Source organism: Nuphar pumila, chromosome 15 (assembly GCF_984573655.1).
Source record: "Nuphar pumila chromosome 15, dmNupPumi1.hap1.1, whole genome shotgun sequence".
NCBI classification, from domain to species: domain Eukaryota; kingdom Viridiplantae; phylum Streptophyta; class Magnoliopsida; order Nymphaeales; family Nymphaeaceae; genus Nuphar; species Nuphar pumila.
This window is the reverse complement of record NC_143263.1, coordinates 12,554,342-12,626,430: the sequence shown is the minus strand read 5'-3', so window position 1 is coordinate 12,626,430 and position 72,089 is coordinate 12,554,342. Positions and strand designations below refer to the sequence as shown.

Below are 72,089 nucleotides of genomic sequence, written 5' to 3'. Positions count from 1 at the left end.
CATTCCCATAAGGTTTTCTGGTTAAAAGGTTTATCATCGGAACAAGTGGGAGAATGTTGGGTTAAACCACCACGTTGGTGGTGGTTACCCACGATGTGGGTAACGCTTCCCCACATGAGGTGTTCCTTCCGTTAAACCTGAAAAACAGAGGGAACGGTTACTCAACTGTTCCCATTTCGTGGCTTATAAAAGGGTCTCATGAGCAACCCTTTCCATAAGCAAAATACAGAAATTTGAGAGGGGAAGAGGTCGACTCACCGTCTGCATAAGGAGGCCTGCGCTTGTAGTGGCTGCGGACAGGCTGAGTTGAAGATTCCTTTTCTCCGGCGACCTCCAACCTCCGTAAATGGCAGCATCAGGTACGTTGTCTTTTTTCCTGTGTTTCTGTTTTTGTTATGCAAGACCACTGCCAAACAGAGACGCCGTCTGGTGTGCCGCCTCGCCGGAAAATCCTCGCCGGACCCAACACATTTAACATCTGTAGACGCAAAACCATAAAGCTATCCAAATGTTCCAAGTAAAGAGAATGTGATTTGTAATTATCTGCCAAATTAAGAACAATTCAAAGCTCTTTTTTTAATTTATTGACTCTGCTTGTTAATATGTTTTACATGAACATCTGCATTTGTGATATTATATAGAGATATTATGAACAATAGATAATTAAGTTCCTGCCAGAATCATTTATGATAATCTTTAATGAATTTCTTGTGAACAGGTTCACTTAAAGCATTTGGATGGCCATATTGAGGAGACTTAAAAGTTTACATGTACTTGTTTCCAACAATTAGTCATCCTTCCTAAGAGTTGCTTCCATATTGAGGATGTACTTGTTTCCAACGATTAGTCATCCTGTAAGAGTAAGACTCTTGGATCATCTTATTATGATGTATAAGAAGGATGCTTGAAAATCAATGACTGAGAATTTTTGTAAATATAAGCATAAGAAATCACATTTCTTAATCTGATTACAATGATCAAATAGTCGATTCAATGGATCAGGCTGAATGCATCTGCAAGGTCAAATTTGTAAAAAAGACCTATAAAAATTATCGTTTCATAACAATTTACATGTTACAGTTTCCCTTAATCCGGGGTAACTAAAATATGTAAACAAGTCAAATATGTAAACTGGTATGAATTGAGATTTTCATAGTTTTTTTTTTTAATTTCACCATACGAATACGATCTAGATTCATGGTTTTATAGAAACAAACTCGCTGGATCATTTGATTACGATGTATAAGAAGAATATTTTAAGGCTTGAAAATAAATGGCTCTGAATTTTTGTAAACATGCTCCACCTCCTTCAACTGTTGAGTCTGAAGGTTGCTTATCAACATAGAGGTGCTTCAAAGGGACCCTTACTCCTTGAATCCTTGAGTATTTAATGTGTACATGTTCCATCAATTAAGTGGTCCTTCTACTTGCCAATGAACATATTTAAACACTGTGGAGTATACAGTTTGATTGTGTTGGTATTGCTACATTTTTGTAATTTGGGATTTTTAAGTGGTTAGGATGGCTTGGAGATAAAACTGTTTACAAGCTACTGCTTTCACATATGTATATATATATATATATATATATATATATATATATATATATAGAGAGAGAGAGAGAGAGAGAGAGTGGTAGCTGCGCAACTCTTAGGTGTGCAGTTACCTATGGGACGCAGTTGAGCGTCCATCACGGGCAACTGCGTCCATCACGGGCATGAAGGACGCTCAGTGTTTTTTCCGCAAAAAAATGCTGAAACAACATAAAAAATTGCCCAAAAGTAGCTTTAGCAGTGCTCAAAATTGCTGCTAAAGTTTTTTTTTTAAAATAGGATGAGTGTATCCTTTTCAACACGGAAAAACTCGCTTTTCAGAAAATTTTCTGCATTCTTTGCGCTGGTTGTCCATCACGCCTTGCGATGGACAACCAGTGTGATCCTGTAGGTATGTATGTATATTTATATATGTATGTCTATATGTATATATTTGTTTATTCAAATATATCTTGATGGGATCAAGGGAAGGTGTGACCTGCCGCTAGGTGGCTTAGTTGCTGGGCCAGTTGAGGCCTATGTCTGATTAGTCTTGGGTTGTACTTGCAGAACAAACCCCACCCATCTTGCATAAGAATCATCAGTTGCCCTGCCTAATGTCCATTTCTACTTAGGTACAACCCTTACTAGCATAGGTGGAGCTGTGTGTGTGTGGTGGTGGGTAGCCCAGTCCTGCCTCCTGGCCCAGTGAAAAATAAAATAAAATTTAAAAGCCCAACCCTGACTGCAGCAAATAGTTTGATTTGTCCATATGAAATAGATTTTTATTAATAATTGTAGCCATCTTTTATTTTATCTCAAAAAAAAAATTGGGGGCGCTGCCCCCGAACCCCAGACTATCACACCATTTTTTTTTTTTGCTACACCCCTGTTTGCCCCCGCCCCCCCCCCCCCCTCCTCACATGAATCCTAGCTACGCCTCTGCTTACTAGTGAACCATGTCCCACAACTCAAGACTTCATAATCTGCATTCTTGTTCGGTATGGTTTGTAGCATACTTAAAAGAAAGTCATCTTTTACTGCTAAGCAGTTCTAGTGAGTTGAAGCTGCAAACTGGCTAAGAGGACAATATTTCAACTTCATAGAAATATGCATGTCTCAGTTAGAAGATTTGGCATGGAACACCATGGTTATGTTTTCAAGCACTGATTGGAAATTGTTGGTTCCTCTGGTTTGTTTCTATAGGAGCTATTGGCTATTCTTCAGTTTTTTGATAGGTTTTTTGGTATATTTTTTAGTCTTCATGCATTTCTGGTAATATTAATGGGGACCTTCTCTTTTAAACTAGTTAACAACTTTTGTGTTTGCATTTTGTATGTACTCAATGATACTAAACTATCTGAAATTGTTTTCACTAATGCCATTGTTTTTCTTTTTCCTTTTTCCTTTCCACCCGTTTTCAATTGGAATACGAGTATGGTAGCTATTACATCATTTCTCAATATAGTTTTTTACATGATCTCAATATGATGATGTTTAATTGATCAATTGTTTATTTTGCGAATAGTTGCTATTATATATGTCGCCACATGGTGTTGTTCAATGTGGTTCAATCCAAATGGTAAGTTGATTCTCATTGGCGATTAACATTTTATAAGTTTGTATTTGAATTATTATTTTTGTTATTTATTGAGTGAATTTAAGATAAATTCAATATTTTTTCTCATGTATGATTTAGATTTTAAGGGTTTTATATTCTAATTGCTAATTTTGTAATATATTTAGTGAATGTGTGCTATATCAGATTTTTTTTAAAGTATGATTTAGATGTTAGGGATTTTGCATTTTAATTTCTAATTTTATAATTTATTTAATAAATGTATGCGAAGTCTGATTTTTTTCTCATATATAATTTAGATTTTAAGGTTTCTGCATTTTAATTTATATTTTTGTTATTTATTGAGTGAATGTATGCTAAATCTGATTTTTTTAAGTATGCTTTAGATTTCAGGGGTTTTGCATTTTAATCCATATTTGTGTAATTTTTGGAGTGAAAGCATGATAAATTCATTTTTTCTCATGTATTATTTTGAATTTAATGATTTTATATTTTAATTACTAATTTTATAATTTATTGAGTTAAAGTATGTTAAATCTAATTTTTTTCTCATATATGATTTAGATTTTAAGGGTTTTATATTTTAAGTATAGTTTATGATTTTTTAAGATTTTTATTTTAAGAGTTTTGCATTTTTAAGAGATTTTTTTAAGTATAATTTATGATTTTTCAAATTCTTAATAATGTTAAGCTCTGAGTTATTTTAGTATAATTTTTAAGAAACTAATATATTATAATTAAATTTTTTTATCTATTAGCCACTTTTATTGGTGCACTTTTTTAGTGCACCGGTAGGCTCTATTTAAGCATTAGAAAAGGTATTTTTCTAACATAAAATAGCACCAAAAAAAGTGTTATTTCTAGCACTAAAATAGCTCTAGAAAAAAATACCTTTTTTGACACTAAATTAGCGTCAGAAAAGGGTTTTTCTTGGCTTTACAAAAGCGCACCAGTAAATACTTTACCGGCATCACCATTTACTGCTGCAACTACTGGTGCAAAGGGGACTTTTATTGATACTAATTTAGCGCCATTAAAAGTCAGATTTCTTGTAGTGATAGTATTAAACTGAGGAAGCATTTGGAATCTGGGAGGAACTTCATCGAGTCAAATGATTCACACCCATAAATTTGCTGGACTCTTTTATTGGCTATTGAGGAAAATTGGCCACTTTTGACTGGCTTCAGCTATCAGGTATTACTTTGTTGAATCGCTGTCCAGTTTGTTGTAAAGCATAAGATTCATGCCAGCACCTATTCATTACTTGTCCTTACATAGCCAACACTTGGGGGTCAATTGTTCAGAAAATCGGCATTGGCCGATGTCCATGCAGATCTATCAAGGATGAATTCATTTGGTGGCATGGTAGGAAAATGTGTTTTCAATGGTTGCTGCATTGTTGGTCTTGTTTTTTTTTTTTTTTTTTTTATTTATAACTCGAAAAAACCACACCTGGCATGAAGACCTAGTCGTGTTGGCTCAGCCTACCATACCAACCGTCATCATGTAGGCAGCCTAAAACTCCAAGGCTAGGACCTCTACTTTCCATATTGTCATATGAAAATGTTGGACAATCAGGAATAAAGTTTTACATGAGGGGGCCACATACTCGATTAGTAGATTCAAAGAAGAAATATGAGCATCTTTTTCAAAGATATTTCTTAGAAAATGAAGACCTAGATCCAGATTCGATAATGTTTCAGATCCATGGCCGCTATTAGGGGTTAAGAAGTTGGACATCCAAATTGCATCTATTTGATACTTTTATTTGGTTAAGATTGCCTTTGGGGGTCAGAATGGTACTTTCTTGGCTAGCGCTTCATGTTTCGATTCAGATTTTCTATTCCCTAAAATGGAATATTTGGACAAAATTTTTGAGTTGTTTACAATAAGAGACTGACTGACTTTGATCTCTTTAAGTCGTCGATAGTGATTGTCATGGCTTCAAGCTATTAAGCATGCTCTAGATAGTGAAAATGAGCTAAAGCAAAAAGAAAAGAAAAGAAGAGAAGCATCTACATGTCTTTAAAATTATCCCGACCCAAATAAATGATACCCATTTAAAACCTAATCCAAATCTCCTCCCAAACCTAATAAAGACCTAGATCCAAGAATATTTGAATATAGAACAATGTGATGTATCCAAATCTATTTTATTATATTTTCCTAAACTCACTACAAGAAAGCATGTCATTACCAACAAAAAAATAGCGATGATAAATTATCATCGTCAATAATAATATAATACCAATGATATTTTATGTCATAGTAAAAACATCTATTGCCAACGATAATTTATCATCGCTCTTATTTCGTTGATAATATGAATAGGAAGATGTGAAAGATGGTCGGAAAAAGATATTGCCGATGATATTATCGTCAAGTTTAAATTACGACGATAATTAATCATCATCAAATATCGTTTATAATTACGATAATAATTAATCATCGTCAATAATCACACGACAATAATTATCGTCGATTGTAATCAATAGCCGACGATAATTATAGTCAGCTTAAAATCATAAAGCCAACAATATTTATTGTTGGTTTTAGACTAACATAACCGATGATAATTTATCGTCGGTATAATTAAGGCACATAGCCCGTGTTTTTTTATCATCAGCTATGTCCATTTTTTTTAATTTTAAAACTAACATGGTCGATTATAAATTATTGTCATTCTAAAAAATATAGTGATTATTTTTATCATCGGCTATGTCCAATTTTTGTTTTTATTACTTTGAAACTAGCATAGTCGACGATAATTATCGCAGATATAAGAAATATAGCTGCTGATTTTTATCGTCGGCTATATTCAATTTTTGTTTTTTTGTTTTTATTTTGAAACTAACTTAGCCGACGATAAATTATCATCGATATAAGAAATATAGCCAATGATTTTTTTCGTCGGCTATGTCTATTTTTTTTTTATTTTGAAACTAACTTAATCGATGATAAATTATTGTCAGTATAAGAAATATAACCACCGATTTTATCATAGGCTATGTTCATTTTTTTAAGCTAATATAGCAGACAATAAATTAGCGTCGATATAAGAAATATAGCCAATGATTTTTATTATTGGCTATGTCCAATTTTGTTTTTTTATTTATTTTGAAACTAATATAGCTGACGATACATTATCGTCGGTATAAAAACTATAGCCAACAATTTTTTTCATCGGCTATGTCGGATTTTTATTTTATTATTTTATTTTGAAGCTAATATAGCTGATGATAAATTATTGTCGGTATAAGAAATATAGCCAATGTTTTTTAGCATCGGCTATGTCTATTTTTTTTATTTTGAAACTAATTTAACCAATGATAAATTATCATCGGTATAAGAAATATAGCCGATGATTTTTATCATAGGCTATGTCCAATTTCCGTAGTAACCCATGTTGGACCCTCATATCTCAATGCCAAAAAAACTTATTATTTTGAACCCTTTGGATCCAATTATCCTCTATCTATATCCAAACATTGCCAAGACCTGACTTACCTAAACTGAACCCATCCCAAAACTTGAGCTTGTTTGAAGTGGGGCACCGACGACATATGTAGCTAGTATGAAATGATTGAGAGAGAGATTCAGACCATTTGCTTATCAACCTCTTTACATTAGATCAAATCAGCAACAGGTCCATTTGGTCCATCTAGCTCATATCAACACAAGTATACATCTAATGACCATGGATGGTTTGGAAAGAATATTATGGCTTCTAGGCGTATATTGGAGCAAATCTTGTTTGTTCCACTAAGCTTTTGAAGAAGCATAGATATCTTATTATATATTGTAGGTCCATAACCCACAAGGTGGAATGGAATGGGAAGAAACACAAGCGAGATTCAAGCTTGAGGGCAAGTCCTATCCAACCCGGAGAGAATGATGCAGGAGCCGAGCAAAAGAACCGAATCTATAAGAGTTCATTTAGATCCACTTTTATGTTTTGTATTTTATTTTGTTTGTACTTGGATATTGAATCCAAATAATAGATTCATATTCAATGAAAGTGATAAATAGATTTAGAAAACTATATCAGATAGGGTTTATCAAGATTGGAAGTTGAATTTATCAAGATTAGAAATTTCTCATCTATAAAAAGATGATAAATCTAGAAGTCTAATCAGAGAGTAGAGTTATGAAATAAATTCTAGGTCTATTGAATTTCTTGTTATTTCTCGATTTTTCTAGATAAAGCTAGATATTTCTATATTAATCATAGTGGTAACCATGGTTCGGTAGTTTTCTTTGTGAATATGGTGTCAAAAGAGTTATGAGATAAATTCTAGTTTGATTGAATTTCCTATTATTTTTTGTTATTTCTCAGTTTTTCTAGATAAAACTAGATATTTCTAGCAATAGTTTGATAGTTTTCTCTGTAAATCTGGCATCAGATTTATATCATTAATTAATGCACCCTTTATAGAAATAGCTAGCTAAAGATATTTTTCTCTAAAACAGTTGTTTTAGTTAAAAAGAAATCATGTACATGTTTTTTTTGGGGGCAACAGTTGTAATCTTAACCCTTTGAATGGCATTCACTTGGTAGAGAAATGGAGCTATTTGTTTAAAAGTGACTAATTTTAATGCTATATTAAAAAGTGTAAAACTATGGGTTATGAAATGTTTGGTAGGCATTTGAAAACTACCTTTTCGTACAAATTTTTTATCTACCTCTATAAGGCTACGGCTTGTGGGCCTGGGCTCATCCTGGTCAGAGTCCACATCCAAACTGGCTCGGTGGGGGCCGTTATCACTGTTACAATTTGTAGGGTTTGGACCACCGACCTATTCCCTTTTTAAGCTCACCGACCACACCATGAGAGATTTTATTGATAAAAAAGAAGAATCTACTTCAACCAATATGCCAGCTCGATCGTAGATCAGGTAGTATTGAATATAATTGATTCTTCCATATATATTCAACCCGTAGCACATTTCATTTGATAGCATGAACACCCTACCCTAGCATTTAGATCAAAGATCTGACTGCTTTATTTCTTTTTTTTTTTTATGGCGAGGAACCCTCACCCGAGAACCAGGTCATGACTTACTTAATGGGCTCACCCCCCTGTGAGGTAAACCATGGGCGTGGTCACCAACACCCAAGCTCTTACAAAGCCCACCGGTTAAAGGCACCCGCACATATTTGATCCATTAACACTACTCCAAGAAGATATTTTTTGAAAGTTTTGAAGATAACATTTGAATTTTCTACCAACCGGGGCTTCGCTTGTCTGGTAGGAGCAGCTAGTGCACGTCACCTTGCATTGGGACGTTGCATGTTCAAAACCCAATGGTATGGTTGTATAACTGGTAGGGGTCTGTATTTTTTGTTTAGTTTTTAAGATAACTTTTGCATTTTCTATCACTTGTCTGGTAGGAGCAGCTATAGTGCACGTCACCTTATGTTGGGACGTTGTAGGTTCAAAACCCAATGATAAAGCTTACACAGGGCCACGAGTTAGCCAACAACGAAAAAGAATATATCCGTAATGAAAAGTAGGGGAGGCAATCGGGTCGGGTTGGCGGGTTGGCGGGTCAGCATACCTCAACACGAATCCGACCCGTTTACTAAACGGGTCAGCTGTGGCAAACGCGAACCTGACCCATTTATTAAACGGGTAACCCGACACGACATGGTTAACCCGTTTAATAAACGGGCCGGGTAAACGGGTTGGCAGGTCGGGTTCAGGGTTTTACATTGAAAAGTTTACGGGTTGACGGGTTAGCGGGCGGGTTGGCGGGTCAGGTTCGGGTAAACGGGTTGACCCGACCCACCTAACCCGTTTATTAAACGGGTTGGCAGGTTGGCATACCCCTAACACGAACCTGACCCGTTTAATAAACGGGTTAAGCGGGTCGATTCATTTACGATACAAACCCATTTCAGCCAAACTCGTACCCGCCTAAGAAGCGGGTTGGCGGGTCGTGTCAAAAATTGCCACCCCTAAATGAAAAGTGCACCTGGCTCAGCTTGATAAAATATTCTTACTGGCCCAGCTTAAGAGAACAATGTGGTTCGTGACTATCATAATTACTTGAAGCTTCTTAGAATCAGAGAAACTCGCTTCCGAAGCGTGAAAAACTACTTGCCACTGTCTCCCTGAAAAATGTAAATGGGAATGCAAGGCTTCCTTCTTTTGGTATGAAAACAAACTATATTGATATTGGACATAGTTTTTCTTTTTTTGGTATGAAAACAAAGTTTTAAATTTGTTTGTGGTTCGTGACTATCATAATTACTTGAAGCTTCTTAGAATCACAGAAACTCGCTTCGGAAGCGTGAAAAACTACTTGCCACCGTCTCCCTTAAAAATGTAAATGGGAATGCAAGGCTTCCTTCTTTTGGTATGAAAACAAACTATATTGATATTGGACATAGCTTTTCTTTTTTTGGTATGAAAACAAAGTTTTAAATTTGTTTTTATTGTAAATGGGAATATAATAATATTTTCTTTAAAGTTCCCCTTTCATTTTAAATTAGAAAAAAAAACATTAAGTCTTGACTATACTTTTATGTCATTTTTCTTTATTTACATTATTATTTGTGAGTTGCTTCCCCTTGTTCTTCCTACATGTTTAATGCTTCGCACATCTAGGCCTTTCTTGTGCATTGCTTCATAGATGTATTTATTATAGTCAAAATACTACAAATCAACCTTTGGACCATAGTTTTTTGATATATATATATATATATATATATTTTAAGTTTGAAATTTTAGTATATCATAGGCCATTGATTTTTCAACCCTGTAAAATCTGATATATATGTGATTTTTTCACCCACTAGGGTAGCAAGAATTACCCCTGATTAATAATGTGATATGTATTCAGTATCGAGTTTTGCATCTGAATCCAAAAAGAAAAAACATTTTGAGTGTATAAAACTGGATGCTTGCCCGTGTGGCCAGTGGGGTGGTTGCGAGGGTGCTGAGATGAAGGCACCGGATCAATCCTCACTGGCAAACGGGTGTGTCCGTAGCTTTCAGAGGTGGGGCCACATGTGATCGTGGGGCCCCACCCAGGGTATCCCTCGCTTCGGTGAGGGTTCGTTATCATAAAAAAAAAGGAATTTGAGAGAATTTGGCTGATACACATTTGACTCCGAATCTGAACTCATATACTATATCCAATTATGTTAGACTCCATAAAGCCTAGATCTGACCCGAGTCCGACTGGTTTACATCGATCCCCACTAGCTTCTCAATGTGTCAAGATTGGCATACACTTTGATGCAACGACTTATAAGCATTAACGGACTAGCTGGGTCCATTTAGCACCCAGTGATGATCTCATCAGACCAGACCAATATGGCTCAGCCTATGCCGGGTTCACATGAGGCTGTGTTTGACTTTGACCAAACCGGCCTCAAGTCATAATCGAAGCAGTGCATGTGCACGTGCACCGGCTCCTTTTTTTTCTTCTGCAGATTCCACCAACGTGACGAAAATGCAACAGAAAAGGAGCTAAAATTTTAATGCCGAAAATACCCTTTTAGGGGAATGTTAACTTTGGGACCCACAATTCGCGAGAATCTATCGACCGTATTCTTTGAAACTTCTAGGGCTTCCTCGAAATAGAATGTGTGCTTTAAAAAACAAAATGACTATATTACCCTTGATGACATGAAGAGGATTCAACTAGACCATACAACTTTAAATGACTAATTAAGACACCATCAACAAGCTTAATTAGAAACAGTTTTAGATTAAAAGCTTCTAGAAACCTCAAAAGCTAAATTCAAAAGTGTGAAACTATACGTTTTCATGCTTCCAAAACTTTATGAGAAAGATTATTTTAGTATAAAATCTACTATTCTTGAAAATATGTTTTCTGTGTGAGAAGAATTGTTTTTCTTTGTGCAACAAAAATTATTTTAAATGTAAAGGCTTGTAATATAAATAAATAATTTTTTTCTTTTTATAAGTTCATTGAAGAAATTCCATTTGCTCAATTGAGTTTATTTAGCCTCTTGTTTTTGTTTATTGCTCCATACTCCTTTTCTTTCTTATGAATCCAAAAAGAGTTTGATAAACCCAGTAGGTAAGAAAGTTGATTTTCATATATTCTTTTAAAGTTTCCACACCTAGGGGTGTCAACTAGTTGGGTTTACCCCAACCCGACCCGCACCAAACCCTATAGGGTTCGGGTATGGTGATAAATAAGAAGACTCGATTAAGACCTGGGTTCAAACCTGAAGGTCCGATTAATACATGGATCCAAGTATAGTTTGTGAAATTTTATATCAGAGACCCATGCTCGACCTGAGTTCTGATTAAGCTGCAATTTTTCAATATAAAAATGATAAAAAAAATTGTATTTTATTGAGTATGGCCTGGGTCTGGTCATGTAGTTTTTATTGGGTCCGAGTATGATTTCTTTTATGATGGGTCCGTTTAGAACCAGGTCCAGACCCGATTTCATACCTAAAAACCGGATACAAGTCTGGTTCTGCCTGGGTTCAAACCCAACCCAACCCGTTGACAACCCTAGTCACACCCCACTGACTTAAATCATCGCTTCTTACTTGTTTCCTCTTAAGCTTTGTAAACACAACCTTCTAGTTTCGTGCTACGCATTGCGTTTTGGATCCATTTTTTATTCTGGTAATTATGGTTTAAAAAAAAGGACCATAGCCACAAATATTGTTATTGTGATTTTCTTGGCTAATGAAAATGTTGCAATAAATTATTATTATTTTTTAAAGTTCATGAAAATATCAGCATATTTAAATCGTAAGAATTATATATATATATAACACATAAGAAAAAAATATTAAAATGTAAAACTATCAACACAATGTTAATAATATGATAATATCATGATAGAAATTGTCACAGGTTAGGGGACCACCGCTTTTATGCGTCTTTCCACAATTCGACGTGAATAAATAAAGGTTATTTTGGTCATTTCGGTCCAACTGAAACCGCTGCCCGCGTTAGTCGGCGTCTGAAATGGACACACGACGAAAAAAGGACGTTCAGATTCCGAGTGGCGACCAAAAGACAAAAGGTGCCCTTGCTTTTTATCCTGGTTCCAAAAATGCCCCTCAACATCGATAGTATTGGCTGGTAAGTAAACACCAGGCACACATAGTTCACTTCGATCCGACTCGCCTCTTTTACACGAAGGGATTTAAAAAGGTTTGTTTATGTCCAGAAATAATTAGGAATGGCAGCGGAACGGGGAGAAATGGGTTCCCGCCCCGCCTCGTCCCGTTTGGACAAAAGGTTTGTTTTTGTTCCTAATATATTAGTTGAAGTCTAGACTCGTGTTTGAATCACAGGACAAATACCGCCTAGACTCACAGGTTCCACCACCGACGATGAAAACAAGCAGGCCAGGTGCTGTTTGTTCCATTTAGGATGCATCCCACACGGCGTATCAAACGCAGGGACAGCACCCAGGCAGGGAACTGTCTGTCCACCCGCGAGTCAAACACCCCCTAATGATAATGGATTGTGAATGCTTGTTTTCTAGTCAAAGCTTATGCCAACTTTTTTTCTTCAGTCATTTTCACTCAAGTTGTCTACTTGCTTAGTTTTTGTCATCTTCAAATGATGATCTCATTTTGGTTAAATACAAAACTAATACTCCTGTTTTGGATGTCATAGAACCCAAACTTGACACATCTATGTCATGTTTAATTAGGTCGCTGTCTTTAATTATTAAATTTTGTGTCAATAATTACGTCAATAATTGATGGAGCCGAGTTCGAGGTGGGTTGTCTATAGAAAGTAGGGGTGGCAAAATCTGACATGACCCACCCGCTTCTTAGGCGGGTTCGGGTTTGGCTTAAACGGGTTTGTGTCATAAATGGGTCGCCTCGCCTAACCCATTTATTAAATGGGTCGGGTTCATGTTAGGGGTATGCCAACCCAGATGACCCGTTTAATAAATGGGTTAGGCGGGCGGGTCAACCCGTTTACCCGAACCTGACCTGTTTATTAAACGGGTTAACCATGTCGTGTCGGGTTACTCATTTAATAAATGGGTTGGGTTCGTGTTTGCCACAGCCGACCCGTTTAATAAACGGGTCGGGTTCGTGTTGAGGTATGCTGACCCACTGACACGACCCGCCAACCCGACCCGATTGTCACCCCGAATAGAAAGTAGACCGGAGGAATACTTATGCTTTACCCGCCCTGCCCATAGTGATAAACAAATTTTTTTTTTGCAAAATCTCATTTGTCAAAAACTCTTGAGAAATTGAAAATTGTTCATAAATCTTGCATTTTTTTTCAGCAAAATGTGGCAATAAAAAAATAAATTAAAGATTATAAAAATTATTTTTATAAGAAAATATTAATAAAAAGTATTTGAAAATTTCATGATAAATAGCCATTTAAAACATAATATCGCGTTTAAATCGCGGTACTAATGTTTTTTTCATAAAATCTTGCAAAAAATTACCATTTTAAACTTTCACGGTATTATCGCAAGATTTGTATAAATCTCTCCATATTTGTTATAGAGGCCCCATCCCATCCTGATCCCCGCCCTGCTCCATCCCCAAACCTTCTTTATGGATGGTAATGGACCAAGGCCCCGCCTCGCTCCATTTGGATCAAGGATAGAGCACATGAAATGGGGATGGAGGCAGGGGATAGAGGTTAGAATCAAAACCCGTGCAGGGATGGAGGGCAAGATTTTGAGACGGGCTCTATTTTAGAGCTAGAAGAAATTAGATTACAAAGAAAAAAATTACATATAAAACATATTTTGTACTATTTAATTAGCTTATACTAGTCTAGCCCAGCCTAGTACTTATTGCTCATATTCAGCTTAATGGGTCTATTCTACAAATTTGACCGAGCTGAACAAGAGCTGAGCCATGATCGGCTCGGCTTTCTTCCCAGTCCTAACCATGATCAACCCTAGCCACTATGCCGGAGCTTTGCAGAGGTCTTTGCAAATCTTTTGTTGGCAGTTCATGAACAAATTTTCAACCATGCTTTGAGCGAAATCTGTAAGTTTTGAAATGTATTTTTCTTACTCTAATATGAAACAGAAAAGGGTTCAATATTTTGTAGTTCCCTATCTAGACCAATGTTGTCAGTATCGGTATCGGCCCTGAATCGTTGGGCAGCCGATTCAGCTGTTTCTGCCAATACCGATACTCAGCTCCATCGTTCTGTATCGGCTCAAAAATAATAAAAACTTTTACGTGTCAATCATAACGTGACATGTGTTAAAACCATTAAAATAATTTTAAAATAAAAAATATATATTGGTATTTTTTTACATTTATGAAAAATTAGCTGATTCGGACCTGAATCGTATCGAAATTCTGCCGATACCATACTGATTTAACATTGATCTAAACATGGACCATGAGCTAAGATCATTGTCCGAAAGAAGTATCTGGATTTACAGTCTCAGAGAGTGGGGAGTGTTCAGTAATTCTGGCAAGCTTTGTACCATTGGATTATGTATTTAACATTTTTTTTTACTCCACTAACAGATATTCTATAATTAATCTTTTGTAGTTTTAACCGTACTACTGTAAATTCAATTTATTTCTGCCAAGTTAATAGCATAATATAATTTTGTCAGGTTCAACTAATGTGAACGTTGATGGATAGAAACAGAAGTGTATATATTAACATTCATGTTAGTTGAACCTGACAGAATTATATTATGCTATTAACTTGGCAGAAGTTAATTGAATTTACAGTAATACGGTTAAAACTACAAAAGGTTAATTATACAAGGTCTAGAATTTACTATACATGAAGCAATTAAAAGGTATTGAGAGAACTGAGCGTTAAAATGCACCAATGGTCGTACCTTGGTATAGGGCTGGGAAACTAGATGAGCTACACATGGCTTGGCTTGGCTCGAAAAGAGCTGGGTCGAAATGGTAGCATAGGCCCGGGGGCAGGGTTCCTAGCCTTGAAGTTTTACGCTGCGGGCATGATGACCGTTGGCATGGCAGGCTGAGCTAGCGCGATCAGGTCTTCATGGCAGGTACAGTTTCTTTGGGTTATAAATTCAAAATAAAACAATAAAGAGCTTGTATCGTGTTGGGTACATAGGAACTTTTTTATTATTTATTATTTAATTAATTAATTGCACTAATTAATAGGGTTTGAGCCGGGCAGGGTCATGGGCTGCTCTTCAAACCCGAGCCCATTAAGAACCAGGCCGCACTTAATGCCCAAAGGGCCAAGCTTTAAACTTGCCCGGGTGGGGTCGGGCCAGCCCGATGCGGCAGGGATGGCAATGGACCGGGGTGCGGGAGGGGGACAGGGTCTCCACTCCCGCCCTGTCTCAAGATTATAACCTCCATCCCCACACAAGGATGAATATTAACCTCCACCCCCGCCTTCATCCTCGTTTCATGTCCTCCATCCCCTGTTCAAACGGGGATGAGACGGGGCGGGGGCCCGTTTCCCTGTAGTCTATTGCCATCCTTTAGAAGGACTGGGGATGGGGCGGGGCGGGGTGGGGATTGTGGCGGGGACGGGGCGGTGCGGGAAAAGTGTAAGTCTATCCCCGCCTCCATCCCCGAATAGGGATAGATTTTAACCTTCGTCCCCGCCTTCATCCTTGTTTCATACCCTTCATCCCTGGTCCAAACGGGGCGAGGAGGGGCAGGGCCCCGCTTTCCCCTGGTCCACTGCCATACCTACCGATGCCCACCCTTACTTCACACTCAACTCATTTGATTTGTTTACTGAGCCTAGATGTACTCTCTCTCAAACGCGCGCGCCGGCAGGTTATGTGTTTCCCCAGGAACATGCACTGTAGTTACAGTGCGTGTTCCTGGGTCCCCACTGAGCACCGCGCGCGTGGTGCTCAGTGGGGTGTACGGGGCGTCGTACATCCTGCAGGCTGATGTATGACGGTGTACGGCTCTCCCGTACACCTCACGGTGCTCAGTGGAGACCCGGAACATGCACTGTAGGGGTGCACACGCAACACCCTCTCTCTCTCTCTCTCTCTCTCTCTCTCTCTCTCTGATATGGCATTAAACAAAAAAAAGGCTTTTGCATGGGATTGGCTAGGCCTAGTTATAACCTTCCATGGGCATTTATTCCTTCAAATAAATAAATAAAAAACGTTCCATGGGCATCTACCATTTTCATCGAATAAATTAAGCTTCCATTAACAAATTGGATATTGTCTCTGTTTCTCTACTCTTGTGTTCTCATCCATGTTTTCTCATCCCACATGCTTAAGGTATGAGGTTTTCTCAGAATTTCTGATCTTACGTGCTTATGGTTCGAGGTTTTGGGCATAGCACTTCACACCTTTATACAAACAATCAGGGAATATAATCTTTTCAAAGGTAAGTTTCCTCCTTATTTCTGTTTTTATTACTTTTAAAGATGTTGTTCTTTGTTTAGATGACTAAGTAAGAATGTTTAGATAAATCAGTGCTTTGTATTTTACGTGTGTCATGACCCTAAATTCTTCACCATTTGATGTAAGTCAAAATTATCTCAAGAAAAAACAAAATCATTATGTAGTTAAGAGAATTAGAAAATCTTCATGTAGTAAGGAAATATATATTTGTCATATGATTTCTTTACTCATCACAATTCCACTGTGGTTGTGTCATTCTTTTGTCTTATTACTTTTTTTCCTAAGATAAGTGGATTCTCTTCCCCCACTTTTTTCATTTGAAACTCCAGGTTTAGCCATTTTCAGTGGATTCGATAATACGGTGAGATCTGAGCCGGGTCTGGGTCCAAAACTAGAATCAAATTTGAAAGCAGATTCAGAACCCGATTTGTCACATATTTTCATCATGGATAGCCTATGTACAAATTTAGGTGAAGTCCATAACAAATCTATTTGGACTTATACGGATTTAGGTTTGAACTGGATAGCCGTTATACTTGACTTTGAAACAATATTGGGTCTAACCCGATTCTTTTTTTCTTTTTACTTAAAGTCAATAGGTTTACCTTGTTTTTAGCAGACCCATGTATCATAGGATCTCGTTCTCGAACTGGATTTGAAACTAGATTTGGAGATCTAGGTCAGATCTGCTGGATATGATCTATTGGAAAGTAAATATTGGTAAGATATTTTTTTTTTTGAATTGGCATTTTTTTATTTATTTAGAACCTGAAGAAACTGCACCCGGCACGAAGACCTTATCGCGCTGGCTCAGCCTGGTCATACCTGTTGTCACCATGCCGGCAGTGTAAAACTCTGAGGCTAGGACCCCAACCCCAAAAGCTTATGCTGGGCCGTCTGCTTGCCCAAAAGAGTGACGCTCATGGGAATCGAACCTTTCTAGCAGCCAAGGTCCTGCCCCACTGCGCCAACCCCGCTTTGGGGTTTTGAATTAGCAGTTGCTCTTGCCAATTTTCGTATATATGCCAATAGAGCGACCCAAATTCAGCCACAAATATATACTTCATCATAATTTAAAATCAAGGAAAAAAAAATTTGTAGTCATACTCTCAGATTTCATAGGGATGACATCCAGTTATATGTACGTATGTGTGTGTGATTTGATCTTTTAATTTGATATATGTTATTTGTATGAGATATTTTTTTCATTTATTTGTATGACATCCAGTTATGTTATTTTTTTTCTCCTGTTTCTTACTTCTTAGCATTATATTTCAATATTAAATTTCTCTTTATTATATTATATATCTATTTTTCCTTATCAGTGCCCGTCTAGGATGGGCCGTTCTACTTGTCTACAACACTTGGGGAAGCTACTGCTTGAAACCAATGAATGCATGTGCAACCAAATAAATGACTAACCATACATGTACCTCCACACGTTGGGGGTGGGTAACAGGCAGGAACGGTCCTTTAACCGTGCTGGCACAGTCAAAGCCGAGCCCGTCCATTGATGGGCCTGGCCAAAGCTGTGGTTCGGGTCAGGCCGGGCTGAATATATATATATTCGGGCTGGGTCAGGGCAGCCGGTGTTGGCCCACTTCAGGCCTGGCCAGAGGCCTAGTTCGGGCCAACCCAAAGATGCTGCTTGTAAGCAATTCAATGCATGCATGTGCAGCCAAAAAGCAAAAAAAAAAAATGTACAGTACTTGGGAAAGCTACTGCTTGCAACCAACCAATGCATGCATGTGCAACCAAATAAATGACTGACCATACATGTACCTCAACAAGGTCTGGGGCCCACTTCAAGCAGGCCGAGCTTTGTTTGGACCGTTCCAGAGCCAAATTTACGGGCCCCGGCCTGGCCCACGGGCTGCCCACCTCTGTCCACAACGTGCATGTGGAACTAAGGAAACCTATGGAAGTCCAGGAGAGTAACTGTATAGCATGTGCGTGCACGATATATGACGATATCATGAAGACAATGTCTGTATAATTCCATTTCTCATCTGGAAATACATTTGAAGAATCTTTAAGTTTGTAAGAGAATAATTGTAAGTCATAACAGTGGACCAATGGAAAACAGGGACCCGTCTGCCTCGCCCCGTTTGGACCGGGGATGGAGGCAGAGATGAAAGTTAAAATCAAAACCTATGCAGGGATGGAGGCGAGGAGCGAGGGCAGGGTTTTGAGATGGGGCAGGGGTGGAGACCTTGTCCCCAAGCCCTGCCCCGGTCCACTGCCATCCCTACTATAAAGCCTTGTTTGAATGCCACTAAAACAAATAGTGGCAAATCATGGCTGTGCTCTAGCTAGGTGCTGTCCTTATTTGGTAAGAGTGACAGTTTTTTTATCTATACAAACAAGGTGTCAGTTTTGAATCTCATGGGGTTACACCCAGTTTGCCTAATATAAAAAAATGCAATACAGTGTGAGATATCTTATCTTTTGAGGAACCCTACATGATAATTAAATGATCAATTAATTTGAAAAGAAAGAAAATAAAAAACAAAACAATTATAGTGTATTTTCTAATTTAACTATCTTATTGGATCTTAAATCAAACCTAGACCTAAATACTTGTTCCTTCATTTAAATATCCTGATATTTACCATCACTCCATCATGTGAACCACATGTGGAATCCACTAGAATATATAATATGGAAACATTAATTTAAAATAAAAGAAATGAATAGCCAAGTTTAAAAGCATATATCAAGTACAAGTTCACTCAACGGCAAACAAAGATGTTAATTACAATTGAAACTGAAAACCTTACTATCTTGAGTAGGATTATTTGGAGTGATTGAACAAGTAGCACACGTCCTAATATATATGAATTATATATTATAATGAGAGTTGTCCAATTGAGTTTGAATTTTTGAGGCAGAACAATATGCATTTTTTCATTGACAGAAAGAGTTAGACACCCCCTTGGGTTGTCCTAGTGGTAGCGACCTTGGAGAGAAGGTGCTGACATCTTCTTCCCAGGATCGACTCTCACTGGAGTTGAGGGTGCCTTTCACTAGTGGGCACAATAAGGGCTTGAGTGTCTGTGACCCCACCCGGAGATGATCTGATTCAGCAGTAAACTTCGTCGTCAAAATGACGGAAACAGCTGGATAACAAAACACCAAAAAAGTAGTCAAGTAAAGAAGAAATAAAGGATAGGCATAACAAAAACGTGACAAGAAAGAACAGCTTGTCTGGTAGGAACAGTTAGTGCATGTCACATTGCAGGTTCAAAACCCAATGGTATAGTTGTATAACTGGTAGGGGTCTGCCTAACCCCAGCTTGCCTTTTAATAATGACTTTGACGCAGAAGACAACAACAAGTAATATATGTAAGATTCATTGATAGTTTTAACCAATCTTGTCAATATCGATATCAGCCCTGGGCCACCGATTCAGCTCAACTGAATATATAGTTCTGTAATATCGGCTTGAAAATAATAATAAGTCATTAATTATGTGTCAATCATAATGTGACACATGTTAAAATAATTGTAAAATAATATTAAAATTTTTTTGGTATTTTTTATATTTATTAAAAAATAGCCGATTCAGGCTTGCAGCGTATCGGAAATTCTGCCGATGAGTATCGGAGAATAAGCACCGATCGATACTGATACCATTGGTTTTAACTTTACGTGGACATCATTTGATAAAGAAGACTGAAGCCCTTTTTCTCTGTGAACAGCAGGGGAGCACAGATCAGGTGCAATGTGATTGCACAGAAAACATGCCTCACCCATCTCCTTGGGTGACACCTGTCTAATTAACCTGAGAATTTACCATGAATCGAACAGGTGTTATTCAGGAAGATGGAGCGGTAGGGTTGCAAATGGGTCTAATCCAGGATGGAGGTTTTGCAATTTTTTACTGTTCTGACCTAAATCTCCATGTATTGCTTCCTATGAAGCAGTGCATGTATTTTGCATCATATTGCACCTGATCTTTGTGGAGCATTACACAAAGACCAATATTCAAACAAGGCACCGTCAATGTGACACCTCTTGTCCCGTTACTAGAATGTCCAAAAAGCCTAAGGGAGTTGGCATAGTATGCTGTGGCCTTGACTGGTAGACAGGTGGTCATGGTTCGAATCCCAAAAACCAAAATGTCCAAAAAAAAATAGTGTTTTCTAACTGTGGTAAAAAAGAAAAAATGATAAAAAGAAAAGTACTAAACTAACCCTATCCAAAAGTCACTCTCAATGGTTGTGATGTTGATGGTGTACGTCAAATGTGAAAATATTCTGAGTAACTTAACAAGCAGTTTGTTAAAACGTTTAAAGTTGTTTTTTTATTTAAAAAAAATGGGAATCGTTTTCAGAACCTAGTTAATGACAATTTATGCCAAATTAATTTTGTATCTTTGCCTGCTTTCCTATTAGAAGCTGCTCAACTGTTTCCACCCTATCCCCCTAAATAGTTAAATATTCAGATCACAAAATACTCCCTAGTTCACAAAGATTCGCGAACACGGGGACATGGGATGCGGATGCGGGTTCGACTTGCAAGTTTAACATTTTCTCAAAAGACCAATGTTGTCAGTATCGGTGCGAATGGTCCTGTATCGACCGAAACGTATCGTATCGGCAGAAAATCGATATGCATCACCCTTGAATTAGCTATTTTTAACAAATACTAAAAAAAAAATTTATGGTTTTTTAACAAGTGTCATGTTCTGATTGGCACGTAATGTTTTTTTATTATTTTTCGACAGATACAGCTGAATCGTTGGTCAAACGATTAAGGGCCGATACCGATACCGATACTAACAACATTGCAAAAGAGATGTGGACGTGAAGTTTTTTAAATTTTAAATAAAAAAAAATATTTTTGATATATTAATTTTTAAAAATGCTTTTTTTACTGACTTATCAATAAAAATAATAGATACTAAAATAATGACTGTTGGAATCAGTGCGCATGCCTGTCACCAGCTACATGCAACGGAAATTACGGGGGAAGGGGTGATTGCAACGCATTGATAACTTCCCCAAACGCAAATGGAAAGATGTTCATCTGGAAAATATCATCGAGGTCTGACAACTTTTGATAAAAAAAAAGAAAGGAAAAAAGCACTATTCCCTAAGATAATTTCATCACGTGCTTGAAAGGGTTTGAGCTTTGTAATCCAAAGTATGAGATACTCCATGATAATATATTGAAAGGTGCCTCTCATGCTTTTTTTTTTTTTGGTGTTTTAGATGCCGTTCATCTACAAACTGTAGCTTTGAAAATTTTTGTCTACCCAAGGAAGAGGTAAACTCCCCAACCATGGATGAATGGCATCCAAGTCACCTCACTTATCTAACCATACATAAATTTACATGTAAACAAAGTTACTTCTAGTTGGATTCAAAACCGAAATCCATTACGACTAACTAAACGGATGTGAAGCTTTTTACTAAATTCAACTAAATATACCTGAGGCTGGTTGGATATCCAACCCAAATCCAAAAAATCTCTGGTGTTAAATGGGTTTTGCAGCTTCTTCGGTGCGGTTCCGGCCCTATAAATGTGTTGGGCATAGTCAATTTACTGAGAATCCACACCTAGATCATGTGTTTTCGATGAAAAAAATAATGTTTGGAGCTTTGAAATTTTACAAAGATTTTAAACAGTTGATTTTTTGAATTTTTATAAAAACCCACCCATGTGTTGGAATAAAACTCTTCAAGAGCTTATCCATATAAAATCAAGTACATAGGTCACATCTGTAGGGTCAGAATTTAAAAATAAAATGAAAAAAGCTTGAAAAACCTATTTAACACGCAGTTTAGTACCAAATGGGTTTAGCACCGGCCCATTACTTTATATATATATATATATATATATATATATATATTAGATCAAAATGGTTTTTTTAGTCTTCTACTACCATGAGACAGAGAGACAATGATAAATTGTGAATGTCAAGTTGACAGGACGGCACAACTTTGAAAAGTGGTTTCAAATAAGAGAGAAAGAATTAAAAGGTAACCGATTCTGTAATCGGTTGCAATCAGCATACTGTCTGTCGACTCACCCTTGCCTAAACACATATCCCGTCATTTGAAAAAGGATGGGTTCCATCATATATTAAATACTAGTCATTCAATCGGTTCTGCTGGATGGATAAGATTGAATGTAAGATTGAACCCATCATATTTCAAATGATGGGATCCGTGTTCCCTCGTTAGGGATGGCAATTGACCGGGGCAGGGACGGGAGACAAGGTCTCCACCCCCCCCCCCCCCACCACCCCACACACACATCTCAAAATCCTCGCCTCCATCCCCGTTTCATATCCTCCATCCCCGGTTCAAACGGGGGCGAGGCAGGGCGGGGTGGGGTGGGGCAAGGCAGGGATCGGGGCGGGGGAAAGTGTAAGTCCATTCTTGTACGGGGATGAATTTTAACGTTCATCCCCGCTCCATTCCTGTTTCATGCCCTTCATCCCTGGTCCAAACGGGGCAAGGCGGGGTGGGGGGGCCGTCTTCCCCGGGTCCACTACCATCCCTATCCCTCGCCGCCCACCACGTTAGAGACTTTTCCCAAGTTGATCAAGGGACTTTCGTCATTTAGAAAGCAATTCCCTGGCGTGAAGTTGCGTGGTAACCCTTCTGCTTTCCCGTTCTATAAATACAAACGGACGCGCTCTCCCCCTCCACAACCATCGAAAGCATCTCTCTCTCTCTCCCTCCTCCGGCTTGTCCTTGCTTCATCGTGCATGGAGGTGACAGTAAATTCGCGTCTTCCCTTGTAACCTCTCAGAGCTTTAAAGCAGTCGCCACCAAGTGCAACTTTTTTCTGGTGCGAGGTTTTTTAGTGAGTTCGAGCAGCAACAGGTACTCCCACTTCTTTCTGTCCCCTCCCGCCACTTCATAAAGTCTTGTCCATCCTTTTTTCCCAAGTTGGTTACGTGTGCACTACAATGAAAGCACATGAAACTGCACTCACAGAGTGATATGCAAGAGCTTGTTGCTTTTTTTTTTTGTTCGCTCTCTCTTTCTCTCTCTCTCTCTCTCTTGCCTCTCTTTTTCCACATTCACTTAAAGAATAGTCTCTCTTCTCCTTTTTCTCTCTCTGGACGTTTAGTGTGTGAGAATTCTAATGACTTGAAGAAGGATTTTGTAACGACGTGAAGAAGTCCGGTCCGGCGGCTTCCGCGGTCGAGAGGACAACTCGCAACTTCTCTTCTTTTTTACCGTCTTCACTGTGGAATTTCATCTCGAATTCGTGTTCTTTTCTTAGTTTTTCTTTCCTGTCTTGGTCCAGAAGGCCTCCTCATTCAATACCCAATAAGAAAATCGTGCTTCTTTTTATTTTGTTTATTGACTTGTCGTTTTTCTAAAACGTTTGGTTTCAGTGGTTTGGTTTGAGGGCTTGTCTACTTTTTTTCGTTTTTTTAAAGCATGTTCGCATTTTGAAACCGTACTCAAAAAATGGGTTTTACTGGACTCGGTGAATGAAGGAATGTTTTGTGTTTGCTTTGGTTTTTTTATTTTATGGAGTTGGGAATGTAAAAGACCTGCAGAGAAACTTGTGTCTCTTTTCAGCATATTATTGTTGTGTGGTGGTCCCGAGTCCGGGCCCTTTTGAAGGGGTGAGCATGGTACTCTCTGTGCGGGTTTCTTTTTGTACGCTCTGATCTTTTTTACTTGGTGGGCTGTTTATAGATCTGCTGCTGTGACAATTTCCTTTCTCAGAAGTGTAATTTCGATCGAGGTTTGTGGCTAGCGAGACCAATGTTGGAGACGATCGGGGAATTCGATCAGGATAGAGTGATCGAAGACTTCGAAGTGAAGTCTCGAGATGCACGGAGGGTTCAGGAAGACACTCTGCGGAAGATCCTTGAAGAAAACGGTGAAGCGGAGTACCTGCAGAGATGGGGTTTGGAAGGAAGGACTGATCCAGGGAGCTACAGGGTGTGTGTTCCTCTGGTGACTCATATGAATTTGGAGCCGTATATTAGGAGGATCGTCAATGGGGAGAACCTCTCTGCTCTTACCGGGAAGCCGATCACCACCATATCGTTGAGGTCCCTTTCGATTCTTTCGTGATGTGATTTTCAACAGATTTGATTTCTTTGACTTTGGTTCTCAAGCTTTTCACGTGTTTTCGCCGCTTTGCTGCAGTTCTGGGACGACGCAAGGGAAGCCCAAGTCTGTGCCGTTCAATGAGGAGCTGCTGGATACCACCATGCAGATATACCGCACCTCATTTGCTTATAGAAACAGGCGAGTTTTTCTTGAATTGCTGCCTTGCATCAAATTCTTTAGTTTTTTTCGGAGCGGACTAGCTTCTTTTCAATGCTTTTATTTGATTCTTGCTGCTGTTATGCTAGCGAAATGGCTGTTTTTGCTTGTTCTTCATAATTCATACATGCCCACTTGAATCCCAAGCCTAATTTTAGATGAATGTTTTTTCATGTGCTCTCTTTTCTGTATTAGAGATGCTGATTAGTATGACAGCCTTTCTTCTCCTCTCAAAAAAGATCACTTGCCTGTAATAAATGTTAGAGGAGTTTGTTGGTGAAAACAGCATGGAGAACGGAAACGTACTGGAAGCTATCCTCAGTCTGGATTAAGCTTGCATTGACATGCGTGGTCGGCGTTCTCCTCAACCTATCGATGCCCATTATGAGCCCAGGCCGTCAGGTCGAAAGGTGAGCAGGACCCTTGAATCCAATGTGAGAGAGTATAGTTGGTTATAACACTCATCAAGCAACCATATCTCTCTGTTTGCAGTGGGAGGAGAGTGGGGATTACATGCATGGCGTTCATACATGTGAACCCTTCACATTGCATAATGAACATTTACGTAACATCCCTCTCCACTTCTTCTTATCTTTTAGTGCGCCTTGTGTCAAATAGGGTCACCTTCGGTTGGACATGATCGGAAATGTCCAACATTCTCTCACTTGATTCATTAACATGAAAAGACACATAATTGAGGTTCTTTACTGTTATCTCAAATCAATGTCTATGTGGAATCACATGATATCCTGTATCACAAGAATAAATCATATAAGTCTACAATCCCAAAGATCTGCAGTGGTCTCTCAGTAGAGTCTACACTCCCAAGATCCATAATAAAATTTCTTATCCAAATGGCCTGAGATGAAGTCTCGTATAAAGCAATAAATTTTGCATTCATGGTATGAGTTGTAGTTGTAAACTTTTTTTTGCTTCTCTATGAAATGACACCACCTATCAAGACATCCTCCTAAGTCCACATCATAGTAGTCAATGACCTCTAAGTGGTTAACCTTTCTCTAGGTAAACATATAGTCTTTTGTTTCTTACAAATAACACATGACCTTCTTAGTTGCCTTTTAGTATGCAATACCTGGATTAGACTGATATATACCATGCATTCTCATAGTAAATGTGATATCTTATTATATGCAGGTTTGCACGTATTGCAAACTCTCAACGACCGAAGCATACAAAATAGTTTTCATCTGTGCCTTCTTATTATCATCCTGAGGATAGCTCTTTAGGCTCAATTTATCTCTTTTTACTATTGGTGTTGATCGAGAAAAATAATTTTTCATCTCATATCTTTTAAGAACTTTAAGGATATAGGATTTTTCAGAGAGACCAAGGACACCCTTAGTTCTATCATGATAGATCTTAATTCTAATAACATATACGACCTTACCCATGTCTTTTATGTCAAAATAAGAATAAAGAAAATCTTTTGTCTCATGTAGCATACCCAAAGTATTAGTTGCAAGAAAAATATAATTAATATATAAAACCAGAATTATGAACTTACTCCCACTAGCCTTAGGTATATGCACTGATCAATAATGTTTTCAGTGAATTCAAAGTTCAAAATTACCTAATTGAACTTTTTATACCACTGACGAGGGCTTGTTTAAGTCCATAAATTGATTTCTTTAATTTGCAAACTAAATTATTTGAGTCATCGATCTATACTGAAACCAGGAGGTTGTTGCATATATACCTTCTCTTCCAGATTCTCATTCAGGAAAGTCATTTTCGCATCCATTTGATATAGTTCTAAATCAAAATGAGCTACGAGGGCCATGATTATTCTCAATAATTTCTTAGTAGAAATAGAATAAAAAGTCTCATTATAATCAATGCTCATCATCTATGTGAATTCCTCTGCAACGAGTTTAGCCTTGTACCTCTCCACTCATCCTTTGGAGCATGTTTTGGTCATAAAGACCTACTTACAATCAATATGTCTTACTTTATCAAGTTAAGGTATAAGATCCCACACTTGGTTCTTTGCCATAAAGGCAATTCAGAAGAAGTCCTGTATAAACTTTTGATAGTATCCACTAAGGCCTCAGAAGCTGCAAATATCTGTGATATTCTCTGACTGTTTTCAATTTAACACAACTTCTACTTTTACGGGATCTACTGTTATACCATCTTTCGAGATTACTTGCTCAAGGAACATCACTCTGTCAAGCTAGAATTCATATTTTGAGAATTTGGCATAAAGTTGATTCTCTTGAAGGGTTTTCAAGACAATCCTCAAGTTCTCTTGGTGTTGCTCTTTGTTCTCAGAGTAGATAAGGATATCATCAATAAAGACGATAACAAAGGTGTCTAAATAAGGCCTGAATATTTGGTTTATCAGGTCTACAAAGAAAGCAGGCGCATTAGTGAGACAGAAAGACATTACTATGAGCTCATAATGGTCATATCTCGTTCTGAAGGTTGTCTTGGGTATATCATCCTACTTAACTCTAAGTTGATATACCCAAACCTGAGATCGATCTTATAGAATACTCTAGTCGTTCTCAGTTGATCAAATAAGTCAAGCTCTTCTTTCATGACATTGATCCAATATATCAACCTTTCACTTTCAATGACTTCTGCAAAGGTTAAGGGATCACCATCAATGCCTATGAAATCATTGGGATCTTATAAATACACCACATAGTGTGGATGGGTAGCAGATTTTCTAGTCTTCGTGGACCTCCACACAGGTCTTACAGGTGGTTCAAAATAAACTTTTGCATCCTGTTGTTACATATCCTCATCAACAACTTGATCTACTTGAGATTGATGTTCATTGACCAATTTTTCTTTAGCATTATCCAAAGGGACAATGATAAAAAAATTAGGCATTTATCCTTCATAGGTATAAAAACTGAATCTTGCAATTCCTCAAATTTAAAACTTTGAGATGCATATATCTCAATAAAACTATTTTTAAGAAATCTTTCTTTATCTGTTTTCACTATTTGCGGTCTATGAGATAGACAATAAAACCTAAAGCCCTTTGATTTTTTTGATAACCAATGAGAAATTCACTAGTAGCCCTAGGATCAAAGGCTATTATATGTGGGTTATACAACTTAGCTTTAGCTAGACAAACTCATATGTACATATATGACAAGAAAGGTTTCTTACCAGTCCATAGTTCATAGGGAGTCTATTGGACAGCCTTCGTAGGAACCTTGTTCAATATTTGCATTAATATCCTACGAGCTTCACTCCATAAGGCCAAGAAAAGATTTAAGTGATTCAACATCGCTTGAACCATTTTCTTAAGCGTACATTTTTTTATTTCAGCTATATTATTCTCTTAAGCACTACCAGGTATGGTGTATTGAGTTACAATACCTTCTTCTTTTAGAAATTGTACTAATGACTCTTTCTTTTGTCTCCCTGTGTAAATTTGGAACACAATGACCATTCTTTGGGTAGAGTCATTGTTGCATAAAGTCACATAATCAAAATACTAAATCTTAACACGTACTAAAGAATTCTTAATCAACACAACTCATATCACTTTGGTAATTGCATGAGTTAGTTAATCAAGATTTTTTACTGCAAACATATTCGTATTATAGAGCATGATCATGCACATATGATAATACATGTATATTTATGACAATATACATTTGTATGTATTATAACATCAAAAACATAATTTCATGTTTCATCTCATATGCATAAATAAAATTTTGATGAAACACATCACATATGTCATGAATTTAGTCATAATTCATACTTAAATATTATGGATAACTGAAAACAATATAAGATGCATGCATGAGTCATGAAAAATTTATGTATTCATGATAATAAATACATATAAAGTATGAAAAAATGATAAAAACATCCTTTTACAGGTAATACTAGGGGTCCAAGTAAAAAAATTGGTCACAAAATACTCTGAAATGGTCTAAAACGGCTTCGAATAGGTCTTGAAACAGCCGAACCGATCCTGAAACAACTGAACCGGTCTGAAACATGTACTAAAATCTATAAACTCTTAAAACTGAGAAAACCCATATTCTTTCACTGATTCAAAATAGGGCCTCTTCTTGCAAGAACAGGTGAAAAAATGATTGGAATCGGTTAAAAAGAGCATTAAACCAGTCCCGGAATGCCCCATGTCGGTCACAGGGTCAAATAGTGCATAGATTAGGTTTTGGATCTGATCTGGTCTGAAATTACTGACCTAGTCTACCCTGAAACAGTAATGGGTCTTGGATCGGGTCACACTGGGTCTAGCTCAAAGCCAGTTCAGATCCAAATCCTGTCAACTGGATGTCGAGTCAGATCAATGATCCAGACCCAATATCTGAATCCAGATTCGATAAAAATGGGTCTCAGATCAGACCCCTCGATCAAGACCTAAACTAAACTGGATACCGGGTTGGATCTCATCACCCCAGACCCAATCCAAAACTAGACCCAATCCAAATCGGACATCGGGTTGAATTCGGATCCTTGACCCGATCCAAATCCAGACCCAGTCAAAAAATGAGAATGTTGGCAAAACAGCATAGAGAATGAAAACATGCTGAAAGCGGCCATCCTCGGTCCGAATGAAGCTTGAGTTGACGTGGGTAGTCGGCATTCTCCTCAACCTATCGACATCCATGATGAGCCTAGGTTGTTAAGTTGAAAGGTGAGCAGGACCCTTAAACCCAATGTGAGAGAAGGCACCTTGGTTACACTCATCAAGCAACCATATCTCTCTATTTATAGTGGGAGGAGAGTGGGGGTTACATGCATGGGATTCATGCTTGTGAACCCTTCACATTTCATAATGAACGTGAACTCTTCACATTCACGTAACATCTCTATTCACTTCTCCTTATCCTTTAGTATGCCTTGTGTCAAACCGGGTCACCTTCGGTTCGACACGATACGAAATGTCCAACGGAGTTCACCAAGATATGTTGCTTATTCCCAAAGTTTGTGGTCCCTGATATTTTCCCTTCAAGAGCATGTTAGAAAATGAGTTGTCTCATATTTGAGGTTGAGTTGAGACAAATTTTTGGTGATTTAAGCATAGTTTCAACTTTCACTGCTTTATGTGTTTGGTACTGGACACCAGAGTGAGGTTATCTCTTTTGGCATTATGTGAGACAGACCTTTAGGGTACGTTTTGGAAGGGAAAAGAGGTAGAAAAAGTGATACAAAAGTGAAAATTTGGTACCGTTGTTCCAACCCTTCCAAGCAAAAGAAAATTTCTTTCTACATTTTTTTATAAGAAACATTTTTTGGAAAAATGTTTTCTACCAAAAGAAAATGGTGATTTACACTCTTAACTACCCATCTCACCACCATCGACCTCACTACCACCACCCACCTCATTATGGTTTTTCCAACCCTTTCAAATGAGCGGGACTTTTTCCACGAGAGAGTTTTTTTTTTAATTTAAAGTAAACTTTTTTATAGGAAACAAAGAATGTTTCCTAACAAAAGAAAATGGCGATTTATAATCCCCACCACTGCCTTTCTCACGATGATTTTCATCCATCCATCTCACCACCACCACTACTACAGTACCCACCATCACTCACCCCTCCAAAAACTGCACAGGAGAAGACAATCATGATATATTGCTTTATGTGTTTGGTACTGGACACCCAGAGTGAGGTTCTCTCTTTTGGCAGTATGTGAGACAGAATTTGACTTAGTAATTTTTGGTGATTTATGCATAGTTTCAACTTTCACTGATTTGAAATATATAGGATACCACAATCATGATATATTGCTTGTAAATTTGTGGTCCGCTTTACGGGTTATGCACTGTTTGGTTTTGACTGAATTTGACTTAGTAACAGAGCCTTTTTGTAATCCCTGTAGCATGAGTACTGTTTGTAGATATGATCTTTTTCTGCTTGACCACCAGCAAATTTTAGCGGAATTTTGATGTACATGACTTTCTACGGTAACTGGCTTTTTATTTTGTCCAAAGTTCCAGTGAGTGAATTGCACATCCCTAGTTGTTCTTTCTCTTAGTATCTGATGCATTTGATGAAACGCTAAAATTTACAGGGAGTTCCCCATCGAGAATGGAAGAGCCTTGCAGTTTATCTACAGCAGCAAACTGTTCAAAACGGAGGGGGGTCTGATAGCAGGTACCGCTACAACGAATGTGTATCGATGTGAGCGGTACAAGGTGACAATGAAAGACATACAGTCCCAGAGTTGTAGCCCAGATGAAGTCATTTTTGGATCTGACTACGATCAGTCCTTGTACTGCCACCTCTTGTGCGGGCTTATATATTCAAATGAAGTTCAGTTCGTATTTGCCACATTCGCACACAGTATTTTACTTGCTTTCCGGACATTTGAGCAAGTCTGGGAAGAACTCTGTAAGGACATAAAAGAAGGGGTTCTTAGCAGTCGAGTCACCATTCCGTCCATGCGGACGGCTGTTTCCAAAATTCTGAAGCCTAACCCTGAATGGGCAGCCACAATTCACAGGAGATGCAGCAGTTTGAACAACTGGTATGGAGTGATTCCACAGCTCTGGCCCAATGCTAAGTATATCTATGGTATAATGACTTGTTCAATGGAACCCTATCTGAAGAAATTGAGGCATTATGCTGGTGATTTACCTTTATTAAGTTCTGATTATGGTTCGTCCGAAGGGTGGATTGGTGCTAACATCAACCCACGAGCACCCCCTGAAGAAGCAGTGTTCACTGTGCTTCCTGATATTGGTTATTTTGAGTTTATTCCTTTGAAAAAAGAATTGGAGAGTCAAGATCCGGACAGAACAGCAGCCTTGACCGTATATAATGAATTTGAGCCAGTTGGATTGACAGATGTAAAGGTTGGGGAAGAGTATGAGGTCATTGTCACCAATGTTGCAGGTAACACGCCCATTTCAGATGCTTTTATTACACTTATTTCTAAAGCAAAAGCTTGCCTGTTACTGTTTGTTATATTAAACCTTGTTCTTGGATCATGAGTTGCCTGTTATCTTATCTGTGAACATTATCAGAAGTTTAATTATTGTCACTTGTTCCATGCTGCCGAGTAGGAATCATATTAGCCACTGCTCCTTTGGGTTGGTCACCTAAAAGTTGTTTTAAACTTTCAGTGGGTGGTTAGGCATGCTTGATTATTATGATTGGGTGATGTCTAGATTTCTATTGGAGATTTTATTGTTCCTCACTAGTTTCTTATCTATAAACTCATCGTGTGCCTTATTATTTGCTCAAGTGGAATTCACAATTTCTATCTCATTGGCTAAGTCGATCCATTTCTTTGTTCTGAATCTGGACCACACCAAATTGTGTATCCCAACTCACAGTTTTTATATATGTACTGATTGTCCCCTAGTTCCACTATTGGTTTTGGATTCATTTTGTTGGTGCCCTCAGCATGCCTTAGTGGGATAATTGGAGAGATCTGATGTAAGTGTGGATCCACCATTAGTGCAATTGCTCCACCCACTTCCAGTGAAGTTTTCATCTGAAACTTTCCTTTTTGCATGTGTGTGGGTGCATATTGTTTCAATGGTAATTTGATATAAAAGCTTCATAATTTTATTTATTACTTGTACCATTTAAACCGATGAGCAGATGGTTTGGTAGAGGCAGACTCGATTCTTAGTTGTTGTCTACTATAACCTGATGGAGAGCTTGTCTTTTTTGGCAGACCATCTTGTTAATAATATGCATGTGAGAGGCGCGGGGGGTGGGGGGGGGGGGGGGGGGGGCGTTGTGGTTGCGTAGATTACAAGAGCATTGCCGACAAATTCCCTTTCGAAACAGTGGCACAGATATGCATATTGTTAGTGGAGTTGTCGTCATCTAGTAGCATTTGTTGCTAATTAGGGGCATTAAAAAATCCAAGTGTCCAGAAAAGAATTGGTAGAAAGCAGCATGTATTACCAAGAAGCAAGTGGCCAAAGTTGAGATCAGTTCAAGCATGAGCTGTGTAGAGAGCCCACGGTCATATTTAAATGTTTAAGCTGGTGATGGCCTATCTTCTTTGTCATTATCATCATCTGTAATCTTTGCTTTCTTTATTATTATTTTTGCCTTTACTTAATGGGATCATGCCACGTGTCAATGATATGTATTTACTAGGTTATTTATACAATAATGGGGAAAAGCAATCTCTACCTGGCCATTTGGCGAGACTTCCTGTAGTGTATTTGATGTGGATCAGAGCATCATCCATCCTTGTCAATCCCAGTCCTCCCCCATCAAATCAACATGCGCGCACAGACGCGCGCACACACAGATTCCAAGTTCCATGCTGCATTAGGTAGCATTAATTGAACTGGATGGAAATCTCACAATGGGGACTGGAACTACAATTTATCCCCCCTTGAATGTATGGTAATTTTGGCCATTGGAACCTAGTCTCTTTTATAAGTAAACCATCTCCTGAGTTCTTAATCCCCTTGAGCTTCTACACTGAACTTTCTGCTATTATAGAACTCTAGTGACCTCATTTATCTCATGGTAGTAATTTGCCCACTTGGGATTGATACAATCTTGATTTATATATGCTAACCATATCAACCGCTCTGAAAAAAAAATTTGTTGAAAAGGGGAGATGATTTATGTACATGTTGTAAAAACTAGTAAATCTGGGGATGATGATAATTGTCAGTCGAATTTCGGAACATATAATCTATGTTTATTCAAACTCTTATTCCCTAAAACTTAGGTATTGTATGGTTGAAAGCAGGTTTATACAGATACAGGCTGGGGGATGTCGTGAAGATAAAGGGGTTTTACAACTCCATTCCACAGCTGCAATTTGTATGCCGGAGGAGTCTTCTTTTAACTGTAAACATCGACAAGAACACAGAGAAGGACCTGCAATTGGCAGTGGAGAAATCTGCAGAGTTGCTAGCGAACGACAAGGTTGAACTGGTGGATTTCACCAGCTTTGTTGATATGTCAAGTGATCCAGGCCATTATGTTATTTTCTGGGAGCTCAATGAAGAAGCGAGCGAGTCCACCCTCCAGGTCTGCTGCTGTTGCATGGATTGGTCTTTCAAGGATGCCGGCTACATTAGCTCACGGAAGGTGAATGCGATCGGAGCGTTGGAGCTCAAGATCCTCCAGAAGGGGACGTTCCACAGGATTCTTGAACATTACCTAAACCTCGGCTCGTCCTTTGGCCAGTTCAAGATGCCCCGCTGCATTGGTGCATCCAACCAGGCAGTCTTGGATATCCTGAAAAGCAATGTGGTCAAAAGCTATTTCAGCACTGCATTTTGCTGAAAACCATACTCCAACAGATGACCTTTCCTTTTATCCCATCATCTCCTTTAAGCTTTCCTAGGATCTATATATGCATGCTTCTGATTAGCTTCACCTCTTCAACGAATGTCTTCCTTCCTGTTCCAGTCATTCATTTCGAGTGAATCGGCTTTCCCACTAGTGTTTGCTGTACTACCATTCACAAATATGGTTAAAATTTAGCACTCCTATCTAAGCTTATGCAATAAGAGTGAGGGTGGTGAGATCATTTTTTTTACTTTTTCTTTTCTTTTCTTTTTAGGGCAATTCCAATGTGATTGCACGCAGCAGATCAGGTCATGCTGAACATGAGCTTTTTTGCTCATGCAACATCGTGGCCGTCCGTTTGGTGTTTTGAAAAGTCAAAAAGTCAACTATACGCTACGTGGCACTCATCCAAAATGCAAATAGACGGCCACGATGTTGGCATGAGCAAAAAGCTCATGTTCAGCATGACCTGATTTGCTTTCCTTTTTAATGTGCTACTGCACCTCATCAGTCATCACCCCCCTGGGATACACTCTGTCAGCTCTTAGTCCGACCAAAGATGGCGGGTAGTCAAGTGCAGCAAAAAGTGTGCAATCACATTGCACCTGGTTGTTCTTTTATGGGTCATTGGATGGATGTTGTGCAATGTGCCATCGTTGGAAGGAAGGTTTCTCTTAAGGTACGTTTGTGTGTCACAGAAAATGTGTGTGTTTTGCGAAAATGCATGGACGGGCATGCATTTTCGCGGGGCCCATAGTGACGAATCAAACAGTGAAAACAGTGGCCTAAATCTTGGAAACTATGATTTCAAAGAGTGAAACAACGGGTGCTCTCTCTCTCTCTCTCTCTCTCTCTCTCTCTCTCTATATATATATATATATATATATATATATATATATATATATATATATATATAGAGAGAGAGAGAGAGAGAGAGAGAGATAGATATATATATATATTGAATCTTGTTTTTTTAAAGAAAAAATATGACTTTTTGATGCTTAAATATTTTGCGAAAATTTGATCCTTTTGATTTTTAAGCCTTAAAAAATCTTGTTTGTACATGATAATCGAATGATCCTAGAGCTGGTTCTTATAAAACCAAGCATGTAGATCAAATCCGCGTAATCAGATTTAAGAAAAAATAAATAACTCTTGAGTCTTATAAAAATCTTCCTACATTTTATAATCGAACGATTCAAGAGTTGTTTTCCATAAGTGAAACATGTAGATCACATGTGTGAGGTTAGTTTGATGAAAAAAAAAACAGCGGTGTTTATGTGTGTGTGCACCTCCTAACACAACGGTGGGTAAGACATGGGCAGTTTAGTTTCTAACGTTGGAGCTGTTTTTTTTTTTGAGACCGTATCACCAACCGCAACACTGGCTGATGGGGATGCACAGGAGCCGGGTTCGATTTGAGCTTGGGCTGGCTCGGCTCCGTGAACAACCAGGTTCGGGATCGGCTCCCATCGAGCTCAAGCACGGCTGGGCTTGGCTTGAGCTGAAAACCTTTCATTTAAAAATGTTTTTAAATTCTTTGAAACTTGTGTAAAATGTAATTTTGAAAGAGTTGCAAATAGGGAGATTTGAACTGATGACAAATGAGTTGTCCACTAAGGTAAGACACATCTTTGTGTTAAGAATGTGAACAAAATTATATAGATATATATAAATCTATATTTTTATATAACTATATGAACCAAGCCTAATCGAGCTTACCGAGAGCTTATTTGAGCTCGACTGCCAGTTCAAGCTCGGCTCGTTTATGTGCTCTGAGCCTAAAACCTTGTTCAAGCTCAGGTCATTTATTTTTTAAACGAGTTCGAGCCGAGCTTAAACGATTCAAGCCCAAGACGAGCCCCAGCTAGCTTGGCTCATTGTGCATCCCTACTGACCAACCTCCGATTGGTAAAACTCTTGAGGTATCCTCTGCCCACCGAGGAGTACACCCAGCATCGACCTTGTGGCAAGGGACACCATATGTGGGTTTTTGAACGTGTGACATCTCATCAACTTGGTGTGACATTCACAACTTTCTCCTACCAGATGAGCAGAGCCCTTGTAGCCGTTAGACCTGGTTTTTGCTTAATCAGAATATGCAGTTGTCTTATCATTACTTGTTTTACTAAAAACTTACTTTGAATCAAACTGTTCAATAAAAAAACCTAAATAATTTATTATGAAACTTTTGATGCAATGTAGACGGTTGATTTTTAGATTCTTTTATAAATATGTGCAAACATAACAATCTTTAATTGAATAAAGAGTTTCCACCAAATAAACTATAGAAACAATGCTCCACTCATTGGTAGGGACAGTTTGTGCATGTCATCCTGTCATGGGACATTGCCAATTCGAAACACACTTGTGCATGTGTTGTGGAATGACCATTGCAAAAGGTGTGTTTGACTGCTTCTCCAAACTTGGACAGAACACATGTCCAGCACAGACAAAAAACATGCCCTATCCAGGACAAAACAAACTATCCTTGTTCAGTGTTTGCTTTGATAACAATTGTTGAATCGATTTTCGGATCACACAGTTTCACAATCATAATCATGATATAAAACATGATATAAATCATAATATGCAGCAGAATACAAATCATGATTTTCAGCAGATCGAAACATAAACAGAGAGTATGCATGTCGGGTTCCACCATATACCAAAATCCAGACATATGCAAATGAACAGACATATGCATAAAACATAATAAAAACAACGAAAGCATGTTAATACTATGTAAAAGGCTAAGGCGTACAAATGTACTCCCCTTAGAGAAGATTCGCCCCCACATACAGTGCAAACAGGGTCCAGCGTCCTTCTCCCAGGATACAATAGCATCGGCGATCTGGATCAGTGCATGCCGATGGTAGATCACCCTTCGAAAACAACCTCAGGAACTACTACTGCAGACCTCACAGTTTTAGCAAAGCAAGAGAGAGAGATGATAGAGTGTACATCCGTCCCCTTGGAACCTCTCTAACCACGTTTATATAGATGTGGAAGAGATCTGTTTAAAAGGACATGAGAGTTGCCATGACCCTTGCAAAGAGTTACCAGTTTTGAACAAGTGTGACTCTTCTAAGGGTCACCAGTTCCAAAAGGCATGACTCTTTTCCTTTTATATAATCCAAGGAAAAACAGAAAATCGGGGCAAAAAGATACATTGATCTTAAACCCGAACCCGGCTCGGCTTGGCTCGGCACGGCGAGCGGGCGCACGCGTGTGTGGTAGTCATCCCACACTCTTGTTCTCAGGAACAAGTGTAAGAGTTTACATGTGGATTATAAATACCACAACAAACTCAAACACGATCAATGTGGGACTATTCCACATCATCAAAACCACTTTTTCCAAAAAGGAAAAGCACCCCACGTTTCTTCTTGGAATTTCCTCTCCCCTCCCTTCTTGCACCTAACAACAATGACATTGTGTTCCCTGTGTCCAGCATTTGATTTGGCTGGAGCAGATAACTTGAAAACATATGAAAAACGGATTGGATAGCTTTTGTTCCGCATTGTACAACCCAATTCGGCCCACCAAATCAATGTTTGAACAAGTTTGGATTGGATTTTAAAGCCCGATATGGCTCTCAAACTAGATCTAAATACCAAAAAATGTTCAAAATTTGGGTAATTTAACAAAAAAAGAAATTCATATTTTTGGATTATATAAATGCTTTAATATGTATCATATTGGATCAAATTATGAAAGTATGTCAAAAAAATTATGTATTTTATTAGTCCTAGATATGGGTCTCATACTAGAACTAAATACCAAACAATGTTCAAAATTAATGTATTTCCCAAGGAAATGACAAACCTTTTTCAATAATGCCTTACTAATCGGATACGAGAAAAATAGGTGGGACGGATATTCTTCACTCTTATTGCAAAATACGCATCCACTAGCTAGTTCGTCAAGAGTGAGAAGGCAATTATCTATTTCAAACCTCAATGTCAAAGTGGCTTTTTTGCCCTATTTAATTTTTTACTCTTGTTTTTTTCTGAGGTTATTTTGTTTTTCTGTATATATACTTTTTTATCTTGGGAGGGTTAGTTGTTCCTCTGTTATTTGGTAGATTGTTGTCTTCAACTTTGTTTTTTGTCTTGTGAGCAAATGAATCTTATTTTTACTTCATTTCCATCCATGAATAATTTGATATTTGTTTATTTTTTCCCTATCCTTTTGATGCGATTTTCTAGTAATGAAAACCGTAGATTCCTTCGATTTTCTTCATCATTTTGGAATTTTCAATGACTTTATGGGTGCCATGATTTGTTTCCTAGTTATGATGAGAGTGACGTTTGGTTTTCCTTTGTTTTCATGTGTCGTTTGTGAGACACACGATTGTTCTGTCATTCTTGTATGTGTGGTTTTCCCTTGGTTTCATCTGCCATATTTGGGACTCAAACATGATTTGTTGGTGATGTGATGTGTTATGTAGTATTTTACCCAATTTTGTTTAGATTCTTTTTACTTGAGTCATGCTTTTATTTTTTATGGATATTTTCAATATGTAGCAAAATGTAATTATTAGTTTATAAATTGTTTTTAACAGTTTAGTCATGCTTTTCTCTTGATTTTTATCTTATTTTTAGGTATTGCATGTTAATAGGATTGGTTCGGGTGCCTTAATTTGCTAGTCAAGCATAATATTTCAGGAGCCTGTTTTTTATTCATTTTTGTTTTTTCAAAAGTTTTTGTCCCAAGTTTTCTTAAATTTAACTATTACATTTCTTTCTTGTACCCTCAATCAATATTTTTTCATATTTTATTGTTTTAATTTTTTGCAAGTCCCATTGCATTAGTTACTATACGATTGCATGGGAATTATTGATACTTAGGGTTTTAGATTAGTGGAAATCCATTAATTTATGATTTTATCTTTTGTTGCCTTAACTGATTTTTCTATCGGTCTCAGTTGGATCTTATAACTGAAAGAGTGTTTATGACTAAGTTGTTAGAATTTAACAGATAAGTTGTAATGAATCTATGAACATTTTCATTTTTTGGTTGTTTTCCTTTTGATTATTAGAATCGTGCTCATTTTTTGGTTGCTTCCTTTCTTGTATTATTTGTTTTTATGTAATTTTTTTAATTAGTATTGAATTAGTTTTTTTATCATGATTTTTTTCAATTAGCATATGAAATTATGAATGTTGTTTTCTAAAATTAAGTTTTGGTTATTTATTTATTTTTTCTTAAATAGTTGCAACTCAATAACTAGGGTTTAAGACTTTTTGTGCTTGTTTTTTTTAATTAGATGGATATTAATTAGTTATTTTTGTATTTTTTCAATCAACATTAGAAATGATTCATGTGTTCGATTTTAATTAAAAATCTGGGGGCTTTTATTGTTTTTTTGTTTCAATTAACTTATGTATGAAAACTATGAATAATGTTTTTTAAGATTGATGTTTTTTTAATCAACGTTAGACATGATTCACACACATCGTCTTATCAATTGCTGAACTTTTTCTAACTATTTATAAAATATTTACTTTATAGATTTTTTGAAGGATTAACTAATCCATTGGTTATTTATTTGTAGGATGTTTGTGTTTGTTTCTTACATCTTGCTAAATGCATTTCAAAATCGAAACTTAAGATTGGTCGCAATGCATTGCATTATTCATTAAAAATATATTGTTTAGTTTCAACCAAGGTTGTTAATTATAAATATCGCACCTGTAATTCTTCAAATTTCTTTTTACTTGTTAGTATAGTTTATCGTCACAAGGATTTTTTCTTTTTTACAATGCATTTGTGTCCACCATAGCTTAAATTCCTGCAACAAAAACTTATCTTCCTTGGGTCCCAAGATTGATTTGATGCTAGCCACCGAATGATCAAGATTCATATACTCTTGATTTAACACGCAAGCTGGAGCATATGATGCATCCAAAACCTGTTCTACATGAATATGACGGAAGATTTTTATAAATAGCTGAAGTGATAGGATGCAAACTATTGGCCATAAGTGTAGGGATGGCAGTGGACCAGGGGAAAGCGGGGCCCCGCCCCGCCTTGCCCCGTTTGGACCGGGGATGAAGGGTATGAAACGGGGATGGAGGCAGGGATGAAGGTTAAAAACCATCCCCGTCCGGGGGTGGAGGCGGGGATGGACGTGCACTTTTCCCCGCCACGATCCCCGCCTCATCCCCGCCCCGACCACTTTTCCCCACAATATCCCCGCCCCGCCCCGCCTCATTCCCGTTTGAACCGGGGATGGAGGACATGAAATGGGGATGAAGGCGGGGGTGGAGGATAAAATCCATCCCCGCCGCGGAGGCGGGGCGGGGGTGGAGACCTTGTCCCCCGCCCCGCCCCACTGCCATCCCTACATAAGTGGGTGATTGTTTGCCAAGGATCCAACCAAAATCCAAATTGGTTACCCGTACTAACAGGGCATTTTGAATCTTCCATCCTTCCATGGGCTGCCCATAGAGTTCCCTTCCAAATACATGATCATTAATCCTTGATCCCTCTTTAGTATCCAAATGGAATGTTTTTTAATATATTTAGCATGCATAAGCTCAACTCAAGGTGCTGCAGAACAAGTTATGACACTCCAAGACAACTTAATAATACAATTTTTTTTTTAAGGCGCACTGGGTCAGGCCGACCCTCACCAGTTACTATTCAATGTACCACTGGGGTTTGAACCTGCCACGCACTGACAAATCCTACCAACCATACAGAGGCCTCGTTGGTCATATCCATGGTGAAAAGGTCTTGAATGCCCAAGCCCCCTCCATTTTTTTTTGAGATGCAAACTTTCTCTTAACATAAATTATGAATAAAATTAGGGATGGCAGTGACCGGGAGGAAACGAGGCCCCACTCCGCCTCGTTTGGTCCGGGGATGGAAGACATGAAACGGGGATGGAGGCAAGGATGAACTTACGCCTTCTTCCGCCATGCCCCATCCCCGTCCAAATCCCTGCCTTGCCCCACCCTGTCCACAATCCTTCTTTAGGGATGGCAGTGGACTGAGAGAAAACGGGGTCCCGCCCCGCCTCACCCCATTTAGACCGGGGATGGAGGGCATGAAACGGCGATGGAGGCGGGGATGGAGGTTAAAATCAAAATCAAAACCCATGCAGGGATGGAAGGAACGATTTTGAGACCCCCCCCCCCCCCCCCCCCCCACCACCACCACCACCCCCCTCTGCCTCAGTCCATTGCCATCCCTAAATAGAATTATTAATCACACCAACTCTCAAACTTTCGCATAATTGATTAGGATTCCTTCACCACTTAAACTGGGAGTTAGAAAAACATCGTCCAAAAGAGAAAACTAAGAAAGAACCGATTAGGGTAATGTAACTCTATCCGTCCTTCAAAGATTCAAACCATCCCAGACTTCGACTGACCTCCTGAACTTAATTAACAATGGTTCACATCGTACGGTACTTAAGTGATTTCTAAATAGAGGTAACCCCAAACATTTAAAGGGAAGAACTCCTTTGGTCCAGCCTGAGAGCCAACTCACTCTCTACACGACTGTTAAAGAGGGATTGAAAGAAGTATAGATTTCTCTTTACTAACAAGAAGGCCTGATTTGCTCCCCAAAATCTTTCATAAGTGCAAGAAATTGCTGAAGGAACTTCTTGTACTGAATAAGAAATAAAATGTAAAAAATAAGTGACCCTATTTGAAATAAGAAACTGCCCTAGAGATAGAGATAATCTGACCCATCTTCTCTTCCAGAAAAAGCCTTCTCAACAACTGCTCATTAACAATAAAGAAAAGATATGGAGAAATAGGATCACCTCGCTTGATCATTCTGCTACTGAAAATTTTATTCCCCACTTTACCATTAATAATCATAGAAAACGATAAGTTCCAAACACACATCATAACTCTATCAACCTATTATTTACTGAATCCAAAGAACAAAATAGAGTTTTTCAAAAACATCCAATCAACTCTATCGTCATGTCAGTTTTAAACATTACATTTGGTTTCACACTATTGGATAAAGACCACCACCAATTCATGTGCAAAGATAATGCTATCTTGAATAACTTGATCTTGCAAAAAAGCAAGTTGATTCGCAGAAATAATTCTTTGTAAGATATCACGCATGCTATTCACCATGATCTTAGAAATTATCTTATAGATAAAGTTGAAAAAGATAATAGGACGAAAATCCTTTAGCCTCACCACCCCTTCAAATTTAGAATCAAAACAATATTAGTAGCATCAATGCTTTTAAGAAGCTACCTGACTTGAAGAATTCAGAATTGGCGCAGAACACACAATCTCCAACAAAGTCCCTGCAACTTTGGAAAAAAGGTCCAGGAAAAACATCCGGACCTGGTGTGCTATAAACATCCATCGCAAATACTTCTTAGTCGACTTCTAAGGGAGTGATTGGGACTAGAAATGGCAGTGGACTGGAGGAAAACGGAGCCGCCCTAACTCGCCCAGTTTGGACCTGGGATGGAGGCGAGGATGGAGGTTAAAATTAAAACCCATGCAGGAATGGAGGCATAGATGGACATACACTTTCCCCTGCCAAGCCCCATCCTCGATCCCCGCCTTGCCCCACCCCGCCTCATCCATGATCCTTCTTTAGAGATGGCAGACAGAAAACGGGGCCCCGCCCCACCTCACGCCGTTTGGACAGGAGATGGAGGACATGAAACAGGGATAGATGCAAGGATGGAGGTTAAAATCAAAACCCGTGCGACAATGGAAACGGAGATAGAGGGTAGGATTTTGAGACGGGGCGGGGTGGAGACCTTGTCCCCCGCGTCCACTGCCATCCCTAAGTGGGACTTGCAGAGTACAATTTTCTTCCATGGACAACTGTAGCTCACCAACTCCATGAAATTTGTCCAACAAATTGGATTGACGACTAAAGAGGGCAGCAAAGAAATTTTACGTTTGGTCAAAACATATTATTCATCCCCTCCCATTTGCATCTTGATTTTTGGTGCCAAAAGGACTCTTCCATCATTAGTAGCCTCTGCAATTCATCTTGCATAAACAGACTCTTTAATGCACTCTCATTCCTTGCATCAACCTCAGATTGAATGACCCCCAATTCAGCTTGCAACTGCTGAATTCCCAATGATATAGCCCCAATGGACATTTTATTCCATTCAGACATTTTTTTCTGCACACTCGGTACATGGGAACCCCTCTTAACATTGGTGGCCCATGCCTCTTCAATAATATCCAGACATTTATGTTCCAACAACCACATTTTGAAAAAAATTAAATAGAAGCCATGAAGAGCACCTTCAATTTTTTCACCCATATTGATCAAAAGAAATTCCAAAAATCAGCCCACAAAGCTTCGTAGCATACATAATTCAATGGTCCTCTACACATTATAAGGCTTCAAAAATCAACGGCATACAATGTGCAATAACTTCAAAGATCATAAAATCATTTTTTATCAAAAAAACATGATCCAAAATACAGTTCCCACTATTTTGAACATGCTGAAGGTCAGATTGGATCAATTAAGACCCTACAAACACATTTATTTCTTTTTTGATAGAGGACGAAACTAAAACCTATGGCCCACTCAAATAGCAACAATGTAACAATTGCTCTGAATTTGAAGTGTTCAAACTTAGGTCGTTCATATGGAGAGACGCCAGGTTCTAGCTTATAATGAACCCGAACTCTGCGAGTCAGCCTTGAGCTGGCTTGTCTATAGAAAAAAATGCATGGTTTCAAAGCTGGTAGCAATGGTATTAAAAAATATATAAATTGTTTCAGAACAAAAAACATAAGATTTTATCTGTAAAGCTATTGTTCGCAAACCAAATACTTCAATCATTTAATCTACACTATATTACATGAGATGAAAAGACATCTAAAATATTTTATAGGCAAGCTGGGGTTAGACAGATCCCTACCAGTTATACTATACCATTGGGTTTTGAACCTGCAACGTCCCAACACAAGGTGAAGGGAACTAGCTGCTCCTACCAGACAACCCAAGCCAGCGTTGGTACATCTAAAATATATATATTACTTAAACAAGCTGATACAAGTCGAGCCAAGCATCCACCGTTTATGTTCAACTTGCTAAACCCATTTTCAGCAGTCAAAGACCGAGCCAAACCATGAGCAGCTTGGCTTGTTTCCCAGCCTTAAAGGTACTAACCGATCCAGTTACATGTCATTAGGTTGGACCTACAAAAGGGATTATCCAAAGAGAACCCCTTCCTCCACCAAGTCAAGAAGATGAGCATTTCAAACAATAATGAAGCCTCTCATGAGCAGCTGAGGTAACAGGGATTTCCCCCAAAACCCTCAATGAAAGCGGATTCCCAGAGGACAATTTTCAACACTTTCAATCACACGTTTGCCAAAAGGAATTAGTACCATTCACCCTCACATCCCAGATTATAGTTTTAAAACGAAGGGGAAGTGAATCAAATGATCACCTGCACATGCAGACAACAAGCTCGTGCACTTATCAAACAGTACATCACATTCAGGCTCAGTTCTTAAGTATCCAAGTAATTCTAAGGTTTATGGCAGCATGGAAGACTTACAGGAAGGACGGGACGTGCATGAGAATGTTTCATGAATATTACAAACCCATCAAATTCGAGCAGTTCTTAATTACCTGATAGCCAAAAAGACCTCTGCAACAAGTGATAGCTCGTTAGGTCCACAGAAAATAAAAGAAACACTGCACGATATGCTCTGTCAAACTGAACAGTCCATTTCTGATTCTAATATAAAGCATTAAACTATTGGTAGTCTCTGTTAGGCATGGGAGGAAAATCTCTGTTTGGTGAGGGAGGTATATCGCTGTTAGGCGTGTCCCTGCCCTGGTAACCATTGGCCTGGAAATTGCTTCCTTGGTATCCTCCCTGGTAATTGTTTCCCGGATATCCGCCCTGGTAATTGTTTCCCGGATGTCCGCCCTGGTAATTGTTGGTTGGCATGCTGCCCATCTCTCTGTTCTGGAAATTGCCAGTTCCCACACCACCCATGTCCCTGTTAGGCATATCCCTGTTCTGGAAATCTCTCTGCGGTATGTAACCTGGAGCTCCTGCTGGCATGTCACGGGGTGGCATAGCATTATGAGCATTAGGAATAGGATTTTGAAAGTCTCGATTAGGCATGGGAGGCATGTCGCGGGGCGGCATAGCATTTTGAGCATTAGGGGTGGGATTTTGGAAGTCTCTGTTAGGCATGGGAGGCATCTCGCGGGGCGGCATAGCATTTTGAGCATTAGGGGTGGGATTTTGAAAGTCTCGGTTAGGTATGGGAGGCATGCCATGGGGTGGCATAGCATTTTGAGGATTAGGGGTGGGATTTTGGAAGTCTCGATTAGGCATGGGAGGCATTTCCCGGCTCTGGAAGTCTCGATTCTGCATGTTCTCTCTTCTCCTCTCAAAGTTCCTTGACCTGTCAAAATTGCGAGGTCTGTCATTCCGCCTGGACCTCTCATTTGCCCTGGCATTGTTGCGCACCCACTCTTCATGGTACTTTGGATCATATGGGACTGCTTTCCCATCTATGAATGGCTCCCCTGTGAAGCAACAATACAAAGATAGAGGCAATTAAAAAAAGCAAAAGAAGTTTAATCCAAATGCATTTTGGAAAGTTAAGACACATCTTTTTCCAACTAAAATAAAAGCCAACCTGTAGAAGCACATAACTCGTATTATAGAGCATAAAAAAGGATGTAATGCAATATCAAGATTCTCTTATAACAATAAAATTCTACAATATTGAAGACTGATATAAGAGTGTTATATATGATCGAGCTAATTTACACTGGAATTAGACCATTTCATCCAAATAACAAAAGCATAGTTGGCAAACCCGGCGAGTCGAGTCAGGAACGTGATTCAGGACAGCCAATCCAACCCATTAAATATATTTTTTTATCATGTATTTTATTATTTTAATGCATAATTCTTATATCAAGTCACTTTTTATGAAGAATCTAATATTGTTCAATGAAAAAAGTTAATATTAATAATCATGTATAATTATATGTTTTTATAACGTATCTATTGACATATTAGCTTGAAGTTTAGTTATTTCCATGTCTTAGACATGAACTTACACTAAAATATAGAGTCCTGACTCGTCCGAGTCACGAGTTTGCCAACTATGAACAAAAGTAATCCTTTTACTATTAGAGAAATTTCGTGTTGTTTGAGCTATACTATTATATAGGAATATCATATACTGACCTCCATAGTCTTTGTTTTTTACATCAAGATAGGAATCAGGAAGAACCCAGCGAACTTTTGGTAATGCTGTCAAAAAAACAAAAATTAGGAAACATACCAATTAGAACAAGGAAAAAAAAGAAATCAAAAGCAAAATTGAGTCCAACTTACGCTTGATCTTGTATGAGATTTCTTCTGAAACTTTGCATCCAAAAGCGAAATAATGCCTAGTTGAAACAGAGTAAATTGATTTCCTTGCTTCCTCCTCACTGCAATCAGAGAACATTACCTTGAGGAAGGATAGAGAAGAAGAATCATAGAACTCATTGAATAATTTTTCTGAGCTTCAAGAAACCAAAAATGAAATAAAGATGGAAAACATTCAGCGAAAGGGAGGTCCAACAACATGAACTAATGATATATTCAGAAATGCAGCCAATCAATGTTTTTTTACTACGAAATAGATTTCCCTAGGCAACGTTTGGTGTGGCATTGTTACAATGAACTAGAAAAGTCAATTTCACTAAGGGCACCTCAGTTTATTTGAAATCATGTGATTTCATCTCATGCAATTCAGAATCCTATGATTCAAAATCACAAGGTGAATAAGGTGATTTGGAATCACATGAAAAGTGAGCAAAATTGGCTCAAATGCTATGTCACATAGGTGAAGGTGCGGATAAGGGTGCAGGTGTGAAGGGTGAGTGTGTGTGTGTGTGTGACATAGGTGAAGGTGCGGATAAGGGTGCAGGTGTGAAGGGTGAGTGTGTGTGTGTGTATATATATCGGTCATGGAAGGTCAATTGTGTCGACCCAACGTTGCCACGTGTATGTGTGTGTGGTCACCTGTATGGTTAAAGGTAATTTCTCAGCGAGGGTAATTCTCAAAGAGATTTTCAAAAGTTGATAAATTTCAAAAATATACCGGAAAAATCTCGAGAGTTTAAAAAAATTGAAAAAATATAATTAACAGCAAAAAATCTAAGAAAATAATAAGTTTTGCATTATTTTTCTTTCAAAAGTATAAAGAAACATGTTTTAAAGGTTTAAAAATATAAAAGAAACAAAAAATAGGAAATGCAAACTTAAAATTAAAAAATCCCAAGAAATATCACGATAATATCACGATATTTTGAAAATATCGTGATATAGTCCCAATATTATCGGCTACCTTGAAATAGCCAATAATATCATGATATTTTCAAAATATCGGCAATATCGATGACAGTGATATATATATATATATATATATATACAGAGAGAGAGAGACTAGAATATGCAAACTGGGTAAATATGTAAACTATTTTGAACCAACAGGAACTGTCCGATCTGAGATTGGACAGCTCCTGTGCAATCCCTTCTTTCCCCTTTCTCCTCCCACCACCTCCAGCACCTGCCATGCCTCTCTCGCCGGCGACCATCCCTTCCATGCCACTCCTTCCCTGCCTCCCCGCCCTCCTCTCCCTCTGCCCCAACCTCTTCTTCCTTTGCCTCCAGCCTCCTGCCTTCCACCTCTAACCCGCCGGATTCGTCCTCTCTCTCCCCTGCCTCCTTCCACCACAGTCGGATCCACCACAGATCCCAAATGAAATGGCGATGGTGGAAGGAAATATAAAGGAAACAACCACTGCCCCTTCCACTGTCGTCCCCTTTATCGCCTTCCCACTGGTCACCGCCACAGTCGAAGGCCGGTCAATGGAGGTGGTGGATCTGACGGCACATCCGCCACTTCTCCTGCTCCTCCATCAGCGATCGGGCCAGACATGGATTTGTGGATGAGCTCGCGGTGGAGGTGGAGGTCATGGATGAGCTCATGGTTGGGGGAGGCCGTCCAGCGGGGAGGCGGAGGAAGGGGCGGCAATGCAGGTGGTGGGAGGGGAAAAGGTAAAGAAGAGAAGCGGAAAGAGAGTTTACACAGGAACCGTTATTCTGGAGACCGGACAGTTCCTGTTGGTTCAAAACAATTTACATATTTACCCAGTTTATATATATATATATATATATATAGAGAGAGAGAGAGAGACACACACACACTGACTGTTGCTATTACTACTACTATTATGTGCACAATCTAGTTGGAAAATCACAGGTGTCAGTTATATCCACTCAATCTGACCTCATAGATATGTTTAGCATGGTTTGTTTGCTAGGCATCACACTATGGATGACTTTTTCAATGTAGAAATAAGATTTTATGAGTCATGAAATTTTGGTACATTGTGTGCCATTGATTTTTAAAGCCCTTGAGAAAACCAATTTACATTTTACAAAATACTGATTTAAAACATATTTTCTAATAAAGAAACTATATAGATCACATTTGTAAGGTTAAAACTACAAAAAAATGGAAAAAAAATGTGAAAACATTTGTGTTTTCTATAAGATTGCTTGCACAAAAGACTTACAACTAGGTTTTAAAATTTGTTTTTTGAAATTTGGACAATTTTGGACTTGATCACAGTTGACCAAGTCAAAAAAAGGAAAAAAATGGTCGGGCACCAGAACTTGTTGACCCACACCCAGCAGTGTCGACGTGGGTGCTTCTGTGCTTCAGGGGTACAGAAGCACCCATGTTACATAGCTCAAATGTGATTTAAAATCTCACTGCCCCATTTTCTCATGTTTGCCTATACATGACAACTGGGGCAAATGAGAACCGCTCTCTCTCACCATTGTGAGAGAACGTTTCTCATTATGGACCAAGGAAAGGCGCCTTAAGACCTTCAATATTTCCTATAAAAAAAACTGGGAATGTGCACAACCACATAAAGTTTTTCAGTTTGAATTTTACAAAACAGCGTGTTGTTTTAATTATTTCTCTCAATTGGAACAAACATGTCTAGATACCACCCTTTCAGCACGAGCAGCAACCAGGAAAATCAACAAAGATGAAACTCGAGTTCTAACACTAATGGAGTTATTTGACTATACGCACTTATCAGGAACGCAGGCTAAGCTGGCATATTACATTGTCAATCCTCAATGTTGTCTCCAATTTGTCCAGTTTTTGGATAAATTCTCCAACAGAAAGAAGTAGTATGAGTCAATAACATACTCGATATGATTATGCGAATACTGCCTACTCTGTGTTCTGATAAACTAACCATACTTTTTAAAACCCTAAATTACAGAAAATAAAGAGTAAAGAAAAAATTGTCCGGAAACCGAACAATTATCTCATTCCCAAAAAAGAAGGTTGCCACAAAACCAGATTTTGGAATGTACATCAGAATTTACTGATAAAGTCATACAGATTAACGTATAAACAAACACCCATCATTCCTCGTCATCATTTCTTTGCAGAACACCCAAATAGAAATGCACCAACAAAAAGAAGAAACACAAACGGGAATCTCAAAACACCCATTTCCCCTTACATAAAAGAAAGCTACAAGATAGAGAGAGAAGCGAAATGAGGAAAAAATAATAAACTTACGTCCCAAGAACCTGAGCGAGCGTCTTAATATAGCTATCGATGATCTCGTCCCTGGTGGGGTTGCCCTCAGGCGGCTCCACGACGACGAGCCAGTGCTCGAAATCGCACCCATCCAACAGAATCGTCTCCTTGGGCGGCCGATTGCTCCAGTTGGGCGAAGAATCGTTGAGGGACGAAGTGGTCGGCCTGGTCGAGAAGCACCGCACGCCCGTCACCGGAATCCGCATGATTTCCGACAGCACCGCAAGGGAACGAAGGGAGAATCCTGCGGGCCGCGAGGAACGAGAGACGGACAAGAAGGAGGAGGAGGACCTCCACGACTTGGTGGCCAAGCCGCGGCAGGAAGACACAGGGGAAGCGAGCGCCCTCCTGAGAAGAAGGGATCTCCCCAATATCGCCAACGCCATAGCAGATGGGGACGAGAGAGGGAAGAGGATGAAATGGGTTTGGAGAGGATACCCTAAAGAGTCTAAAACTCTTAAACCCTAGAGAGAGAGAGGAGTGAGGGTTTTTATAGGGAAGGGACTCGGGTGACCCTTGTTTGGATTCTGGATCCAGTACATTATAATGTGGTGGAGATGATCCAATGTCGTATTAGTGAGCCTACTCACGATTTTTCAATGGTCGACCCTACCTTCCCTTATTTTGGATCATTGGCATGGATCCCCACTAAAGCTCTACCTTCATCCTTATAAAGGCTCGTCTCGCCGTGATCTTATTTAAGTAAAGGGTCAGCTTGACTTCGGTCTCTTGAACTAGGGGTGTCAACGGGCCTGGTTTACCCAGATCTGAACCAAACCGTATAGGGTTAGGGTATGGTGATAAATAATAAGACCCGATTAAGACCCAAGTCTAGACCCGAAGGTCTGATTTATACATGGACCCGAGTATAATTATGAAACTTTATACCATACCATACCCAGACCCAGACCCGACCCCATTTCCGATTAAGACCCGCAATTTTTCAATGTAAAAATGATAAAAAATATGGTTTTACAGTGTATAGTCCGGGTCTGGTTCTTGCATTTCTTATCGGGTCTGGTTATGGTTTTTCTTATAGTGGATTAGATTAGACCTGATACCATACCCGAAAATCTGATCCAAGTCTGGTTTCATCTGGGTCCGAACCAAATCTGACAGGTTGACACCTCTAATTGTGAGATAGAAAGAAACCTAAGGCTTCTTCTACCACCTAAGGAGCAGAAAATGTGTGTAATTTCAAGCTTGAGCAAAAAGCATTGTAACTTGAATTCATATATAGATTCTTTGCAATGGTTTTTTCCTATTCTTTTAGAGAGTTTTCCATGTAAATCGATGGTGTTCCTTTGTTTTGATTTCTTTGTGCTTTGGTATTTCTATTGCATTGTTTAAACTATATGTTTGTTATGATGGAGGTGATTGCATAAAGTTGAGGTTTATGTAATTGTGCCTACCAAGTGTTTGTTGGATTTCCTGTGAGATTCATATAGTGGAAAAGTGTTGCTGCTTATTTCTGATACTCTTGGTTTCTCCGCAGCAGGTGTTACTATGCATTTTTAACCCTAGATTGTCAGCCATCTAACCCAAACTCGAGTGCTTGTTATTTCATAACGTTTGGGTGCATCTTGATGGGTCAGATATCTAACCCATTGACAGCAATAGTCTATCTCACAGGTTGTGTCCCTGGTGACACAAGACACACTCGGACACATGGACATGGTGACACAAGACACACTCACACATGCAATATTTTAATATTATTTTATTATTCTAAATACTCGTACTAATTCTTTTCATAAATAGTATGTCATTAGAAAGTTGTATCAATAGTTATTTTGAAATCATGTTAACGTGTTTGAAAGAAAGCAGGCCTCTGTGCACCAGCACTAGTACCCCGTACCCATAGTTTCAGGTAGGGTGTCAATGGGTAGGGTTTGGTTCTGACTCAAGAGGAACCAAACCCAGACCTGATTTGAGATGATGGTATCGGGTCCAGACCCGGTTTTAATTGGACTCACCATAAGAGAAATCATATCAGGATCCTATAAGGATTTCATGAACCAGAATCAAACCATATCCAGTAAAATAATATTTTTATCTTTTTCACATTGAAAATTTGTGGATCTTAGTCCGAACTCGGATTGGGCCCGGGTCTAGTATGAAATTCCACAAATCATACCTGGTTCCATATATTAATCAGACCCTTCGAGTCTGACCCATATTTTAATTGGACTTTCTTGTTTATCACCAAACCCTGACCCTATAAGGTATGGTACGAATTGGGTCCAGGTCAAACCCGACCCATTGACACCCTTAGTTTCCGGCCACTATGGGTAAGCCAGGCTCGTTAACTAGTGCTAAATATATGATAAATATATCGTATATCATATATAGTGCAAAATAAACAGTCGACCGGCTGAGGAGAACGCCGAATTTCCTACACGCACTATGGCGAATTCAGGTGCGCTTCCTGTCACTTTTGTTTTACAGGATTCGCCAACACATGGAGTTTTACGCTGTCAGGACAATGAAAGTATCAGCAGGCAGAGCCAGTGCAACTACATATATATCTAATCCTCCAGACGGTTTCTCCGTGTATGTATTAAAAAAAAATGAGCTCATGAGTTGAAACATTTGAGCAAATTCTTAAATTAAAAACAGGAATTGAGGGACTAGCTAAAAAAACATTGAGGCCAGGTGTATAAAATGCATTGAAATTTATAAAAAAATTGCAGAAGATTAATATATATAAATTGTGTATTGGATGAAAAACTATCCACATAATGGCATGATATTAGTGGGATAGAATTTGCTACCCTCCAGGGTAAAGAATCCCCTAGTTGGGACTCATTATGTTTTGACCAAATCTGACCCCATGGATGTGTTCAGCATAGTCAAGATTAAACAAAAACGTGTAAAGAGAGAGTAAAGAAGCAAAGGCAAGAGATTAACGTGGATCAGCCAATTGAGCCTACACGTTGGAATAACATAATTTGGTAAATTATAGAGGCCATTGATTTTTCAACCCTGAAAAAGTCTTACATACACGTTGGAATAACATAATGAAAACACTAATTTCTACTAACGCAAACATGTAGATCACATCTGGATGGTTAGATGTGTAAAAGGCATTAAAAAATTTTAAATATTATAATTTATTACTAGGGAGTTCCTAACCCACAAGGGTAAGCAAATATTAACATGATATTAGTTTCTTCAAAAGCTTCAGTCATTACTTGCATGAAGTTGTAGCCACTGCTTCAACCTCCTCAACTTGATGACATTCATGATTATGTAACTAACCATGGACTATTACTCGTGCATCATATCTGAAAGAGAATTTCTAGAGCAGGGATTCTGGGAGCGGCTAAGTGACATGGCTAAATGCCATAGCCAATCACAGGATAGCATTTCATGAGGGGGCCTGCAGTCTGTAATTGTGGACCCCATGCAATGTTGTCATGTGATTGGCTATGGCACTTAGCCATGTTACTTAACCTCTCATTTGATCTCAACTAGAATTTCTAAGCCCTAAAGAATTTCAGCTCATAATATGTTAACTAAAAGTTAAAGAGTTTGATACCAGACCAGAGTGGAAAATATAGCTAAAATTGCAGGCATCAAATGCAACAATCTTAAAAAAATAGATCCTTTTATGCAAATAACAGAAAGAAATAGGGCAACCATCAGCTAACCAAGCAAAGATATCACACCATTACAGATAGGAGTTATCCATTCATGTGGTACCACAGGGTTCATTACAGTTATTCAGACTGCCACACACAAATGTTCCTTTATAACCTTTAGTGAAATTGGTTATGATTTTTCAGAAATGAACAACCATCCATCTAAATTTATGGGACCTTGTATCCAATACCAGTTTCAAGGTGCAAAAGAGCCATAGGGAAGCTCTCATGCACATTAGGACAGAATATGGACAAGCAGAACAAGGGGACAGAACTGAAATACAATGGTAAAAAAAACCCACAACTTTAAAACTGAGTTTTCAATTTCTAAAAGAGGTTACAAAAAGATTATATTCCCTTGACAGAACCAGAAAATGTGAAAATGATTCTCAAACATTATAAATTCCAAATGTCTCTTTTTTTTATAATTGGGAAAAACCACCTCAGCCACCAAGCTCATTGGTGAAAACCCCAATTGCAACCCAGCTTCACAAGGGACATGCATTCTGTTAGTCCAACCTTGTGAAAAATCCCAACTAGATCCGGTTGTTGATGAAGATATACAACAACAACAGGATACAGAGGCTCATTTTGAACCATTTGTAACACTTGTATGGAAGTCCACCAGAATTAGGAAATCGGCTATCCATCCGGACTATGTGGTGTATTTACAAGAGTCAAATGATTTCATAGACATTGATGAAGATCCTTTCACATTTGCAGAAGTCATTGAAAGTGAAAGATCAACACATTGGATTAATGCCATGAAAGAAGAGCTCGACTCTATGGCAAAGAACCAAGTGTGGAATCTTGTACCTCGACCTGATGGAGTTAGACCAGTTGGTTATAAATGGGTTTATAAAACCAAAACAGACTCTAAAGGTCATGTGGAGAGGTACAAGGCTGAGCTTGTTGCAAAAGGTTTCACACAGATAGAGGGCATTGATTATAATGAGACTTTTTCTCCTGTCTCAACTAAGGAATCATTAATGATAATCATGGCCCTCGTAGCTCATTTTGATTTAGAACTGCATCAGATGAATGTGAAAATTGTCTTCCTGAATGAGGATTTGGATGAGGAGATATACATGCAACAACCTCCTGGTTTCAGTATAGATGACTCAAATAACTTAGTTTGCAAATTGAATAAGTCAATTTATGGACTTAAACAGGCCTCCCGCCAGTGGTATAAGAAGTTCAATCAGGTAATTATGAACTTTGGATTCACTGAAAATATTGTTGATCAGTGTATTTATATTAAGACTAGTGGGAGTAAGTTCATAATTTTGGTTTTATATGTTGACGATATTCTTCTTGCAACTAATGATTTGAGTCTTTTACATGAAACAAAAGATTTTCTTTCCTCTCATTTTGATATGAAAGACATGGGTGAGGTCACTTATGTCCTTGGAATCGAGATCCGTCGTAACAGAACTAAGGGTGTCCTTAGCCTCTCTCAGAAATCCTATATCCTTAAAGTTCTTAAAAGATATGGGATGGAGAATTGTTCTCCTTGTTCGGCACCTATAGTGAAAGGGGATAAATTGAGCTTAAAGGACTGTCCTTAGGATGATATTGTGAAGGCTTAGATGGATGTTGTCCCATATGCTTCGGCAGTTGGGAGTTTACAGTACGCGCAGACCTGCACTTGACCTGATATAGCATTTGTTGTGGGAATGCTTGGTAGATATCAGTCAAATCCAAGCATTGCGCACTGGAAGGCAGCGAAGAAGGTCATGCGCTATTTACAAGGAACGAAAGACTATATGTTGATCTACAGAAAAGCTCACCACCTAAAGGTTGTTGGATACTCTGATGCGGACTTAGGAGGGTGTATTGACAGTAGAAAATCCACTACTGGATACATTTTCCTTCTAGCGGGTGGTGTTGTCTCATGGAGAAGTGGAAAACAGTCTACCACTGTTGCTCATACCATGGAGGCAGAATTTATTGCTCTATACGAGACTTCGTCACAAGCCATTTGGATAAGAAATTTCATTATGGGTCTTGGTATAGTGGACTCTATTGAGAGATCACTAAAGATCTTTTGTGACAATGAGGCAGCTGTATCCTTTTCAAATAACAACAAAAGTTCAACATCGTGTCGACACATGGAGTTAAAATATTTTGTTGTTAAAGAAAGGACTGAGAATCATCTGATATGTATTGATACAATTGGGACGAAGGAAATGACTGTGGATCCCCTTACTAAAGGGCTAGCACTGGGATTGTATTCCCAACATGTAAAGGGGATGGGTCTTTTTTATTCCTTCTAATGTATGACAATATATTATGTGATCACATTTGTGTTTATGTTTTGATTCTCTAAGGTTTTGTGTTATTGTTGATTTTGCATAAAGAATCTTTCATATGGGTTAGAGAGAATAGCAGAATAACAATATTAAAGGACCAATAGAATAGGTGAGAGACCAACCGATTCATAAAGATAATTTTTTACATGCCTGAGCATTAAAGGTGAATTATAGCGTAGTACATGGAAATATAATATTTCATAAAAGGGTGTTCATATCCTTGACTCATACGATTCATCCTTGTGACAAAAGGTGACATGTGAACCCACATAAAGAATTAAATCGAGATAACGGTATACACCTTGATTTAGTATACTTTTGGTGTCAATAGGTCAAGTGGGAGAATGTTGGACATTATCAGTCATGGGTCCAACCCATGAATGTGACCCTGTTTGACACCCTCCTAGTGGGTCACGTTAGTGACCACGTAATGGGGTAGTGGGTGGGAGTTACGTGAATGTGGAATAACCACATTCACGTAACTGCCTAATCTCCCATTACATAAGGGGTTAGGGGATACAAGGATGATGAGAGACTCATAGCATTTTCCTGCCAAATTCTGTTCCGCATTCAGACGCAGCGGAATAGGGTCCTGCTCACCGTCGACCTAAGGCCTGGGCTCATTGTGGGCGTCGACCGACTGAGGAGAACGCCAAATTACCTACACAAACTATGGTGAATTCAGGTACGCTTCCTGTCATTGTTGATTTTGCAGGGATTCGCCAACACTTCATCCATGCTTGATTCTTTTGCTTGTTCTAGCCCTGTTATTTGGAAAACAAGATCAAATTTTCATCTTTCAAAAAGTGGAAAAAGAAAATAGTTGGTAGTGCATAATCTCCATATACTGTCATCTTCCAGAGCGAGTGAAACTTTGCAAACAACATCCTTTTGTGCATCATCCTTGTCATCATCAATGGTTGATTCTTTTCTTTGTTCTAGCCCTGTTTATTTGGAAAACTGGGTGAGATTTTCATCTTTCAGAAAGGAAAATAAGAAAATAGTTGGTAGAACTGAAGCCAATGTACCTTGATCTTCGTCAACTAGCAAAACAGAGGGCGAGCAAAACAACGTATTTAAAAGGAGTGGGGAGGACGGAGACAAAAGAGAAGAAGAGGGCAGGCCCTATTCACTTTCTTTTCTCTCCAGTCTGTGGACGGGCCCAAAAAGAGGGCGGAGTTCAGGACGATGGCCGACTTTACCCCATCATGTGGTAGAGAGAGACGACGCATAGCGCCCATCAATGTTTTTTTTTTGTTCCACATGTTTTTGTAACAGGGGGTATGTGGAACAAAAAAAAACACTGAATAATAGACGCAGCCGACACACGGAATGTTGTCCGCCATGTACCATGTTTGTTAAGAAATGTAATCTTTTTGTGCTTTTTGTGCTTTTTGTCCTGGGCAAAGTGCTATCAAACATGCCCTAAGGGTTTTGTTACTTGCAACTTTGAGCTAGAGATGAGAAGTTAATAAATGCTGCCTACGCCATTTGCTTCTTAAGAATAAAGGAAGTATAAAAAGCATAAGGATGAGGATGTATCAAATATATCAATTTTGTTACTGATTAGGGATGTTTTTACCTTGCCTTTGGGGAAGCATTATAATTATTTTTTTATTTTTATATATATGCACAAACAAGCAGTATATTTTTTGTATATACATATACAGCACGTGTAAAAAAAAATCATCAATCTATTTCAGGTTGAATGAAACTTTTAAGCTTACTTAAATATACAACTTTCATATGTTGTATTTGATTTATCAATTTCAGTACATATCTAGGTATTTTTAATCATGCAATTTATTAACTTTTTACTGGCATTATTTTATTTTCAATAGAAAGTTTTTTTTACCGGCCAATAAAGATCTTTACTAGCACACAAGCAGTTTTTACATGAGCTAAAAGTGCATCAATAAAAATCACATTTACTAACACAAAAAGTGCGCAAGAAAAATCACATTTACTGGCGCAAATGTTCTGCGCCAGTAAAATTTACATCTTTACTGCATTAAATTAGCGCCGCTAAAGATCTTTATTAACGCACAGGTATTTTTACTAGCACTAAAAGTGCGCCAATAAAAGTGTTGTTTTTTTTATAGTGTTACATCAACATCTGAGCATGTTTACCTGGCCCCTATGTGGACAGGACTAGCTTGAGCTAATGTCTGAAAAAGGTGAGAACCCATTTCACAAAAGTGAGATAAATCACCCATAAGGCATGAACCATTTTGCACAAAACCTAGTGAAATATGTGTGAGAGATGCTTTGGTGGCAGAGGTTATGAACATGTGTATCCATTTTTCTGTTCCTCCTCCAATACTACCAAAAAATATCAATCTTGCCACCATTCAATTATCTCATCAGCCTGGTGATCACCTGCTATGGAAGAAGCAAACTTCCATTGGTCATTACTTGGAAACTCCTTCAGAATGAAATCTGAGTTACACCAAAGGAAGAACCCTGCCGTGAGTTCAATTGGAGTTCTACCTCTTTGTCTAGAGCAGCATGGACTGTATGCTTACTGCAGAAGTGCAGAGGTTTGGCATCCTGTTAGTGAACCGTTGTCATTTGTGCCAACAGGATATGGAGTCTTGTTTTCATCTTTCTTCAAGAAGTTCTATGACCTCTGCTATCTGTTCTGAAATTTGGGAGCAGGCTTGTCCTGACTAGTTAGCTGAGTCATATGCTTAAATGGTGGTTTGCTAGTACGTCACAAAATGTTGGAGACCAGTATTGCATATAGTGGTGTGGAAAATTGGGCTTTTCTGAGCAAGGTTTGTCATGAAGACACTGGTGACAGATTTTAAACATGAAATCCGGGGCCCACGTTGTGAAAATTTCTTCAAACAACATTGAGATGATATCTCCAAACTTTCCATTCATGTTTGGACTCATTTTGGGATTATTCACGGTTGCTGGCCTCCCTCCTCCTGTGAAGCACACACATTCAGATTGCTTCAGTTACCTGGAACTCCAGGAAGAAGTTGGCCTTTGTTGTCGATTTAACAGCGGGCGACATTCTAGCTGGCGGCGTTCATCAATAAGCTTTAGATCCTTTATTCCTGGAAAAGCTCGTGCTGGAGAAGATCCCGTTGAATTTAGAGTGGAATGATCCATCTATGTCTGTATCTTTGAGCAATGGGAGTTGGAGTACTTGGCTTAGAAGTACTGTGGAGAACCGTAGATGGCTTTGCACGAATTTTCCATGCTTGAATCAACTATATGTGCACTGTTACATTGTAAACTGTAACCATGAGTGTCTGTTTGCTCCCTTCTCTTGTTGTTAGGACTGAGCTGTATTGTTTGGGTAATTGGTTTAGAAGTATTGTGGAGAACCGTAGATGGCTTTGCACGAATTTTCCATGCTTGAATCATCTATATGTGCACTGTTACATTGTAAACTGTAACCATGAGCGTCTGTTTGCTCCCTTCTCTCCCTTGTTGTGCAGGACTGAGCTGTATTGTTCGCATCTCATTAGGTATACGGAGGACTAGAGTCTAGAGATCAACGGATTGCTTAGGTATGTTTGATGGCTTGTTCAGGGTTGGATGAAATGAACAAAAAAGATAGAACAGAACATGTCTCAAATGTCGTTTGTTTGATGACTATGTGCGGACAACTTGAACAGTCATGGATCCCACCCGACAAAACCACAAAACCCTCTTGGCTTTGTCGATCCTATCGCCCTTGATCAAGCCACGAATGGCCAATATGCAGGTCTGGAAATCAGGAACCTAGCTAAGCCTCACCATTATATCGATGAGATTTGCGGCCTCGATCATTTTCCCACTCCTGCATAGCATCCACAGGAACTCACTATTCGACACCTGATCGTTCTCGATGTAAGGCCCATCAGAAGATGAGGGAAGCGATTCCCGTGATTTTTTCCGGGTGCCCATTACAGTAACAGCAAAACCGTTCCCGTTCACAGTACCGGGATTAACCTGATCAAGACAGACTCTCCTTTGCAGGCCTCGACGATGCCGTAACAACAAAACCCTTCTTTCCCAAGTAGTGTTCCCCTTTTCTGCTACATCAATCTTTGTCACACCATCAATCCCGCCATAAGAACGCCCGGACTCCGAATCGAAACTTTGATTCGGGTAATCAAATGGAGCACAAGCTACAGATCTCTGCAAGTAAAGGATGCACGCCATCTCTTCTTTATCATACAACAGATTCAAATCTACCCACTAACCTGAAAGAAAACCCACATCCAGCTCGTTCCCTTCCAACTAATAAGGGTTCTAAACAAATAAAAGGAAAACCACCACCATTGAATCTTCAGAGAACATGAAGTTTCTCAACCAAAAGTTAGCTTCTACCTCCGCCTCTCGCCAGAACGAATGGAATGAAGCTGAGGAGTGGCGTTTTATGTGGGGGGCATTTGGCGATGGAACCGATGCAAAGCGTAAATCTTTAGGTCGTTTTGGGCTTTAGGTGATCACAGGCGAAGAGGTGGTCGCAGGCGGAGGTCGGGCCAGGGGGCACGCCACCGCCGCTGCCTCCGGAGTCCCCACCGGACATGCCCTGCATCTTCTTGAGGTAGAAGGTGTTCTTGATGCCGAGGTGGAGAGAGAGAGAGACGACGGGCACGGTGCTTTTTTTTTTAATCGTTCTCTCTGTTCTTGTTCTTTTTGTAACAGGGGGAGATGGATCGAAAATAACGTAAGTTAATGAACGCATCCCATGTTTATTACAAAAAATGTTCTCGACGTCTTTTTCATCCTATGCAACGCACGAGAAGAGCCATCAAACATCCCTCATGTGAGAGGCAATCACATGACGGAATTTTGAGTGGAACTTGCATTCTATAATTGTGGGCCCATAGAAATTATGCAGTCAAACAGGCTAGAAGCAAGGAAAACTAAGAATCGGTCAGTAGTTTTCTTTAAAAAAAAGGTATATTTTTTCGATTAGGCATCTAATCTGCCTTCACCTAGGTGCGAGGGTAGTACCTTTTATTTTACTTTTTACCATCAGACGGGGGAGGGTTATAAACCTCTCTCTCTCTCTCTCTCTCTCCCTTTCTCTCTCTCTCAGGTCGTCGCCCTCGCCCAGCCGGTGTCACCCTCCACCTTTTCCTCCTTCCTCCGCCTTTTTTTCTTCTCTCCCCTTTCTTTTTCTCTTATTCTTCTCTCCCCTTTCTTCTTCTCTCCCCTTCCATCACCTCTTATTCTTCTCTTTTATGCCTCTCTTTCTCTCTCCCCCTTTCTCTACCTCTTCTTCTTCTTCTTAGTCTCTCTTCTTCAGCCTCTTCTTCTTCTCTCCCCCTTCCTCCGAGGCTTATTCTTCCTCTACTTCTCTCCCCCTTCCTCCAGCTCTTCTTCCTCCAGCTCTGTCTCCCTTTCTCTCCCCCCCTTCTTCTTCTAGATCAAGTGCCATTGAGGCTTTTATCACCTTCTCTCTGTGAGATTTTTTCTTTTATTCAATTTTGTTTGTATAGTTTCTAACAAGGGTTCCATTAAGCATATTGCTCGGACTATTCTTCCTAGATTATTGTTTAATGACATTCTGTTATGCAAAAAAAAAATAATTGTTATTTCTCTATTTCTTACGTTTCTAAATCAATGATAGTAATCACATGCATAATTTTCTATAAGTCAGCACATATATGTAATCTTATATCATGAACCACATGTTAATGTGTTTATTTCTCTCGGCTGCATATGCAATTTTATTATTCTTTTTATGAGAATATGCAGATCGATTCCCCAATCTAAACTTACTTTTCTAACGCAATACAAATGCAATACATTGCAGTTTTTGAATTCAAAATAGGCATTGAGGCTAATAGTAAGGTGTATAAATGCATTGAAATTTCTAAAGTTGCAGAAAATTAATATCTAGAAAGTCTACCATGGTTGCATCATATTAGTTTCTTCAAAAAAGCTTTAGTCATCACTTGCTTGAGCTTATAGCCACTGCTTCACCCTCGTCAACTTTAATGGCATTCACGATGGCATCACCAACCCACAAATATTCTTCACAAAATGAGATGGAAGCATTGGCTATATCTAAATCACATACCAAGTTCTAGGTTCCAGAGAACTTCAGCTCATAAAATGAGATGGAAGCTAAAACTGCAGACATCAAATGCAGCAAATCTTAAAAAGATCCTTTTAAAGAAACAGGAAATCCAGCACTTAACCAAGTAACAATATCACACCATTATAGATGGGAGTCGTCCATTTAGGTGATACCACAATGTCAAATACTAGAGTTAATTACAGTAGATAATAGACCCGGATAAGTGCCACAGAGAAGCTCTGAAGCAAACTAGGACAGGATATGAGCAAACAGAACAAGGGGACAGAACTGAAATACAATGGTAAAAAAGTCCACAACTATAAAACTGAGTATTCAGTTTCTAAAAGAGGTTATAAAAAGACTCTATTTCCCCCTTGCTCTGATTTAGGGAAAAAATCCCTTAAGCGCACCAGTTATGATAAGGAGCTTGAAGAATCAAATGGTGAATTCCGTTGCCTTTTGCTTGGAACCGTACTCCTTGGTGAGAAATCTGATGAAGCAACTCTTTCCAAAACAGACTTCAAGGCCTCTTGAACTGACTTTGCAGAAGACCGTTGCTTTGCCTCATCAACAAGTTCTCCTGGGGTCAACACGAATACATTTTTGACCCTTCCTCCCAAAGTAGAAGTCTCTGCACTCACTGTTTTCAATTGAAGAGTCTGCAGCGTCTGCTTTAATTCAGTCCAAAGCTCCGGCCGATCATCACAACATAATGATGCTTTTATGTAAAAAGCTCCCTTGTCAGTGCTACCGCCATCATATTCCACTCGCAATTCATCAAAATCTGTTGGAACAACACAACCTTTGGTGAATGCCTCGGCATTCCTCTTTAGTTCCTTGACATTATTTATTACTTCTGCAAGCAGTGAAGCCTTGTCCATCTGCATCAAAGAATAAACTTCAGTTATTTCAATTCCCTTTTCTCGAGAGAAACCCAAGAAGATAGAAGGAAAAGAGAGACCAAATAGGATTGGAAAAGGTGAAAATGATTCTCAGACCATCCTAAACATTAACATTGTCTATGCGGCTAAAACAACAAGATACATTATAAACTTCCCAAAGATGGAGGAAAACAATTCAAACAAAAGGAATAACGGACAGTTGTAGCATGGGAACCCAAGGTCCTCAGTTCATTAAAAGGATTCTTTATTTGTACTGAAAGTTGAAGTTAAAAAATTAAGGAAATTTTCAAAATGACAAAAGAATGAAGACCAAGGGTCACTAAAATGCTTTCAAGTTTCAAGACCTTAATGCAAATCTTTTCAAAAGGAATCAATAAGTTATTCAGTAATGATATGAACCGCAGAGTAATGACATAGCATGTAAAAATTGATACCAGTCACATTTCCATCCCAGGATGAAATGACATATATAATGCTTGTTGAGACACCAAACTTCACTAGAGAAATGATAACACCACCAATCTTGCAAATTACACAAAGTTATAACTTCAAAACCAAGTTAAGATCATGCAGTGGAAATATAAGTTTCACATATCCTGCAAACAAGAAGCTATCAACATTTTCCACTGACACGTACAAGATTGCAGTTTGAATGCAAAAATAACAATATGAGTACTTACAAAAATTAAACCAACCATGCACATGCAGAGGCAAGTACCAGAAAACATGAACTAGGATCCACATGTGACATGACACATACATCATTTACTGTGCACAACAATAAATAGTGGTCTAACAAACCAGAGATTTAATGGATACAACTTAAATAGGCTATTATCAAACTAGTTTCACTAGTGAGCAGCACATGAAAGAAGCAAGGTCTTGCAACAAGAGTGGAGAAGGAAAGAATATCACCAAACAAAGAGGCCAATAGGAATCCCAAGAAGATAAAAGGGCATCAAATCTATCAAACATTAGCACAAAAAAAAAAGAAAATGCATGATTGCAGCATCTGAGAAAAAAACCACCGAGAAAGTTCATTTATCTATCACAGAAAAACTAGAAAAAATGAAGGTATATATTAATCTGCACCTCCCATAAAGGAAACACACACTACCAAGGAAGCATTTCTTATCAACTAGATAATGCTGCAGCATTTTGCAATGGGATCATCTCTACTTTATTCTACCACTGCCTTTTTTTAAAAAATAATGACGCTTCACTTTTAACAGTGCACTCTTTCGTACTACAATTTTGTAAATATCAACATGTTCCCATGTCCCTGATATATACACACACACAGACAGAGAGAGCATACCACAAATTATATTTTCTTTATAAGCCTTGTGTTTGGGTAAATACAATTACTGGAAGCTAGAGCTAGCAGTTGCACTGTATCTGGCAGGGTCTACTTTTGTTGGCACATTCACAGCCAATAGCTAGGAACATATTTTTCAGAAAGGTTAGAAACTTAGAATTCAATATTCTAAATTGCATCAATATGTTTCAAGTTAACATAAGGCCCTAACCACCATAATCTATAGGACTAGCACATAGAAGAACACATAGACACAGAAAACCCTAGCTTTCGGTAATCAGAAATCTCCAAATTGACAATGTGCACACACACACAAACCATATATAGGGAGAGAGAAATTCTATAGGATGGGCCATCAAATCAAGTCATATGATGTCCAATCTAGCCATTAGATTTGATCACGCTGATGTTAGTACAATAGCGCTGCATGCAAGTATTTCTTTGAGATCTTAAATTGTAAAAGATTAGCAAAGAATCAGTAAATTGCTTCTAAGTGGAAATCAAAGCCTATAAATTGGTCATTACTATGGTAGTTTTCGTTTATGGCCAAATGTCTGCCAGGAAAATTCATGACTTGTTAGAAGGGGACCGACCTTAGACTATTTCTAATCTTGAAGACAGGTTGGAACTTGATGTAGTATCACAAGTATTTCTTTGAGATCTTAAATTGTAAAACATTAGAAAGAATCAGTAAATTGCTTTTAAGTGGAAATCAAAGCCTATAAATTGGTCACTACTACGGTAGTTTTCGTTTATGGTAAAATGTCTGCAAGGAAAATTCATGACATGTTAGAAGGAGATCGACCTTAGACTATTTCTAATCTTGATGACAGGTTGGAACTTGATGTAGTATCACAACCCTTTCCTTTTTCAGATTTATGCTTTTTGATGAAAAAATGAATGGAGAAAGGGAAAAACAGTTAGTTGAAATCTAGTTTGAATTCAAGATTTTTGTCACTTTCATGTTTCACTTTTCTGTGTACAATGTTTCATTTGACATTCAGTTTTGATTAGGGGGTGTCAATGGGTCGGATCTGGTTCAGACCCAAGTGGGACAGAACCAGGATCTGATTTAAGGTGCTGGTACCAGGTCCGGTCTCTGGTCCAATCAGACCCACCATAAGAGAAACCATACCTGGGTCCTATAAGGATTACATGAACCAGATTCGAACCATACTCGTAAAATAACATTTTTTTTCGCTTTTACATTAAAAAAATTGAATCTTAATTGGAACTCGGGTCGGGCCCGGGACTGGCATGAAATTTCACTAACCATACCCGGCTCCATATATTAATCGGACCCTTTGAGTCCAACCCAGATTCTAACTGGACCTCCTTCTTTATCACCAAAACCTGATCCTATAGGGTTTAGTACAGGTCGGATCTGGGTCAAACCCGACCCATCGACATGCCTAAGTGTGATGAACCCACACCACAATTTTTTGTCTATCATTGCAAGAAACATGGACCTTTCCCATGAAAACCACTTCCATTCATGTCACTTTGCATCGACAGAGCAAACATCATGAAGTAAGATGAAAATTCTTAACCCAAAAAACAAATCAACATAAATGACTAACAAATTAAAATTATCTCAACCTCAATTATGTTGAAACTACAGAAAATGATGCAACAACCATTACTTCATTGTGTAACAATAGGATCCAAAGATTTGCCTACAAAATACCAGGCATTTGTGAATTTTCTCCCCATTTCATCATCCTACAAAAGCCTATTTGCACCTACCGTAGAAAAGAATAAAGGAACTTCATTGAGTTCCGTACCAGGAGGATATTGTGTAAGATGCTAAAAATAAATATTAATATCCCCTCCAAAAGGAAAAAATCCTCTTCACAAGGCATGAAATGAATATTATTTATTCTCTTTTTATTTATTACAGGGATAAAGCTGGGCCCTGGTACTAGGTAGATCTTAGATCGACCCTCCAGGGGGTAAAACTCCGTAGCTGGGACCCTCGCCCCCAGGGCATATGCTGGCCTTTGGCTTATGCAAGGGGGTAGCGCCTGCGGAATCGAATAATCTAAAGTAGAAAGAAAACGTAATTCGGCCTTCGATGAAAATATTATATAGTAGAAGACAGTCTTTAGCTTATCTAACTCGAATCCTTTCCATGAAGAGACAATTAAGAAGACAATCGTACGGACCACTGAGATTGATAGACCAAGACCCCACAACCAAAAGATACTCTACATACATAAATATCTCATGCGTGTCTAAAAGAGCCAGCACAAAGCCATAGAAAATACCAGAGAGAGACCCGCATGCTATTCAAAACCCATAAGAAAAACATAAAAATCATGATAATAACAGTCGATGTTCATCAAAGTGAGATAACAAAAAATACAAATATTATGATGATTATGGTGACGATGAATACATTAATTCGACAGAAGAAAAAAAAATCAGGAAATAAGAAGCAAACCAGAGAAGGGAGGAGCCTACCTTATTGATGTTAACCATATTTTCCGCTTACATCTCCCATCTTAACTGTGCTTCCTATACTCAGATTACCAAAAAAAAAAGGAAAAAAGAAACAAAAGAGAAAGAGAGAGAATCAAGATTTCTAAACCACTTCCCGTCTACAATCACAGCATCATTTTATCATTCTTACATCCCAAAATCACACACATATACACATGCATGCACAGAGAGAGAGGGAGAGACAGGAGTGGGGGGTTTCACCTTGGTGGTACAGGGCACAAGGTCTCTCAACGTGGACAGATGACGGTTGATCCTCTCCCTCCGCCTCCTCTCCGACTCGCTGTGGCTCTTCAATGCCAACGTCGCCTTCGCCTCAACCATCTCCTTCCTCAGTAGGTCTCTTGTCCTCACCAGCTCCCCTCTCTCGCTATCCAGCACCAGCGACGACGGCGGCGACAACAGCAACCCTCCATCACCACCACCACCACCACCACCACCATGAAACCGACCACGACCCTGCTCAAACCCTCCAAAACCCCCCGAGAAACCCTTCCCTCCGACGTCTCCTCCCAAGCAAAACGAACCCATCTCCTCCCCAAACATCTCTCTTCCCTCAACCCTCCACCCTAAGACATGATCCCGCAATCAGCACCCGGCGGACGAGTCGTGGGAGCGGTCCAACGCAGCAACCTCCGGCACCGCAGCTTGCTCCCTTCAACTTCTCCAATCGACGTCTTCTTCCCTTCCATCACGCACAAGTGGTCTAGAGAGAGAGGGGGAGAGAGAGAAAAGAGGGTATTAACGATCGAATTCCACCATTTCAGAGGACCCCAACTGAGGAGAAGGAGAATATATGAGAGAATTGGAAAATTTTAGAGAGAGAGAGAGAGAGAAGTGGGGAGACTGGTTCTTGGTCACCATCATGGAATCAAAGAGGGGCCTCTGGATTTTATAGACCAGGAGGAGGGGGAGGGTGTTTTTTTTTCAAACGGCCCTTTTTCTTTTGGGGGATAATTCCAGGTTATTTCCTAATTCCAACGACCTTTTATTTTTTAACTATTCTTTTGTTTTAAATTTTACCTAAAACTAAAAGTTGCTTTTGAAAAAAAAACCAAACCTCATTTAGATTTTATTTTTTTTTAAGAAGAGAATACAAGGAATTGTTAAGAAGAAAAAAAGTCATGGAAGGCACTTTATTATACTATTATAATAATATTATATGTTTGTGGATATGGTTGTGGGCTGATTTTTTTAAGACTTGGGGAGTCTAGCTTTTGTTGCATTTTGATAAGAAGCAGGGTAGGTTTTTATATATGATAATGATAGGGATCATGTCATACTGAGGTAGGCATTTATGCATGAGGTTTGTACCATGAGTAAATTCTCCCCTTCAATGGACACCCCCAATAGCAATATGATCTGAACTTGTTAAGCCTACCTTAGGAGAGCAGATAAGGTGTTCTATCAAATAAGAAAGTGATTTGACATTTTCACCCTCCATTGCTTCATCCCACGAGGATCTCATAGGCCAAGCTCAATGGGTCGAGCTTGAAATGTTAAAGTCTGAATTTTATAATGGCAGGTCAAGCCGAATTCAATCTCATAATGAGCCCGAGCTAAATGAAATCGAGATCGAATGGCTTGTTTATAGAAAAAATGCACTGTTAAGAGCTTAGAATAATATAAATAGTGGGAAAAAGAAATTGGTTTTGGAATTAGAAGCATTAAGAATTTACTTTTAAACCAATTTATTACAAACCAAATAATAGAATCATATGGTTTAAATATATTATATGATGCAAAATATATTTAAGATATATTTGTAATTACTTAACAAGCTCTTGCGTACAAAACCTAGTTGAGCGCTTGGCAATCTTATTTTCCAAGTTTTTTTTTTTGTATTTATAACCCGAAGAAACCACACTCGATACAAAGACCTGATCGCGTTGGCTCAGCATGTCATACCTACTATCGTCGTGCCAGCAGCATAAAACTTCGAGGCTAGGACCTCTGCTAACGCACATAAAAACCCCACCCCTACTACGCAACCCCCTTGAGGCTTACCATGGGATTCATGTTGATCGAGTCCAGGATGAGGACTTGTTGCCGACAGAGCACATGGAAAATTGACAGTCAAATCAAATGTCAAGATCCATTACGTCAAGATGGTAATTCTGAAATCAACAGAGTATGAAAGTGATTTTTGGGCAGAAAATTCCATAACTTCTAACCATAGTGACAAAAGTTTACAACAACAACTACGCTTTCATCCCAAAACAATTGGGGTCGGTGATATGAACCAACAAAGAAAATCATTCTGGGTCTTCCACATGAATCCTTCTCCTTCATTCATTTCTATCCAATGCCATGTCCTCAAAGAGGTTCAAAGCATTCATATCCTTTCCTATCACCTCCATCCATGTCTTCCTAGGCCTACCCCCAACCTCTTTTAACTAATATATTTTAACTAATATAGTGACAGAAGTTTAAAACTGCAAAATATCGGCAGTCAAAAACTTAAGGGAATCTGATTTTTTTTTTAAAATCTTGCATTTTCTGGCAAAATCTTGGCAATAAAAATAAATTTTTAAAACACAAAAAAATAAGAAAATATAAATAAAAATAATTAAAAATAAAAAACATGGTTTTTTATGATAAATAACTGTTAGAAACATAAACATTGCATTTAAATCATGATATTTATGTTTTGATGAAAAAATCATGATATTTTGAAAATATCATGAGAATTTGACTTTTTTAATTTTCAAGTAATTTATAGTGATATTTTCGTGACAATTTTTCCATAAATCTCACTATATTTTGTCACTATGCTTCTAACTATGACTTTTTAAGTAACTTCTGCGGGTTCATGGAATCGATTTTCTTGCCCCTATTATGGAAAAAAAAAAACTGTAGGGCTCCACTGGACCTGGAAGCCAGGGTTCAACATGATTTGAATCTTTCAATTGGATGCTTTTTTTCTGAAAGACAAGCTGGGGTTAAGCAGACCCCCAACCAGTTATACAACTATACCATTGGGTTTTGAACCTGCACCGTCCCAACACAAGGTGACGTACACTAGCCTCTCCCTCGTTGGTCTTTCAATTGGATGTTAGCAGTCCACAAATACCACCAATTCTCTTTCAAGATTTATTGTAAGGATGAAAGTGGACGAGGGGAAAATGGGGCCCCATCCCTCCTAGCCCCGTTTGGATTGGGGATGGAAGACATGAAACGGGGATGGAGGTTAAAATCAAAACACGTGCAAGGATGGAGGTGGGGGATGGACTTGCGCTTTTCCCGTCCCTGTTCTCGATCCCCACCTTACCTCACCCCCGATCTGAGGAGAAACAGGGTCCCATCCCACCTCACCCCATTTGGACTAGGGATGAAGGACATGAATGGACTAGGGATGAAGGACATGAAACAAGGATAGAGGTTAAAATCAAAACCTGTGTGGGGATGGAGGGTAAGATTTTGAGATGGGGCAGGAGCTGAGGCCTTGTCCTCCGCTCTTGCCCCTGCCCAGTGGTTTACTTGTCCCATCTTGATAGGACTTAATTATTGAAAGGATACTGTTTGAAGTCACATCAAGGGTGACCAAGTTCATGAACTCTTGGCACTTTTCCACAATTATAACAGCAATCTTTTTGTTGGTACGCTTGGAACCACAACACTTGATAGCAAACATTTCTAGAGTGGCTGAGATCTTGATCTTTCCATTCTTTTATAAATGACATGATCATGCCCCCATCTTCGTCAATTGATACCCAAAAACCTTTTTTTTTTTTTGACAGAGAATGCTGGGGTTAGTCCGACCCCTACCAGTTGTACAACCATACCATTTTGGGGTTCGAACTTGCAACGTCAGAAACGTGCACTAACTGCTCCTGCCAGATAAGCAGAGCCCCAGTTGGTACACCCCAAAAAACCTTTTGTTGGTTATCAAAATTGAATATGAAAAGTGGGTCCTGACTTTACATGAATTAATATGATAGATGATGTTCTTGTGTGGATTGTATGCACCTCCCCTTTGGAAATGGGCACCCAATATTACAAAATTTTCAAAGCATGTGTGAGGCATAACCCCCCATCACTATGTTGTGCAATGATTCTCAAAGTGGACATTTGCAGTAGATGCTCATCTTTTTTTTTTGGATTTATAATCCTAAAAAACTACACTCAACATGAAGACCGGGCCGCGCTGGCCATACTTACGGTCGTCGTGCCGACAATGTAAAACTTTGAGCCCGAGGCCTATGCTATCCATTGGCTTGCACAAAGAGGGGACTCCCATGAGAATCCAAACTTGACTGCTCGTCTAGCAGCCAAGGCCCAACCCCACTACGCCAACCCTCCTTGGGGCAGCAGGTGCTCATCCTTGCCTTCTCCATCTTTCTCTTTCCTAAATTGGGTAAGATCCACGGGAACTTCAAGCAAGTTCAAAAAATTATGTTACGATCTATATTATATTACGGTGTGCCAAACCGTGGAAAACTACATCTAATAGAAAATAGGAGCTAAGTTGCAAAAATTAAATAAAATACCACTATTTATTCCCTAATAAGAGTGATCTTTATAATGAATATTTATAGAGAAAAAGAGAAAAAAAATCCTAACTGGTCTCATTTAGATCCGATCTCTAATGAAAATATATAAAGATCTAAATAGCAAACTAAATAACAAAATCAGATTCAAAACGAGATCATCTTGCTTCCAACTTGTGTCAGATCCAAATTGTAAAAGGGTTGATGAATTGGATCTAGGTGAGTTATAAGGGTATTAAGTGTGAGCCAACCACATTCATTGAACATTGTCAATCCTAATCAAGGATGATTTTACCAACGCCGTGGCATGGTTGGTAGGAGCTGTCAGTGCACGTCTCCTTGTAGTGGGACTTTGCAGGTTCAAAACCCAGTGGTACGTTGAATAACTGGTGGGGGGTCTGCCTAACCCCAGCTTGCCTTTCAAACAAAAAAAAAACTCAAGAGTGATTTTGAATTTGTTTTTTTCTTTTGAGGAAATATGATAATAGAATTTTAACAGTTAACATGAGAGGACTGACGAGATGGGACAGAAAGTTGGTTTCAAAAGTAGTAAATTTTTTGTGAAAAGATTAGGTGCAATATGATTGCACAAATATTTGTGCATTAAGCAGCTTTTCACCCTCCATCTTGAGGACAGGCAGGTCAGTTGTGGGCTCGAAGGCATGATGTTGTGCCATGTAATTGCACCCAATCTGGACTCGTAAATTTTGGCATGTGAATTTGCATTTTCCATCATCAGTTAGGGCATCAGTTCTTGAAGTAAACAAAGATAATCTTCATCGATAGTTTGGCACTTTTTTTTTGGATTTATAACTTGAAGAAATCGCACCCGACACGAAAACCTGGTTGTGCTGGCTTAGCCTGCCATACCTACGATCATTGTGCTGGCAGCATAAAACTCTAAGGCTAGGACCCCAGCCCTCGGGGCTTATGATACGCATTGGCTTGCGCAGAGGGGCAACATGCATCGCCCACCCCACTAGGCCAACTCCCCTTGGGGTTGAATGGGACAATAGTTTGGCTCTTGCATAATCTATTACTAACATCCATAAGTTCTCCTCTAAAATATTGTGTATGGTACCAAAAATTTCATTTTTTTCATCTCATTAAACTCATTATTCTTGGTTGAATTCGTAAGTGCTTACATCCCTAAGCTGTGCGTTTACTATAAGAAAACCACAAATAAGGTTTTGTCATTTGGAAAAGATGAAAACAAATGCTTGCCATTCTTAAATTAAAAACAAAAAAAACAAAAAAAAATTGCCATTCTCAATTGTCAGAGCAATAAAATTTGTCAAAGTAAACCAATATGTTCTCCATCAACACATATTGCCCC

At 38.7% G+C, this 72,089-nt stretch overlaps 3 protein-coding genes across 3 annotated transcripts; 1 reads left to right on the top strand and 2 right to left on the bottom strand.

Moving 5' to 3' along the window:
• The first annotated feature begins 24,127 nt into the window (after positions 1-24,127).
• On the top strand, positions 24,128-34,060 carry LOC149814532 (jasmonoyl--L-amino acid synthetase JAR4-like). Its single transcript, XM_089989752.1, has 4 exons — positions 24,128-24,466; positions 24,564-24,665; positions 30,717-31,540; positions 33,375-34,060. The coding sequence occupies exons 1-4, from the start codon at positions 24,174-24,176 to the stop codon at positions 33,914-33,916; spliced, it is 1,761 nt and encodes a 586-aa protein (XP_089845878.1). The 5' UTR covers positions 24,128-24,173; the 3' UTR covers positions 33,917-34,060.
• Positions 34,061-44,412: 10,352 nt separating this feature from the next.
• On the bottom strand, positions 44,413-50,015 carry LOC149814531 (uncharacterized). The gene is made up of 4 exons (XM_089988372.1): positions 49,534-50,015; positions 46,269-46,366; positions 46,119-46,184; positions 44,413-45,445 (listed from the first exon to the last, which is right to left on the bottom strand). Exons 1-4 carry the CDS (start codon positions 49,938-49,940, stop codon positions 44,658-44,660), a joined length of 1,359 nt encoding a protein of 452 aa, XP_089844498.1. The 5' UTR covers positions 49,941-50,015; the 3' UTR covers positions 44,413-44,657.
• Positions 50,016-61,620: 11,605 nt separating this feature from the next.
• On the bottom strand, positions 61,621-67,130 carry LOC149814530 (transcription factor bHLH30-like). The gene is made up of 2 exons (XM_089988762.1): positions 66,468-67,130; positions 61,621-62,425 (listed from the first exon to the last, which is right to left on the bottom strand). The coding sequence occupies exons 1-2, from the start codon at positions 66,807-66,809 to the stop codon at positions 61,958-61,960; spliced, it is 810 nt and encodes a 269-aa protein (XP_089844888.1). The 5' UTR covers positions 66,810-67,130; the 3' UTR covers positions 61,621-61,957.
• Between the last annotated feature and the right edge of the window lie 4,959 nt (positions 67,131-72,089).

Bases quoted from the DNA above. Each gene is read 5' to 3' on its own strand.
- LOC149814530 (XM_089988762.1), bottom strand. From the start codon at position 66,809: ATGTTTGGGGAGGAGATGGGTTCGTTTTGCTTGGGAGGAGACGTCGGA. The intron at 62,426-66,467 runs GTGAAACCCCCC...TCTTTGATGCAG, and splicing joins TTGTGCCCTGTACCACCAAG to ATGGACAAGGCTTCACTGCT.
- LOC149814531 (XM_089988372.1), bottom strand. From the start codon at position 49,940: ATGGCGTTGGCGATATTGGGGAGATCCCTTCTTCTCAGGAGGGCGCTC. The intron at 46,185-46,268 runs GTAAGTTGGACT...TTTTTTTGACAG, and splicing joins AATCTCATACAAGATCAAGC to CATTACCAAAAGTTCGCTGG. The intron at 45,446-46,118 runs GTCAGTATATGA...GTTGCTTCACAG, and splicing joins AAAAAACAAAGACTATGGAG to GGGAGCCATTCATAGATGGG.
- LOC149814532 (XM_089989752.1), top strand. From the start codon at position 24,174: ATGTTGGAGACGATCGGGGAATTCGATCAGGATAGAGTGATCGAAGAC. The intron at 24,666-30,716 runs GCGAGTTTTTCT...TAAAATTTACAG, and splicing joins TCATTTGCTTATAGAAACAG to GGAGTTCCCCATCGAGAATG. The intron at 31,541-33,374 runs GTAACACGCCCA...GGTTGAAAGCAG, and splicing joins CATTGTCACCAATGTTGCAG to GTTTATACAGATACAGGCTG.